Below are 72,089 nucleotides of genomic sequence, written 5' to 3' on the forward strand. Positions count from 1 at the left end.
GTAAGTCACAACACAGCCTAAATTATCTTGTGCTCAGCCCCCGATTGTTCGGCTCAGGGCAAGCAGGCTTAACTTAGAAGGCAATATATAAAGTATTTGTGCAATAACACAGTAAAAACACCACAAAAGGTACTCCACATTAGTTTAGAAAAATAGATAATATTTATCTGAATAAAACAAGATCAAAATGACAAAGGCCCAATATACACAGGTCAAAATATCACTTTTTAGGGGTTAAAGTAAGCCTTAATCCTTAGGAATCAATTAATGTATCTTGTTAGCACAAAGTGCCTGGGATGGGTCAAAAACAAAGACAATACAGACCACAGGGGATGTGAGACACTGGAAAAGCAAAGTGATGCATCTATTCTTTCCTCACAGGTGAGGTGATTTGTCGGTTCCTTACTGTCAGGGAAGGAAATGTGTTGATTCTTTCCTCGCAGGAAAGGTGATGCATTAATTATGGACATGCAGCCTTGGTTCCTTACTGCTTTGTGGGGTTGATGCAAATTGATGCCCATGGACGATGCGTGGAAAATGCAGACATGCTGTGAGGATGGAACTGCGGTGAAACAGGTGCTGTGTCAATGCTGCAGGCGCTGCATAGATTTTTCACCCACGAGACAGATGTTGAGTTGATTATTTTGCCGCAGCGCATTGAGCAGTGGATTTTCTCTTTTGGGTAAAGTCTTTGATGGCCCTGAGACTTCTTAAGGGAGGGAAGCTGACAAGCCCTTGGAGATCACTTGTGGTGGGAAGGCAAAGTCCATCCAACAGAGTCAGGGAGCACCAAACAATAGCCCAACAAGCAGAAGAGCCGTCCTTCCAGAAAAGTAGTCCAGATGAGTCCTGTGGGCAGCACTGCAGTCCTTCTGAAAGAGTCAAGTGGTAGGTCCATAAGTGTGTGATTTTAGGGGGTCACAGGCCAATTATATTTAATCGATTGTGCCTTTGAAGTGGAGGAGACTTCAAAGAGTGGTTTGGTTTTGAAATGCAACAGTTTACCTTTCAACCCAGCCCTATCTGCAAGGAGATCTGTGGGGTTATCAGTTGTGTGGGGTCAAGCCACTACCCTTTGAAGTGTAAGTGAGGACCCCTGTACTCTTTCTGCCAAGGAAGACCCATTAGTATGCAGATGAATGCAGCTGAGTGTCCTGTGTTTATGGCTGTCTGGGTGGAATGCACAAGGCGAGCGGTCAACCAGAACAGAACAGACATTGATTGGAGACAGGCTGTAAGTCACAGAGAGCGGTAAGTGCCACAAAAATGCCTCCCTTCTAAAAGTGGCATTTTTAAAATAGTAGTGTTAAATCCAACTTCACCAGTAAGCAGGATTTCTCACTGCCATTACAGCCATACTAAACATGACAATGCCACTCCTTTCAGATCAGAAATTACCACTTACAAATATATTAAATAATTTCCAATGCTGTCCTATGAGAGGAGCAGGCTTCACAATAGTGAAAAACAACTTTGGGAGTTTTTCACTACCCGGATATGTGAAAATTACAAGTACATGTCCTGCCATTTACTTACATAGCACCCTGCTCTATCGGCTACCTAGGACCTATCTTAGGGGTGACTTATATGTAATAAAAGGGGTGTTTAAGGCTTAGAAAGTAGTTTTAAATAACAAGTCAAAGTGGCAGTGAAACTGCACACTCAGGTCTTGCACTGGAGGCCTGAGACATGTTTAAGGTGCTAGTTATTTTGGTGGCACAATCAGTGCTGCCGGCCCACTACTAGCATTTAAATTACAGGCCCTGGGTACATATAATACACTTTATGAGGGACTTCTAGGTAAATTAAATATGCCCATTGGGTAGAAGCCAATGTTACCATGTTTAGTGGAGACAGCACAAGCACTTTAGCACTGGTCAGCAGTGGTAAAATGTGCAGAGTCCTAAAACCAGCAAAAACGAAATCAGAAAAATAGAGGGAAGCAGGCATAAAGTTTGTGGAAGTCTACCCTAAGGCTGCCAGGTCTAACATGTGTTCCCCCCAGCTGAAAATGGGGAGAGCTACCAGCCCCTTGCGAGCTCTCTTCACTAAGGCGGGAGAATCTGGAGCGACCATCAGCATTGGTGTGGTCAGTCCCCAGGCGGTGCTCCACCATAAAGACCATTACATGTAGCGGGATGGAGCACCTCAAGAGTTTAGGATTTTCACCCCTCATTTGCATGAGGCATCTGAGGGGCTTTTGGTCTGTCGGAACCCGGAAGTGAGTCCCAAACAGTTATGGTCTCAGCTTCTTTAGTGCCCAGAGCAGAGCAAATGCTTCTCTTTCAATGGCACTCCAACTCTGTTCCTATGATTGTAACCTCTTGCTAATTAAGGTTACCAATTGGTCTAGGCCCTCCTCATTCAGCTGTGCTAAGACTGCCCCTATGCCATGTTTTGAAGCATCTGTCTGCATTATGAAGTCCTTGGAGTAATCAGGGTCCCTGAGCACAGGTGCTGCGCACATGGCTTCCTTGAGAGAATCCAAGGCTTTCTGACAGGCCTCTGTCCAGGTCACCAACCTGGGATGCTTCTTAGAAGTCAGCTCAGTTAAGGGGGCAACAATGGTGCCATAGCCCTTAATGAATCCTCTGTAGTAGCCCGTGAGGCCTAGGAAGGCTCTCACTTCGGTTTGGGTTTAGGTTGTTGCCAGGCCATGATGGTATCAATCATGGCCTGGAGGGGCTGCACCTTGCTACCCCCTGCCCGATGTTCTAAGTATACCACAGAACCCTGCCTAATCTGGCACTTGCTGGCCTTGATTGTCTGTCTGCCTGTAGCAGGGCACGGAGCACCTCTTGGAGGTGATGCAGGTGTTCCTCCTAGCTGGCACTATAGACGGCAACAGAGTCTAAATAGGCGGCACAGAAAGCTTACTTGCCAGTCATTACCCTGTTAACCAACCATTGGAAGGCAGCAGGGGCATTCTTCAAGCCAAAGTACATCACCCAGAACTGGTAATGGCCCTCGGGGTTGAGAATGTTGACCTTTCTTTTGCTCCCTCCGTCAAGGTGATCTGCCGGTACCCTGATCTTAAATCAAAGGTACTGAGGAATTTGGCAGCATCTAGCTTGTCAATGAGATCATCACTCTGAAGATGAAGGGTGCGTCAGTCTTGGTGACAGAATTGAAGCCTCTGTAGTTCACACAGAACCGAACTTCTCGTTTGGCCCTCGGTGGGGAAGCCTTTGATACCAACACAATGGACTGGACCAGGGGCTGGTAAACGTCTCAACCACCCCTAAAGCTAGCATCTTGGAGACATCCCCCTGGGTGCTGGCTCTCACCCTGTCTGACAACCTGTACATTTTGCTTTTTACAGGGGGACTGTCTCCCATGTCAATGTCATGGACCCACAGATATGTGAGTCCAGGGATGAGTGAGAATAGTGAGGCAAACTGTCCCAGCAACTGGTAACAGTCAGCTTGCTTCTCTGGTGAGGGTGACAGAGAGGTTGCCACCCTTCACTGACTCATTGTGTTCCTGTGCTGAAAGGCAGTCAGGGAGAGGTTCACTCTCCTCTTCCACACCCTCATCTGTCACAAAAAGCATGCTCACTTCAGCCCTCCTAAAGCGAGGCTGGAGTCTGTTGGCATGAAACAACCTTAGGAGGTTCCTAGGGGTCTGGTGATCCACTAAGTAAGTGGCCTCCCCCTTATGCACCTTGATTTCCTATGGGCCAGTCCAGCAGTCCTGGAGAGCTCTGGGCTCTACTGGCTCCATGACCCATACTTTTTTGCCAGGCTGAAACTCTACCAGAGTGGCCTTCTGGCCATACCAGTGCTTCATTAACTCCAGGCTGACCACAAGGTTGCTTTTGCCCTTTTTCCAAAAGTGGTGCATCTGGTTCCGGAGGGCTAACATGTAGCTGACGATGACCTGTGGGGGTTACGTGTAAGTTTTCTCCCACCCCTTCTTGACAATGATTAGAGGTCCATTGAAAGGGTGGCCATAGAGGAGTTTGAAGGGACTGAACCCTACTCCTTTCTGTGGCACCTCCCTGTAGGCAAAGAGAAGGCATGGCAAGTGGGCATCCCACTTATGCCGCATGGCCTCAGGAAGGCCTACAATCATGCCTTTCAAGGTCTTGTTGAACCTCTGAACTAGATCATTGGTTTAGAGGTGATTGGGGGTGGTTAACTTATAAGGTACACCACATGCATCCCACATGGACTTCATGTACGCAGAGATGAAGTTAGTGTCTCAGTCCCAAATTATCTTTTTGGGAAAACTGACACGGTTAAAGATCCCCATCATAGTTCTGGTCACCACAGGTGCAGTTACTGTCCTCAGAGGGATTGCCTCTGAGTAGCGTGTGGCATGGTCCACCAAGACCAGGATGAACCTGTTGCCTAGGGCTGTCTTGGGGTTCAATAGACCAATGATGTTGATGCCCACCCTATTAAAGGGGATGCCAATAACAGGAAGTGGAATCAGAGGTGCTTTCAGCTTTCTCCCTGACTTCCCACTAGCCTGGCAGGTGGAACAGGGCCTGCAGAACGTATCTAAGGCTGTCTTCATTCTGGGCCAATAGAAGTGAGAGGCAAGCCTGGCAAAGGTTTAGTCTGGCCCCAAATGTCCTGCCAAAGGGTATGTCCTGAGCCAAACCCAATAGGAAGGCCCGGTTACATTGGGGGACCACCAGCACCCAGGCTGCCGCAGTACCCAGAGCCTTGGGCTCATAATAAAGGAGATCATTCGCCCAGTAGATTAGGTGATCCCCAGAGGCTTCACCTGCTGTATGGGCTTAGGCCTGTCACCTCAAGCACTCAACAGTGTACTTTGCAGAATTCCTACCTGGTGGGCCCATCCTCAACTTGCCAGCCAACAACCTCAGGTAGGTCACCTAGGTCGGCAGTGTCCTCCCTGGTTGGCTCAGGGGCCTCCTCCTCTGGGACAGCTCAACCTCCACTGCAGGAACTTCAGGGACCGGTTTCCTGTGTCCCTTGCACCTCTCCTTGGCAGCTGCCTGGGCCATTGCTCCAGATGCCCTTTACTCCCTTCCTTGGCAGGCATAGACTGTATGGTCACACAGATCCACTCAGGCAATCCTATCATCTCCAAATGAGACCTCCATCCAGGTAGTGTTCTCCAGGTCCTTGCCTAACTGACAAACTACAGGCATGGCAGGGATCACAGCAACTTTCAGAGTTGCAGAGACACCCCCCAGAGGGAACCAAAGTCACTGGTAGATGGCTCTCATGACTGTCGGTGACTATGACTTGTTGGAATGTGTTTGGTAAGACCTGCTCTGCTGACACCAGCTGACACTTGACAGTTGTCATGCTGGCTCCTGTGTCATGCAGATCCTCCACCCGTTGCCCATTAGTGGCAACCCACTGCCTATACTTGGAAGTATTGGCAGACATGTGGGCTTTTAGCACCATATCTTTATCTCCTAGGGGCACTAGGGTTATCTCTGCCTGTTACCCAAAACTAGCTGGGACTATCACCTCCCTGAGTGCTATTGTGGCCAACCCAGGTGGCTGCCCACCAGTGGGGAGCTGTGCCCTCCTGGGACATTTGGACTTGCCCTTGGAGTGACCAAAGTTGGAGCACTCTGTGCATTGGGGTACAAAACTCCCCTGGTTTATGGTCAAAGATCCCTTTCTTTTTGGGATCAGACTGGGTCTGATTACCACTACTCTCTTGGTAATTATTTTCGGGGCCTTTAGAGGACTCCTTATTTTTAAGTTTTTCTCCCCCCTATCTTCTTCTTGTGGGAACCCTGATCACCTTTGTGGGTATACCCCCAGAGACCTTTTTGGACACTCTGGAGCTAATCCAGGGGCCCACCTCTTCAGCAAGCTTCCTGGGATCAGTCAGCTTACTGTCAACTAGGTACTGGCACAACTCTGTAAAACAGATACTGAGCATGTGCTCTCTCAAGATTACATTATACAAACCAACATAACCATTGACTTTGTTGCCCTGCACCTAGCCATTAGTGCCTTATTGGAGTAATCAATGAAATCTACCAAGGATTGGTTGGGGAGCTTTTGACTGTCCCTGAAAATGTTTGGTAATACTTCTCAGGGGTCAGTCCAAATTTGACAATACAAATGGCTTTCATGGGAGTGTACTTGGTCTGGTACCCAGCCTCTAATGTTAGAAGTGTGTCCCTCCCAAGTGCTGGAGTGTGTTTCCACAGACCTGACCCCCAATGCTCATCAGGAACCCCATGTACCTTTAGTGCAATTTCAAGAGCAGAAAACCACTTTCAATGTAATCTCCCATCCCTTACTGGGCACCAAATCCTTGGGTATACAAACCTTCTTGTCTTCATTAGGCATTGCATGTATGCTGCCACCATCACTGCTGTACTCAGAGTGCCTAGCCTTGCGGTACAGCTCTTTTAGACTCAGTTCAAGAGCCAGAAAGAGTTTCTTTTCTGCTAAGGCTCTTTCAGCCTTCCTCTCCTCTGCCTCCATTTTTTATTTTGCCAACTGCAGCTGGAATTCTCTCTCCTTTCCCCTGAGGTGAGGCCATGACTAGTGACACTGCTTCCTCCCCTCTCAGGTAGCACAGATCCAGGGGTGCCCCCCTCAACTGCTGCAGGTAGCTCCTCTGAAGAGCCATTCACATGCTTCCCCAACTCATTATTCCTCTGGGAGTGGGACTTTGCCTGGACCTCAGCGCCATTTGAAACTCCACCTTCTTGGTGGCTCCTTGAGCAGGTACCCCCATCCCTCTGCAAAAGCTTTTCAACTGGTTAACTGTGTACTCCCCCAGCTTAGCCAGCTCAAACTCCATGGCTCCACTTGTACAACCAGCCAGAGACATGATGTTTAGGATGTATTAACAAAGCAAAGCAGGGAAAACTGCAGAAGAAGAAAAAAAAACTTGAAATGGTCTTTACATGTGGGTAGCTAGTATACACGTAGCTATTGTATACACTGCACAAACATAAGTCCTATCCCACCGCTGCTACCAATGTTAGAAATTGTGGGTTCTAGTAGGGACTACAAACATAATCAGAGTAAGTCAGAACACAAAATAAATTATCCTGTGCTTGCCCTCTAGTAGCTTCACACAGACCAGGCAGGCTTAACTTAGAAAGCAATGTGCAAAGAATTAGTGCAATAACTCATACAGTAACACAGAGAAAACACCACAAAAAGTACTCTGCACCAGTTTGTAAAAAATAATAGTATTTTTCTGAATAAAACAAGACAACACACTACAAAGGTCCAATATTCACAGGTCAAGATATCACTTTTTTAGAGGTTTAAGTTAGTCTCGATCCTTGGGAATCAAAGAATATATCTCTTTCGCACAAAATACCTGGGATGCATAAAAAAACAGAGACAATGGGGGCCACAAGGGAGGTGAGGCACCAGAAAAGCAAAGCGATGTGTCAATTCTTTGCTCACAGGTGAGTTGATGGCTCAGTTCCTTACTGTGGGGGTTATAAATTCATTGAGACTTTCCTCGCATGAAAGGTGATGTGTCGCTTTCCAGACACGTAGCCTTGTTTCCTTACTGCAATGCAGGGTTGATGACAACTTGACACCCAGGAATGATGCGTGGAAAATCCAAACAAGCAATGATGATGGAACCACAATGAAACTGGAGGTACGTCGATTCTACAGATGCTGCACTGATTTTTCAGACGCAACACAGGTGTGATTTTTCCGGCATGTTGAGGCGTGAATTTTCTCCTTTAGATTAAGTCTTACATGGCCCTGAGATTTAACAGGAGGCAATCTGACAAGCCCTGGGAGATCACTTGTGATGGGAAGGCAAAGGCCTTCCAGCAGAGTCAGGGAGCAGCAGGGCTGCAATCAGAGGAGCAGTCCTTCCAGAAAAGCAGTCCAGTTGAGTCCTTTGGGCAGCACTGCAGTCCTTCTGAAAGAGTTCAGTGGTAGTTCCAGAACTGTCCAATTTTAGGGGGTCACAGACCCAGTATATATATATATATATATAACTCCAAAAGGTCCAAAAGAGGCGCGCTCACTTCGTGTCGGTGCCTGCACCAGGGAAGGACCTAATCCCAACAATATTCTTCATACCAGTTTGACAATAATGCAATAATGTCAAGGATGCGGCACTCAAAGGATTACACAAATCTTCTTTTATTACATGAAAAAAAAAAAAAAACTGACACCAACGCGTTTCTACCTTTCCAGTCTTGATCACAGTAATTATACAGTCCATTAAGTGCACTATTTATACTGATCCTCTAAGCCATGCCCTTATGTGGCACTCCGGGATATGTAGTCTTAATAATATGTGCTTGTATTCACACCAATCCCATAACCTCACTACACCCATTGTATTCAAATAATACAGAAAACCAGCAAACAACTCCGTAAGCAAAATAATGAGGACAGTGTGATATTATAACAAGTTGAAATGATGGGTAGAATATATGTTGTTATGCTTATTTTAAGTCATTTTATTTGAAGTTATTTTGTTTCAGTATTTTGCTTACGGAGTTGTTTGCTGGTTTTCTGTATTCTTTGGCATAATGTTAGGGGAAGACCACCCTAAGGCTGTCGTGTCTAACAATATACAATCTATACCAATCAATACTGGGGGAAATAACTGCTATTGTTTTGTTAAATCTCATGTTTTCTTCTCCTTATGATTTATCAATACATTTCTTACAGTGGTATACATAGTAATGTACACTAGTGGAATTTTAAATCATGACAATTTGCATTATAAAATAATTTAGGCTCCCATTGCTGTTCTGTGGTATTTGGCACTGTTTCCTATTCCGAAGGACTCTTTATGTTTTCAAGTAACACAAAGAGAAATAAATAATCTTTCCTCAACATATTATGTCAGCACTCCAACATAAGTGGTACATTAACTAGACGTTTGTCTGGGTTGTGTTGCTGCATTGATTTTGTAGTTCTTATGCAACACCAGTGATGTCAATTACTGTGATGTCATCAGGGTTATGGTCTTGTAACATCACTTCCTGGAAGATTCAGTGTCAAAGATCATGTGATGCCACTTACTGTGAGGTCATTAAGGTCAAAGTGTGAGTGGTGTCACTTCGCTATCCAAGGCATTTTGGTGATTTGACATCCATGCCAGCATTCATGTTGTGATACATCTGGTGTTAGACTTGACATCCTTGGTGTGGTCTTCCCTAACTTTCTGCCTCTGTTTCCCAGGTTGTTGTTGTGTGCTAGACTCTGTTTTTGCTGTTTTTATTACTCTGGGCACTTTACCATTGCTATCCAGTGCTAAAGTGTAAGTGCTCCTATGTAAAATGCATTTGTAATTGGCTTTCCATGATTGGCATATTTGATTTACTTGTAAGTCCCTAGTACAGTGCACTAGAGGTGCCCAGGGCCTGTAAATCAAATGTTACTAGTGGGCCTGCAGCACTGGTTGTGCCACCCACATACGTAGCTCTGTAATCATGTCTCAGACCTGCCACTGCAGTGTCTGTGTGTGCAGTTTTAATTGTATATTCGACTTGGCAAGTGTACCCACTTGCAGGCCTAAACCTTCCCTTTTCTTACATGTAAGGAACCCGTAAGGGCAGGGTGCAGTGTATGGTTAAGGTAGGACATATACTAATGTGTTTTATATGTCCTGACAGTGAAATATTGTTAAATTCGTTTTTCACAGTTGCAAGGCCTGCCCCCCTCATAGGTTAACATGGGGGCTACCTTTAAATATGATTAAAGTGTAGAATCCCTTTGAGAGTGGATGTACATGTGGAGTTTGGGGTCTCTGAGCTCACAATTTAAAAATACATCTTTTAGTAAAGGTGATTTTGAGATTGTGTGTTTGAAAATGCCACTTTTAGAAAGTGAGCATTTTCTTGCTTACACCATTTCTGTGACTCTGCCTGTTTGTGGATTCCCTGTCTGGGTCAGTTTGACAGTTGGTCGGGTTGCACCTCACACCAGACATGGACACAAAGGGAGCTGGGATGTAGTCTGCATTTCCTGATGAGCCATCTGTGCTAGGAGGGAGAGGAGGTGTGGTCACTTACACCTGAAAGGGCTGTGCCTGTTCTCACACAATGCCGTCTCTGACCCCCTGGTGAGTGTCTGGGGCCTGGCCGGGGAAAGGCAGTATTTCACATTCAAAAGAGACTTTACTTTGAAGTAGGCCTACTTCAAAGGAGAAATTGGATATAAGAAGGGCACCCAAAACCACAGACTTAGGAACACTTCAGGAAACAAGCGGAACCTCTGCCTGGAGGCGAGCTGAAGAGCTGAGGAAGAAGAGCTGCCCTGCCTGTGACTGAGCTTTGTGGAGCTATCCTGCAGTTGCTGCTTCTGCCAGAGTAAGAGGGCAAAGACTGGACTTTGTGTGCCTTCCATCTTGTGAAGAAATCACCAAGGGCTTGATTTAGAGCTTTCCTCCTTTTGTTTGAAGTCTCAGGGACAGCAAAGACTTCTCTCTGCCAGCACTTGGAGTCTCTGGAGAGACTCCTGCTCTGACAAGTGGTGCCCTATCCAGTCCCTGGGCCCTTGAAAGGAATGCTGGTGGAAATCCAAGGAAATAACTTCGGACGACTTCGGACCGATGCCGCTGCTGAATCCGGTGACGCCGCCTGCAACCGACTCCGTGATCTTCGCTGTAACGTGATGACCTTCGCAGGCCCGACACCGCTGCAGCCCCGCTGAAGTCCGCGACTCCGTGGAAGTGCGTGGATTCAAAGTTTCGCACAGACACCGCAATCCCCGACTTCACGCATCAACTTGTTTTTACTCTTCACCAAAGGTACTGTACTTTGGGGTCTACACAACTCCGTGCTCGGCGCCGCTGGTGTCGGCTTGTTAGGAACGACTCCGTCACGACACCGTGTTAACACCTCATCGAAGCATTTTGTGTTTCTAAGCGCTATTTTTGAGTTTAATCTTTAAAAATTCATTACTTGACTTGTGTATGTCGGATTATTGTCGTTTGGGTCTTGTTTTGTTTAGATAAATATTTCCTATTTTTCTAAACTTGTGTTGTATCATTTTGTAGTGTTTTCATTAAGTTACTGTGTGTGTTGGTACAAATACTTTACACCTAGCACTCTGAAGTTAAGCCTAATGCTCTGCCAAGCTACCAAGGGGGTAAGCAGGGGTTAGCTGAGGGTGATTCTCTTTTACCCTGAATAGAGTGAGGGTCCTTTCTTGAACAGGGGGTAACCTGACTGTCAACCAAAGACCCCATTTCTAACAATGACCCAGAGCCCAGCACGTTACAGGGCCTTAGAGATGACACAGAAGAAGTGGGTCCTAGTGGAGAGCAGACATTACTGGAGAGAACTCCATTCTCAGTGTCAGCCAATACTGTGAAAAGTTATAATGCAGCCGCCTTCTTGAAACCACCATCAACATTCAATACTGCCAAAAGGCAAAATAATGGTGGTAGATATACTGCTTGGATAAAGATATTTGATTATTTAATTGATGTGCTTGAAGAAACAGATAGCAAGAAGATTATCAAATAACTTAAAAATCTTGCTGGTAATGGTGTAAAAAGAAACTGCTGCTAGCTGATGAAGTTATGCACTGTCAAATTAAAGAAGCTTTGAATCGCAAGTTCAATCTAATGCTGGATTTACATTACGAAAGGTACATTTTCATCCAAGAACAACAAAGAGCTTGTAAAACCATAGACAAATTTGTTGAGAGACTGGACACTCTCATCAAACACTGTAAGTTCAATGAATTTAATGTAGAGGAAGCAATACGCCTCAGACTTATTGACGGATGACTGTCAGATTCATTCAGATGATGAGAACCTCTAAGTCTGGAGCGAGTTCTCATTGCTGCCAGAGCTGAAGAGTGTGCCAATCGAAAAACTCCTGACACAGAGTCCGGAGGTGTCCAAAGTGAGTTAGTCATGAACATGAAAAGCAAGCTGAACCACAAGGTTGAAGGACATGAAATAATGTCTCCACGGAAAAAGAAGTTGTGTTTGAGGTGTGGATTGTCGTCTCCAGACTAAGGTAAATGTCCCGCAATTGGACAGATATGCAAAGGCTGTGGAAAGGAGAACCATTTTGTAACAGTTTGCAAGGTGAAAGAAAAAGTAAGGGTTATATTTAAGAGTCCTTAGCGTCACCAGAGCATCACCTTTCATGATGCTCCATGGCACTAAGCACTGTTCCATATTTAAAAGGAGGTGTAACGCCACGTTTTTGTGGTGGTATGCCTCCTGTAAATATGGGCCCCTCCAACAACGTTTTCTGCATCAGAGGGGCGTGCAGTGGGTTCCACCGCAACACCCATTGCTTTTGACGCTGTCTCAGATTTACGAGCTGTCGTAAAATTGAGGCTGCACCAAAAACGAATGCCACCCCAGGGGTGGCGTTAGCATGGCAAAACAAGGAGGAATGCTTTTATTCCTCCTCGTCTTTTGCTTTTTCTATGTGTGCTACATTCTGCAGCGCACATAGAAGAAGAAAAATGCCATGGGTGATTGTTTACATGCAGGAAGGGACACCTTCCTTCACATAAACAATCAATCAAAATTACACTTTGGTACTTCTATGTGTGCTGCATTTTGCACCACAGATAGAAGTGCCCAATCGCCATTATAAAATGGGACACCTTCCTGCACATAAACAATCTATCCCCTCAATGCAGACACCCTTGCACTATGGTGCAAGCATGCCTACTTTGGCACTAGGCAGCTTAATTCAGTGCCAGTGCAGGGGGAAAAGCAGGGGTCACTGTGTTCCTCTAAATAAGGCGCACCTCTGCGTTTCTAAAGTAGCGCAGCTATTTTTGGCGCAGCACTGCGCTGTGCCACTTCAACATAAATCTGGGCCTTAGTGCTTAACAGCAAAAAGATAAAATGTCTGCCCAAACGTTTCAGCAGTCACTTTCGACTCACGCCCAGAAGGCCAGGCAGTGACATCAGTTGAAACAAATCAACACCAAACAAAGTCAGTCGTCATCTCAATCATTGTCAAAAAGCTTTGTCAGTATCAATATCAAATGGAAGTGACCAATGTTTACCTCAGAAAAATGCGCTCGTGCTGGAATCGATGCATGTGTCACAGAAAGGTCAACACGAAAAAGCATCAATGTCATTCAAACATTGTCTGAAGATTACACTGAAAATAAACACACAAGCTGCCATTTCGTTGGAACAAATTGTTACTGCAGTGGTTCAAATTTGTGACTCAACCTCTGTGAACACCAGAAGTTTAAAATGTCAAGGATGAACTGTCCATAACCCAGGAAGGCATTATTCTGAGAGATTTGAGCATTTTCACTTTGGAGAGAAAGCGCCAACAGATAATTGAAGAGGCCCATCAAGGACATCAGGGAATCACTGGCACAAAAACAAGTTCTCCGAGATCGAGTTTGGTTTCCTCATCTTGATGAAACAGTTGAAAAAGAGTTAAAGGCCTGTCATCTATGCAACAGCCTGTCATCAAAAACCACTCAGCACCCCATCAGCATGTCAGAGATGCCAAAGCATGCATGGGAAGGAATTGCTGTTGACTTTTTCGGTGCTCTTGACAATCGACATCACCTGATGGTGATTATTGATGAATACTCCCGCTTTCCATTAGCAGAAGATCTTTCATCTATCACTAAAGAAAGAGTCATCAAGAGATTAGATGGCATCTTTGTGACATGGGGTACTCCCGTGATTTGCAAATCTGACAATGACCCATCTTTAAACAGTTGAGAATTCTTTTCACCCATCTTAACGTGAATTATCCGAAGAGCACACCTCTTTGGACACAGGCTAACGGCCTTGTCTAATGTTTTATGAGTACATTAAAGAAAGCTGTTCAGCGTGCTACACTGGAAAAGCTTTGACCTTAACACATTGTCTTGAATTCTCCCCTACAAGCTTACAGTTCTACTCCTCACTCGACCACAAGTGAAAACCCTGCCATGTTGATGTTCGGAAGAGCAATGATGACCAAGTTACCTCAAGGGACCATTTTAGGTGTGGGTTGCTGCATTTTAATGGTATAGGGAGAGAAGTTATCGGGTAATAATGAAGTAATTATTTATTAATGTATTATTAATTATTTAATTGATTATTGATTATGTAAATAGTGTAATTATTATATTTTTCAGTTTTATTTTAGGTGCAGGCTGCTGGGTTTGTAGGGGTATAGGATGGGAAGTTAATTAGTTAATAATCAATTAACAATTTATTAATCTATTATAAATTGACTATTAATTCTGTAAATGGTGTAATAATGATATTTTTAGGTATATTTTAGGTGTGGGTTGCTGGGTTTGTAGGGGTATAGGGTGGGAAGTAAATAGACTAATAATTAACAATTATTGACTAATTTATTAATAATTATTTAATCAACTAATAATTATATAAATTGTGTTTGACTTTATATTTAATTATATTGTAGGGTTGGACTGTTGGGATTGTAGGCAAGTAAGGTAGGAAGTACATTAAGAAAAAATATTTAACAAATAATGATTTATTTATTATGAAATATTTAATTGATAATTAATCATGTATACTATGTAATTCTGTCCTATTTCCATAAAATTTTAATTGTGGGTTGCTAAGTTTGTAGAGGTGCACGGTGAAATGTTAAGTAATAATTAATCAACAAATAATTATTAATTAGTAGTTAAATGAATTATGTAAATTGCGTTATACTTTTTATAGTTATATTTTATGTGTGGGCTGCTAGGTTTGTAGGTGTATAGTGTGGGACATTAATTAAACAATAAATAACTATTATTTGTAATTGATAAATAATTATTAAATTGTTTAATAACCATGCAACTTGTTTAATTCTTTTTTTTTTTTTATTATGTAGACTTTTTTTGTTAATTAGTATTCATGTTAAGAGTCTTATATTTCTTTGCATAGACTGGAGTCGGAACAGTAAATGTAACCCTTCCGAGGTCCAATGCTTTCCCTACTGTTGTATAGAATGGATTGTGAAAAGTAAATAATACCCTTTGCTCCCTCCGAAGTTCAATGCTTTTCCTACTGTTGAACTGACTGGAGTAGGAATACTATGTTTTACCCCATTGAAGTCCAATGCATTCTCTACTGTTGCATTGACTGGAGTGGGAATAGTAAATATCAGCCCCTCCAAAGTCCAGCGCTTTTCCTACTGTTTCACAGACTGGAGTAGGAATAGTAAATATTACCCCTCTGAAGTCCAACACTTTCCCTTCTGTTGCACAGACTGGAGTAGGTATAGTAAATCTTAAACCTCCGAAGTACAATATTTTCCCTACTTTTGACCTGTTTGGAGTGGGAAGGGTAAATGTAACCCCTCTGAAAGCTTACACTTTCAATTTTGTTGCATAAACTGGAGGGGGTAACAATATATCTGTTATTGTCAGACTCCAACGTTTTTCTTGATATTGTTGAAATATATATAGTTCACTATAATTTATTTACTTTTAATTTTAACTTATTTGTGTGTGTGTATATATATATATATATATATGTACTTATATTTAATTGTGATAATAATTTGAGTGAATGTCTGTTTTTGGATTTTATTTTTTTATATTTTATTAATTTGGTAATTTATTTAATGGTTTACAATTAATTTGTTAATTTTTTTATGATACATAGACAAATATATGCCCCAAGGGGGGCAGAAAGCCATCTAGATACCAGAAGATTTGTTTTAAAAAAGAGGGTGGGGGTATGGCCATACTCCCACCCCAAATAAATGGGAACAAATTTGTTCTGCCCACTGGTGGGCAGATGAGACAATTACCCTCGATTCACTCTCCGGGGGGTCAGAAAGCCTACGAGATGCTAGAGAATAAAAAAATTAAAAAAATTGTGGGGTGGTGGCTACCACCCAGTAGGGATATGGTTATGCCCCCACCCCAAGTGAAGGGGGAAACAGTCATTCGCCCCCACACACACTAAAAGATCTTATCCCAGTGGCAAGCAAGAGGACATTTGATTATTTGGGTTTTGATTTTACATTTGGGCCATGAGAGCTTGGCTAACTCTCAAAATTGTCCCACTTGGAATGGTGAGGGCTGCACTTTTTGGACTTTAGGGTACAGCCATCTAGAAAAATCTACGAGACCTAGACACATATGCAAACTAAGAATCTGAGTGAGTCCAGGGTGGTGTGCTTCACATGCACCCTGCACCATTTTCTTACCCACAATGCCCTGTAAACCTCCAACTTTACTTCAAATCACACATTTTCCCCACATTTTTGTGATGCAACCTTCCAGAATATGCACAAAATTCCTACCACCCAGCATTGTCGCATCTATACTGATAGAAATTCTGCCCCACTTGTCAACCTGAAAAAGTTTTTTTTCAAACTGCCCTTTTGGACCTGCTTTGATTCCCCCTTAGTTTTGACATTTTTGGCTCTTCCCTGTCACAGGCACATGGCCCACCTACACAAGTGAGGTATTAGTTTTTATCGGAAGACTGAGGGGAACGTTGGGTGGTAGGAAATTTGTGCCAGTGCAATGACCCCACAAAGAAATGTAAGGAAAGTGTGATTTTTAGCTAAATTTGAGGTTTCCTGGGGATTCTGGGTAAGAAAACACTGAGGGATCTGCATAATTCACAACTCCTTGGACTCCCTCGGGTGTCTAATTTTCAAAAATATCAGGTTTGGTAGGTTTCCCTAGATGGCTGCTGAGCCCAGGACCAAAAACGCAGGTGTCCCCCCGCAAAAACAGTTAGTTTTGTAATTGATAATTTTGATGTGTCCACGCAGTGTTTTGGGGCATTTCCTGTTGCGGGCACTAGGCCTACCCACACAAGTGAGGTACAATTTTTATCAGGAGATGTGAGGGAATGCTGGGTAGAAGGAAGCTTATGGCTCCCCTCAGATTCTAGAACTTTGCAGCACCGAAATGGGAGGAAAATGTGTTTTATTTTGCCAAATTTTGAGGTTTGCAAAGGATTCTGGGTAACAGAACCTGGTGAAAGAACCATAAGTTACCCTATCCTGGGTTTCCCTAGGTGTCTAGTTTTCAGAAATGCCCAGGTTTGCTAGGTTTCCCTAGGTGCCGGCTGAGCTAGATGCCAAAATCTACAGCTAGTCACTTTCCAAAAAACACATCAAATTTCAATGTAAAAATGTGATTTGTCCATGTTTTGTTTTGGGGCGTTTCCTTTTGCTGGCACTAGGCCCACCCTTACAAATGAGGTACCATTATTTTTCGGGAGACTTGAGAAACACAAAATAGAAGAACAGTTGTTATTGCCCATTGTCTTTCTCTCCATTTTTTCCTTCCAAACATAAGGCAGTGTGTAAGAAAGAAGTATATTTGAGAAATGCCCTGTAATTCACAGGCTAGTATGGGGACCCCCGAACTCAGAGATGTGCAACTAACCACTGCTTCTCAACACCTTATCTTGTGCCCATTTTGGAAATACAAAGGTTTCCTTGATACCTATTTTTCACTCTTTATATTTGACAAAATGAATTGCTGTATACCTGATATGCAATGAAAACCCTTTGCAAGGTGCATCTCATTTACTGGGTACCTAGGGTTCTTGATGAACCTACAAGCCCTATATATCCCCACACCCAGAGAAGTCCAGCAGACGTAACAGTATATTGCTTTCAAAAATCTGCCATAGCAGGAAAAAGTTACAGAAGAAAAAGTGGACAGAAATGGCTGTTTTTCTAGCTCAATTTCAACATTTTAAACAACTTGGGGCCCACCGCGTGGCACAGGGTGCAATGGCCATGCCTAGGGGACACTGGACCCCTGTGCTGGCCATTGTGGTGGTGGGCATGACTCCAGTCTTTTTAAAGACAGGAGTCATGTGACATGGATGGTTTTTCATCAGAAAATGACACTAGGCTGGTTAGAGGCATTTTCTTTGCCTCTAACCAGCCTAACGTCATTTTTTGGTGCAAAACTCCCTTCACCCATACCGCCACCCCCACCCGGCTCAATTCAATTTTTTTTTATGCTAGCTCTCCCTTTGCACCATCTCGCACATTCCATAAATATAGCTCAAGCCGGTGCTAATGTTTTTGATGCAAAACCCGCGTTAGTGCAGTTTTTCATCAAAAAGTATAAATTTGCCCCTGAGTTTGGTGTGGGTGCTGCGTATTAAAATAACATATGGGTTTAGAAGCGCTGAACTTGCTTGTGCATCCAGATGTTTTCAGGCAACAATAAACAGGTCAAGATAACTCTGGTGAATAATGTTACTGCTGGTGAGAGATCCGAATTTTGTCTAGTGGCGGTTTTTACTCATCATAAAGTAGCACAGAGGAATAATGTGCCTGCTGCAAAGAATGTGTAGGATGGAGATCCGAAAACTGTGAGTGAACTATGAGTAGCGCTTCCACAAAAAAAAAAAAAAAGAAATGTATGTCAGAGAGGGGTTATGGAGAGGTGAAAGACACTGTTGGATTGTGGTAGTGAAGGACTTTTTGAAGAAGGAGGTCGTGAGGGGCCGCCAAAAAAGACTTGCATCAGGAGCCACCAGCGCTAAAGCTGGCGCTGTGTGGGGGCCCCCTTCATGTTTTTTGCAAGGGGGCCCCTTGAAGTTTTGTTACGCTACTGATTGTGTGACAGAGATAGAGCAGGGCAGTGCCATATCTACAGAGTTAAAGCACTCTACTGTTTTCTCCCTAGTGCTGCCATGCAACTTTGCTGCCAAGCACCATACACACACCTTTCTGCCATAGTACAGGGTTGTGTGTGTGAGTCTAGCATAGATTTTCTACTGGAAGCGTTACCTTCCAGTACAAAATACTATGCCAAGACACTGTTATAACTTTTCCTACTTTATGTGCTATGCAGTGCAGCACACATGAAAAGTTGGAAACTGAAGGAGAAATTAAAACGTGTCTCTTTTGGATGCAAAACCCTGTCTCGAATTTTTAGTAGATAGGATTTTGCATTAAAAACCATGGAAGTTGCATAGGAATGCCCATGTACCATCCATGGAATACCTCCTTTGTGCTAAGTAATGCAAAGCATTGCTTTGCCCTGTTTTGGGTTACTTTCAGTCTACTTTCCCCTGCAAAATCAGTTTCGCACTGGAAAGTAAATCACTAATAAACATTATGTGCTGATTTGCGCCATTCCAGTGGAAAATGATCGTACAATTGGCCCCAAGTGTGCAAAATAAAACATATACTCACTGCCAGCTCTTCCTTGCTGCACAGGGCATCGTGACCTCCATATGGACAGGGGCAGGATCCTCCATTGCAGTCTGTACTCCCTTAGTGGGTCATTTATGCTTGGGGTCCTCTATCAAGGACCATATTTTGGTGGCAGACAGTTTGCACTTCTCTCGGACGGCTTTTCACCCGAGGGGCAGGATCTGAGGTATGGCTCAGATGCAAGGGGAACGGTATTCCCTAATTTGCATGGGACCACACTCTCATGCATATTAGAAAACATACACTTCCCAATGTATAGTCACTAACTTTGCATGCCAGTAACCAGAGGCGGCCCCACAAACACCTGAAGCTCTTTCTTTTCAACCAAATTGCCCCTAGGATTTAACATTGTCTCAGATACTATTTGCACTCCAACTGCAATGTCCTTAACACTGCTCCAGTTCAGCTCATATGTACGCAAGGGGTATTTGGAGGGTGGAGAGGTGGGCTAATCCCTAGTTCTTATTCTTAGTAGCTTGATGCAAGTGACTTCTGAGGGGTCAGAAATGTTGGCATACTTCTAAGCTCAGCGTCCTCTAGTGTGTCCCTACCACGTTCCCAAAGTGGCCTCAAGCCCCCCCAGAGTGCACAGCCCTAGTCAGGGGTAGACAATTAGGCACTAACATGAGCAACCACTCTGTCAGCTTGGAGTTAGGCCTAAACATCTTTCTTCTCCTTGAGTCTTTCTATCTCTTTATGGCCTCAAAGAGCTCTGGGGTAGCTGAAAGCTAAAAAGAGAGACACAAATCTAATATACAAAAACTTTATCACCTCATAAAGCAAAATCAACAGCCCAAACAAATGTATTTCAAAGATGTTTGATTTTAATGTACAACAATATTTTAATTAACAATTATCAGTTTATCAGTTTCCAAAACTGCCTAGTCTAGTACATACAAAACAGTAATATAATAACAAGAAAGTGGATTTGCAATGATCTTAAACAGATACAGAAAACTAGCACATAAGAAAAACATATAAACTAAATATCTGCAATGTATCAATATAAAAATTAAAGCTGAAAATAGCCTTGAGTTCAGCCTCACAAATTGGTGGACTTACTCGAGCAGACAGTGACAAAAAAGTCTATTGTTATTGAAAGGAACCTGTTTCACCTAGGGATAGGAAAAACATTTTTATGTTAAAACTGTTTGAGTAGAATGGGTAGAAGGCCGCATACATAGTCGGAATGAACCGCAGCACAATAGAAAGTTATATCCTGTCAGTGGGGAAATGATAAATAGAGGAGTGTCAAGATGACCAGAAGATGATTGATGAATGTGGAAATTTGACACGTTTTTGTGTTCAAGATTGTGGTAATCTGGATAAAACAGGAATCAGACAGTATGTAGGATCAAATAAAACTATGAGGAACTCAGTCAGGAACACAGGACAGATCATTACACCATATTAGAGTATATGCTCTAGTGGCTAAATAAAGGCTGCGGCTCATGGAGACCTAAGTTCTAATGTCGTCTTTCCTGGTTGCCCAGATTGGGTAATTTTGTCAAATTGCTTCATGTTTTGTGAATTGACTTCTTAAAGACCCAAGGAAGTAATGCCTTAGGTAAAGGTGATCCCACGATTAAGAGTTATATGCGTAAAAAAGCGGGAAATTTACAGACACCTTCAATCATAATAAATTAGTATTTGGTAAACAACAACTAGGATAAATAGCTAAGTGTTTCGAGTAAATTCGAAAACAACATCACAACATGGACAGAAGACACTTTCTGTGATCCCTGCACTAATTTTCTTACAGCATTTCAAAAATGATTTTACAAGATTGCCAAATAAACTAGCATCATCATTTCCTTTGCTACATGAAAATGCATTCCAAAAATTTAAAATCTGCTAATACTCAACTTTTGCTTGTTACTGGTCCTATAAAACCTAAAACTAGGAACAATGACAATAAGTGATTTAAATGCTTTGTGGACACATTTTTGTTGAAGTAAAACCTTCAGTCACAAGCCAGTCACACAGTCACAGTGTAAGCCTCAAAACTGAAGTTGGTGTCGTGTTCAGTAAACTTAGCCAACATAGCAAATGGATTGGGAGGAAGAAGAACTTCATAAATGCTAAGGTTTGTAATGGGGTGTACAACTTTTTGGTTGAATTATCTCAACCTTTGAAGAATGAGCAGTCTTTTCACTAATAGAACACTGAGTTAGTTTCCCATTGGTTTGGAAATTGAACAACCCAAGTATAATTTTGACCACTATTGAAAACAAAATCTAAATTTACATTTGTACTATGCAACTGTACTGATCATCTTATCTGTGTTAATTACCATTACTATTAATTTTGACTGAGCTAGTGGGAATGTTTTTTTATGACCCTGATGTTTTCCAGAATTTTGCAAAAATCCAAACTATAGGTTTGAGAACAGTAAAAGAATTTGAAAATACTATTGAAGTACAAAAGTGTTTAATGTTGGAGGTGATAGTCAATGCCTATGCTTGTACACATTACATCTTGTTCTTAAACTTTTGACTAGTATTCTTAAATGTTTTAAATAAATAGACATTCCTTTGCTGTGTTATGATCTACTTGTACTACATCACTACAAAGCATCACTTTTTCACAGGACTTGAGTTTCCAAAAGTGACAAATACAACACCAGCTTCGTTCGCACTGCCATTCGAGTGATAGTCTTCCCCAATGTTGTGCAAATGCCTCCTTAAAAGAGGGGACGCGGTTACGCTGTACTTTGTTGGAGCTGAGACAGCTTCATAAGTAGAGGTTGATTTAGAATCAGATTTTTTTGTAACAGTTTTAGAAGATTTTGATGTGACTATTTTGTTTCCAAACTGATCATATTCTTCATATTCCTCTGTCACAATTGTTGTCCCAATGACTTTGGGCAACTCAGGAATTGTCTTGAGTTCCAGGACGCTTTTTTGGCGCCTTTGGTTTAGTGGACTGCTAGGCATATTGGGTTTATATTCACAGGAGACACCTCCTTTGTTGTTAGCAGGACATCCCTGTGAAGCCTCAGCGTAAGAGCCTGTGCCACAACCGGTAGAGCAGGAACTGAGTTGTGGAGGCTTCCTGGCTGCAGATTCAATAGAAATATATGAAGGGGATACTGGCGAATTCCCTCGCTGTGGAACACTGTGCACTTCCAACTCCTGTTTCGTTATCTCATGCTTTTCTGTCAACTTCTCACCATCTCCATTTTTACCCTCAGTAACTTGCACTCCTTTCTCTGGTTTTGCTTTGCTAGACACTATGCTGATCTTGCGGATGTTATTGGTGGCTGAGGGACTTGAAGTACACCCAAGAGATTCCTTGAAAAGGCCTGAAAGACCAGCAATGTCAGATTCAGATTTCAAATTTGAGACTGAATAAAGAGCTTTCTTGATAGCCTCCTCAATGTCAAGCAGCCTCGCCAATGTCTGCTCTTTCAAGTGGATAATTTCAGTGCTGGCCTTTTCAAGATCCCCAAATGCAAGTTCAACAGAGGACACATTTTCAGTGTCATCCTTTGCACCTCCTTCAGAAAGTGTGAGTTCGCCTTGATCTTTGATATTTGGCTGGTGAACTGTATCCTGTCCACTCACCACCCATTTAGGAACATTTTCGAAGAGTCCCTTCAGCGACTTGACATCCACCTTGGAAGTCTCCTCTTCATATTCCTCAACCTTAGACAAAATTTTCTGTAGCTCTTCCTGCTTTCGCAGATTTTCATAAATGTCCATCGCTGCCTTCACATTGCCCTTCACAATTTCATCTTTGTGAACTGACAGTCGCTTACGACGTTCATCTTCTGACTCCCTACATGGCTTCTGTCTCATTATTACCTCCTGCTTTTTAGCCTCTACCTGACACAAATGAACAGTCTCTTGTGGCATGGATTCCTTAAGACTGCCCATCAAGCTTTGTTGTCCAACATTCTTTAGAGTTTGAAGGTCACTTTCCTGTGATTGCTTGAAACATGCAGTGTCTGTAAACAGCCGATTTTGCTTTTCGTGATTTAGTGTCTTTGAAGTTTCCTGGGCACCCTTATATTTGGAAGTCTCTATAACGTGCACATTTGCTTTCCCAGGCATCACATTTGTCCCTTGTGTCACTACGACACCTTTCTTCATTGCACATACTTGATTAGTTTGAGAAGAGCATTGCTCTTCAAAATGGCTGAAAGCCGCATGAAAATTGTACGGGACTTCATCCTTTGTCGCACTGTGCTCCAGGCCTGACTGTAAATTGTCCTTAAATTCCTGAGTAGGACAGAGGGATTTAGGGAAAAATAAGTTCTCTTTATTAGATGCTTTTACTACATTTTCAACTTTTTTAATATTTTTGTAACTCCCCAGATCATGAAGCTCTTTTTCTTGGTGGATTACTGCCTTGTTCTCTTCCTCTTTTCTTTTTTTATATTTTTCTTCTGCAATTTGAAGTGGTGTCTTATCTTTCTCCATTTTTAATTCTGTGGTTTGATTTTCTCTGACATCCATTGGAGAGTTGGAGGAGGAAAGATTTCTGGAATGCCCTTCCGTTTGCTTGGAGTGCTGTGCAGAAATGCAAGGTTTTGACTGGCATGAGGGCATTACTGACTTGGTATCACTTATGGCTGCTAGCTCAGGAGAGGAAACAGAGGCAATTGGTGGTGCTATTTTAACTCTGTTGTCAGTAAACGGACCTCGCCCTGCATTTCCTATAAGATGTGCCGGCTTTGGAGGAATAGCAGGTTTTTTGTTTGTCTGCCCTCTCGTTGGAGTCGCAAGTGCTTGTTCTGACCTCCCCACTGTTCCACTTGCCTTTGAAAAAGTAGAATTTTGGGCTTGATGAGTCAATGTGGGTGTATTTGGCAAGCATTTCTGAGTTCTTTTTCCATCACTTGCTTGCTCGGTACAGTTTTCTCTTGCCTTTGCCGGTGTCAGACAGCATTGATTTTCCATCACAGAAGCTGAAGAAGGAGGAAAGCCATTATCAGACGGTGATATGGGCATTGAAAGCGCCTGTTTCCTAAGTGCCTGATCATTAGAGCTTTGCTTGCAATCTGAATAGGATCTCCCTGCATTTTTATAAATCATAGCAGCTTTAAAATCTCCCTTGGAAACATTTATGTTTGACTTTTCCAGAGATTGGAGCGCAGCCTGCAAGTTACCTCGAACAACATCCTCTTTTTCTACTTCTTTCTCTTCTGACGTCGCACTCTGCAGTGCTCTAATAGCTGCCTTTACATCTCCTCTTACAACTTCCTCTGGTTCTACCTCTTCATGCACTGACATTGCATTATAATCAGCTTCAATAAATGGATTATAAAAGTTTTTCACAGGCTTGGCTGTATACACACCATCTATAACTCTACTATTTGCGCCAGGCGCTATTTTACTTTCCTGGCAAGCGTCGCATAGCAGTTGCCCCTGCTCTGCCTCAGAAGCACTAACCTTTTTTGAGGACATCATTGTCTTCTGCACACTGGAATAAGACTTGTGCTTTTCTTGGTGGGTGACCACACTTTTGGTCTGTTGCTTCAAGATGGCACCTTCTTGGCGTGAAGATTGCGCGGACATCTTAGCTCCATTCTCTTCACTTTCAGAGACTTGTTTGGTGGAAAGGTGTATTTCTTCGTTGCTTTTGTGCAACTTATTTTTGACTTGCTTTTGTATGCTTTCAGCTTCTGCTGTAGCTTGTCTGAGACTCTGAAGTGCTGCTTGTAGTTCACTCCCAACTGGGTCATCTATGACCGGCTTTATGAGGCTAGCATCCAAAATCGGGCATGGTGTGTCCTTGGCTGCAAAGCCTTTTGGTATTGTGCTTTTGGCAGGGATGGTTCCTGGGTACTTATCTTCTATTTTTTCTATATTTCTTGAGGTAATGGCTTCTGATCCCACCTTCGTACTTTCTTTTATTGCTATCTTGCATGTCTGTGTCCCTCCTTTCTTTTCGTTTGATAAATTATCCTCTATCGAGTTGATGAGCCCAGGTCGGCCAAGAAATTGTGTAGTGCAACTAGAATGGATGTCGTCAAGTATACCTTTACTTGCCGAAGGACATTTTGCTAGCTTGTCAGTTGTAACAAGCCTTTTGATTCCTCTGATTTCAGCATTTACCTTATCTGGAACTATGATTTTGGATTGCTCCATGTCATGTTTATTGTGGTTTATAATTTGTTCCTCATCTCTACAGGTTCTTTCCTCTATTTCGTCTTGGGAAAAATCAATTAAATTAATTTCAGATTCCTCCTGTAGACTTTTGAGATATCCCAGGTCCCCTTTCTCAATGCAGGTTGTATAGAGTTGCACATTTCCTTTTTCATTGTCTTCACGCTTAATGCTTGTGGAAAGTTTTTGTTCTTGAGTGGATGCAAGCAAAGTTCCTATAGTTGATTTCACATCGCCTTTAACAGCTTCTTCTTGAGCAATTTTGTGGGTATGTTGCTGTACGAGAGAGTAGATGGCAATTTTGATCATTCCTGATTCAGTCTCTTGCATTACAATTCCCTTTTTGACAGAGGAATTTTGGTTGAGAAGAATATTGAGAGCCCTTGACATGTCCTTCCTTACCTCTTCTCTTTGTAAATCAGATTCAGTTTGAGTGAATAGTTGCAGGGAACTTACTCGGATTCCGTTCTCATTCTCTTCAACTAAGGTTGCCTGGTTCTCCACGTTGGACCTGTGAAGTATTTGCTGCATAATCCGCCCTAAAGTTCCCCCCACAATCTCTTGCTTTAGAATTTCTGGAGCTTGTCGGTTTTTAATTTGGTATTTTGCCATTTTTACATTTTCAATTTCATTCCCTTCAATAATAATCCCATCATATTGAAGAGCACTGCAGGCACACAGTGCTATCAAGGTTTCCTTTACATTTCTTTCCATTATCTCTGTTTCTGTACTGTGTGTGGATTCAAATTTATCCAGTGGCGTGCTCTCAAATAACCAGGTTGTGCTTTTGACATCAGCTTGAGGCATCACCTCTGGAGCTTCTTGGTTTGGAAAAGCTTCACAGTCTTTCAAACTATCTATGGGCTGAGTCTCAAATAACCATGTACATCTCTTCACATCACCCTTTTGGATATCCTCTCTCTGAACTGTTGTTAGGTTAGATGCTTCTTCAGAGTCACCTTTTAAAGAATCAATTGGCTGATTCTCAAACAACCAAGTAGAGGTCCTAACGTTTCCTTGCTGAACATCGCTCACACTCACCATGCGCACATACTTTTTTAGGCTCACCTGCTGGGACTCAAAGAGGTGCTTATTGGATTGCACGTCTCCTTTTAGAATATCATCAATGCTCCTAGTTACTAGGGTTCCTTTATCAGAAAAAGAATCAAGGGGTTCAGTCTCAAATTTCCAACGAGCAGCTCTGACATCCCCTTTATGAATATCTTCCTGGGTAACAGCTCTGATCACAAAGACCTCCTCTCCAGTTTTGATGTGATCAAGTGGTTTGGTTTCAAAGAGCCACTTGGCACCTCGTACATCACCTTTCATGATTTCCTCTTTCTTGACTGAGGTGACTTCGTGGTAGTCTCCTTCCTTGTCTTGAATGGCATAGAGGGGCATAGTTTCAAATAGCATTGTACTAGATTTAACAGACCCTTTAATCACTGTCTCTTCATAAATATCCTTACTCTTGGTTTCTTCAGCCCGTTCATGGATCTGATCTAAGGAATATGTCTCAAACACAAACTTTTTACCACTGACATCTCCTGCCTGGACATCTCTATCACAGTGTACTTCCTGAACACCTTCTGCATTGTTTCCCATGGAATCCATTGGACAGTTTTCAAACATCCATGTAAATTTGTTCACTGATCCTGCTTGAATGCTTTCCTTGTCAGCTGTGTCTTTCAAAGTGACGTTAGATGCATTACCCGCATTGCCCAAGGGCTTGGTTTCAAACATCTCTTTCACCCTGGAAACTTCCCCTGACGGCATTTCCACTCTACTTGAGTATCTGATTATTCTTTTGGATTCTGCAGTGCTCTGGCTACTGATAAGGGGTTCAGTCTCAAACAGATGCTTGGTGGTTTTCACATCAACCCCAAAGAAGGCTTCTTGGTTTGCCGCACTAACTTTCAAATATTGATCTTCGCTTTCTTTCAGTGTGTCCAGTGGCTGGGTCTCAAACAACCAAGTGTATGATTTGACATCAGCCTGAGGTAATTGCTCTTCCTCCTGCTTTGTGTATGTCTTCTCATACAGCATGTCCACTGGCTGTGTCTCAAACAACCACCTGCATTTTTTCACATCCCCTTTTTCAGAGACCTCTGTCTTCTCTGTTGAATCTTTTTCAGTTTTGTTCATTTGGTGATGAATAACATCAATAGGTTGTGTCTCAAAGAGCCATTTTGCTGTTCCCACATTTCCAGCCATAACTTCCTGTTTGGTGATGCCTCTGATGAGGGCCACTTTGGTGGGACTCTCATCAAACTGATCCAAAGGCTTGGTTTCAAACATCCACTTGTAATTTTTTACATCACCACTCATGATTTGTTCTCGGCTAACAGATGTCACTTTGTGGAAGTTTCCCAGGCTATCCTTTATAGCATACAAGGGTGTGGTTTCGAACAAATGCTGGTTGGCCTTAACATTTCCAGCTATTATCTCTTCCTGTTGTGTGGATACATCCTTATCAGGAGATGCAATGCTATCCAGTGGAAGGGTTTCAAACAAATGTTTGAAACATTTCACATCGCCCTTAACAATATCCTGCATCTCGTTGGCTTTGGTGTGATCATCAGAGAAGGTCTTTGCAATATTTGCCAGGGAACAGGTTTCAAAAATATGTTTTCTTTGCTTCACGTCTCCCTTTTCTTCTTCTAACATTTCAACTTTCTGTAAACGTCCCACTTCCAAGTGATTTTTGGCACTCTTTGTAGGCTGAGTTTCAAATAACCAAAGCGTTGATTTGACATCTCCACCAACTACATCTTCTTTGATTTCTGTATCATCAGTTTCATTGCCTTTTAATGAGTCTAGAGCTTGGGTCTCAAAGAGAAGACGATGCTTGGTCACATCAGCCCCCTCAATGCTGTCTGTGGATGCCTGGAAATCAGCTTCATCTATTTGCTCTTTAATGGTGTCCAATGGCTGTGTTTCAAACATCCATTTTGCTGCCTTAACTCCACCTTTTTGTGCCTCTTCTAAAGAAATTCCTCGAATTAGCTGCATTGTGGAAGTGTCCTTATTGATGGTATCTAGGGGTTGAGTTTCAAATAACCAACGCACACTTTTCACAGCATTGCTCTGTATATCTTCACGGCATATGGATTTAATTTCATGTATTTTTCCATTTTTGTCTCTAATAGCACAAAGATTATCTGTCTGGAAGAGCCTGACAGTTTTCTCAACATCACCTTTTGATTCTTGAATTTCAGATTTGAGCTGAAGGAAGCTCCTTTCCTCCACTGATGTGCATCGGCCAATTTCATCCAAGGAATATTTCTCAAAGAGGACTTTGGTACCTCCCACATCTCCTTTTGCCACGGGCTCTCTCAGAACTGCTTTTTGAACATCCATATCTTGTTGGTGCATTTTATTCAAAGAGTCGAGTGGCTGAGTTTCAAAGAGCCACAGGGCTGTGTGCACATATCCCTTGGCCTGGTCACTCTCACACTCAGTAGTAGATTGTGGCAGAAAGTCTCCAATGGATGGCTGGTTTTGAAATTGCAGAGATGTGCTTTTGACATTGCCACTGAGAATGTTTTCTTCCTCTGAAAGCTTCTTGACACCCTGGTGCTCCCCAATGGAGTCAAGTGACCAGTTTTCAAAAATCCAGCGCATGGATTGAACATCACCAGGTACCACTGGGTCTGAGTCAACTGATGTTTGTTGGTTCCCATCATCAGGAGTTAATATTTCAGCAAGGTCGTGAGTCACAGCCTCCTCTAAGTTCTTTCTCAATTCAGGGTGCATGTGCCGATAAAGTCTCTTCAGTTCATTAACTTGGCGCTGCTCGTAAAACTTTGAAAATGATTCTTTTGGAGGAGGCAAAGGCAAGGCACTTGCATCTTGACTTCCAGACAACTCAGCTGAAGGATGGAAGGAGTCTGGAGGTGGTGGTGGTGGGGGCAGATCCTCCTCCACTCCCTTCCCGGCCACAGAAGAAGACATCTGGATATCCATCTCTGCTGACCTTAGAATAAAAGTCAGAATGTCAACATCATCCCTTAATGATGCCCCACACGAATGTTAGTAAACAAACGATGTGGTGGGGGATGAGGGCAACTACAGTCAAACCTGATCCTTTTATGTCCAATAAATTACAATTACATACAATTTGTGGTGATGTCTCTTCAGACAAGATCTGATACTTCAGAGAATTGTAATACAGGACAACAATTTCGTTTACCAAAACTATCTGTATCCAAGTCAGACTGTAATTGCACTAAATTTACATTATAACAAGCAAACTACGGGTAAGTATTAGTAGGAAGTCCATAAGTTTACTTTCTATACACAAAACAAAACTCGTATCCTCCACAGCAAAGCATTCTCCAACCCGATGATGTTAAATTGTTAAATCCACACAATGCAGTGTTAGATAAAGGCCATTAAATCAAGCTGTTCCAAACCTGAAAGTCTGAAATAAAGTGTTCCACATCAATGATTCCAATGAATGCTTTGAATGGCAAGAATGAGCTTAAGATTTAGAGCACCACATAAATTTTGTAGATTGCCATTATGTTCATTTCTGTTTACTTATGTATTTGTTTATTTATTTATTTTTTGCCTTGAGTTGTGGCCTCTGTGCTGCACTTCCCACAACGCAAATTTACCACTTTTCAACTCTTTTTCTAAAATACTTCGGACATTTCTAAAAGTGGGCTTTGCTGGGAAAACAACTGATGTATCTAAACCACTCCTCCATAGACTAGGGTAGCAATTGTATTATAAATCATTGTATTTTGTCGGTTTCAAGTACTCAAATTGTTCGTAGTGGGATTCTAGTCTTAAGTATACTTTTTGGATTGTGTGTCTGTAGGAGGTCATCAGTACTTTCCATTTGAGCGCAACTAACCCAATGCACCATTTTGTTGGTGTGCACATGCACACTCCCATGACAATGAGTCTAAGGGGTCTTCTTTGCAAAATGATTTGTAATTTAGGGAGGGAGATAACAGATGAGAAATGGAAAGAGGACATAGAAAAAGAGAGACAGAGGGAGCGAGAGTGTGACCGAGAAGGAGAGAGGGAAAGAGAAAGTAAAAAAGTGAATTATGCATTAAAATCAAGGCACTGAAAACTGTGTACCGAAGTACGCTTTAGGCTTCACATTTACCAATTTTCTTTAGCCTTTCTTTGATTCATATGCACACAATATCCAAGAATGTAGAAGCTTTTCCAAAGTGCGGTAACTCAACTCGACGAGTTTATCGTACAGCCTTAGCCTTTACAATATAAAACCCACCTTCTTTCACATAAATGTCCATACACTGACCTGCGACTAGTATTATTCCCACACTAATATTATTCAGACAGTTATTAAAAATAACTGAATGACTATTATTAGTGCAAGTCTTAGACCCTCCTTACAAGTTGCACGTGAATGGGGCGCATTTATCACATGTACCGTGCAGCTACATGTTAAACCCCATGGAAGGGGGACTTGTTGGGTAAAAAAAAAAAATTCTAACCAATAATACCAAACAGAATTCCCAATTCCGTTGGGTTTAATGCAAACATTTCCCCTTGCTCCCAGTAGGTGATAAATGTATGCAGGGAAGACTGGATGGGGTGGAGGGAGGGGGACTGAGGAGTAGGGGAAGGAATGGGAAGGTTATTTAGAGCATTCAATACTTACTCCCGTCTGGAAAAAAAATGGAGAATGAGGTTTGGCTACTTGAAAGCCTCACTGTGTGGAATTGCGGCATGGTAAACTTTTAACTGACCCAGTTAAAATCAGGCGTAGTGGGATTCCATGAGGCAATTCTGCTTCTCCTGGCTCGGAATGAGGGTCTAAATAAATTTTAGATCAAAAAGGCCACTGCTGGGGCAAAACTATTTTGACTGACTAATTAAATACCAAACCATGTCAAATAGAGAACAACAGACCTGCTTTATGTTTCAGTATGCTATGAACAATGAATGCCACGTAGCATGAGAACTCACTCAAAGAGTATGGCACAAGAAACTCACTCAAAGAGTATGTCACTAGAATGTATATGTGGGCGTGCGTAGGTGGATGCATATATTCGTGTTTGTGTGTCTCAATGGGGGATGTAAATGCGCTATAAGGCCAATTATTGTGCCTGAATTAATAGTTAATTTCAAATTGGAGATATAGTGGAACACTCACGCTTAACTGATTTTTCATTAACTTGTACTAGGTTCATGCGAAGACAAAGAGAAAACCCAAGTTAATCAGATGGCAAAGGGTCTGCTTATCCTGAGACAAACTTAGCGATCTAGAAAGAAAACAAAGTGGCAGATTTATGAAAAGTGGCGCTGCACATAGTGCTGCACCACTTTTCTAGCACCCCTTAGTGACCCCCTAATGCCACCATGTGTGCGCCAAAGCTAAGATACGGCGCACCATGGCGGTAGTTAGGGAACCAGCATCAAAACTTTTTACCCTAGTTCGGAGCTTTGCAGGATTAGCGTCAAAAATGTTGACGCTCATCCTGCAAAGCGCATTGAGGCCCATTGTAAACAATGGTGTGCCTCTTTTTAACGCCTGCTCTGAGAAGGCTGTAAAAGTGCTGAAAAAAATGACGCAAGGAAATCTCTTAGATTTCTTGGCCCCATTTTTTGGGCCGCCCAACGGGGGAACACCCCCTTTGCATACATTATGCCTGGCGCAGGCATAATGAAGCGCAAAGGGTTACCAAAGTAACGCAATGCATGCATTGCACCACTTTGTAAATTTGGTGCAGCAAATTTGGCCTCATTGGGCCACATTAGTGTAAAAAAAATGATGCTAATGTGGTGCAAGGAGGCGCTAGGGGCTCTTAAATCTGCCCGAAAATGTGGAATTAGAATTAGAAAGCGTGTTAATAGTCACTTTAATGGTAACTGGGGTAAACCGTGGTTTCCTAACACCCAGAATTTCTACGTTTAAAATGTTCTGTCTGTAAAGCATCATATTTAAAAAATACTTTGCTTGCCACTTTTAACGTTATCTGGCATTTACTTAAGGGAGTTATTAAACAAAAAACCGACATATTTCCATATTCAATGGCATCACTGAAGAATACTTTCTGATTATTAATAATTAAATCAAATTTGGGAATTGCTTGAGATAACCCTGAGGATTTGTATGGTCAGATCGTGTTAAAAAACGCACAATACTGTATCACTGCAAACAAAATGTTATGATATTGATTTTAACTCTGAACAAACTGTGTTAGTAAAACAAATTACATCACACACTTCCAAAAACACTTGTGAAGAACGTCATGCTTGATGTACTGTGCAGTCAACTGTAGCACATATTCTCAAATGTGAATATTAATGCTGTATGACAAGAGGAACGTGGAACTTTTTCCGGTTGAATTGCCACGTCGTGCAAACTCCGTTGTGCAATTCAATGTGTAATTGGTGTCACCAGAATGTGTCATTTTAAAACGCTCTCAGGGGCTTAGCTTCCAGAGTGCAGAAGGTGCAGTGACACCGGGTCCCAGAGTCCTGAGGGGGCCTACTGACCCCTAATTATCGCTGTATTTTAAAATTCAAAAGGTACCCAGCGGACCCATTTCCTTGCTTGCACTAAGGCGCATGACACTGGCTATGCTGCTGACCAGGCCAGACCTTTGGGTACCACCTTATTTGAGAGAGGACCCTTCCTGTCTCACATAACAGGGGAATAATGAAGGAGATCATCAGCGCCCCCTCCCCCTACCATAAATAACATGAAAGGATACCAGCATATATGCTGCAGACTGTGCTGCATAAGAAACCAATTAAATGTAGGATATTTGTGGCAGTTTTGTGGCATGAGGCACCAAAACGAAAAGGTTTAAAATGCTTAGCATGGCCTTCCTGGGCTTGTAAAAGGGCTCTCTTGAAGACACTGCAGGGAGGAATCCACATCAAAATAATTAAAATATTTGGGCGGTAACGCCCCATTTAGAGGATTCTGGTTAACGTTATCTTTCACAAAGTATAATTTCTTTTAATTTAGATGGAGTTTTCTTTTTTCCTGGTGTGTGGCTTGTTCACTGCTTCTGAGTATTTTGCTCGATCCCAGTTTACCAAAGCTGCATTGCTTCCAGGCCATCTGAACTGGAGCAGAAACCGAATAGGGATAGATAGCTGCCCACACTTGGCACTTGTCGTATGCGGGGAGTGCCATGCTCCTCAGAAGGTGCCAGCATCACTCCAGCTTGCTTGCACCACTACTCTGGCGTTAGGGGTATTTAATATCGCATTTAAATTTATCATTTTGATGATTCAGTCTCGATTTTACAAACAGCACTTTAAACTGCAATGAGCTGCATACATTCAAATGAAGCATTCGTGAATACTACACAAATTAGAACAATGCATAATGTGGAAGAAACCAATTGTCAACCACATTTTCAGAGCTTGATCCAAACCCAAAATGGATGCAAACTCTAAGGTCACTGCGAATAGAAGTAATCCTCCCTGCTGCAGTGAATAATGTTCAACATGGGCTAAGCTCCATGGGTTAGGCAAGGGTTTCTATTCTACAATTTCGGTAGTGCATTTGAATTGCACGTTTTAACACCATTTAATTCTATCCCAATTAAATATAAATGTTTTTATCATAATAGACAAAGCTGTGATTTAATTCTTAAGTGCATTTTCTCACAAGCCAATCTGCTTTCTAAAAAGTGCTCAGTTGCATAACAATGAAGAATTGTCTAGGTTTAGACTAAAAGAGGCATTGGAAAAATGTCCTACCTTCTTTAATTGTGAATTATTGTTAGCCGAAGCAGTGTCCTTTTTTGTCCTTTGCTGGAAAACACAAAAAGTACACAATTGGCATCTTTATTGTGAAATCACACTGGTCAGCAATGGCTATTCTATAGCAGTAAATGCTTGCAATTTATTTACAAAAAAATGAAGACGCCAATGCACATGCACAGTCACAATTACTTAATGTGTGCCAAGTTCCCAGAATTTGAGGAAAACAGAAAGGTGATTGGTGGACAGCATGCAAAACTCTAAGCGATTGGATATTGCTCGGGCTGCGTTCCATTCCATGGTTTTTCGCCCACAAGGTCACTTCAGACAGAGATCAGTCATATGCAAAACAATCCTGGTCCTGCTCCGTGTTTCCCCAGAATGTGATATAAATGTATGCATTGCGAAGGCAAAAGTAGACAAGGTACATCCTCACCGCATTACATTGACCTGCCATTACATTGCTCAATCTAAGTTATATATAGTAAGTTAAATGCAAGGGTTATTTAATTAAAACATGGTGAGGGTAATTAAAATATTCAAAAAATGCTTCTGGTGAGCCCTCCCAGGGGTGATGTAATTGTTACATTGTAGTGGATGCAGCGGTTAAAGTGCATAAAAAACAGAATGGAACTGATCTTTAGAATAATGGGGGCGGGGTCAGCAAGTGTAGGGATGGGTTCTAAGATGCACTAAAAATGAACAAAATATTATGTACCTATTTTGTTGGTCTTTCACCGTCAGGTAACTGCATCAAATTAATGCATACACCTTAAATGAAAAATAAATTCAAGTTAAACTAATAGGTGGGAAATGCACTCTTTTACATTGTTAAATCTGTTTGTTAATGTCATCTTTGCAAATGTCTGTGTCTTTCACCAGTGAGTCACCAGAGTGAAACCTGATTGGCGTAGTGGGGAACAGTTATTTGTGTATCTATAATGTTACGTGGTCCCACCCTGTACAGAAAATATGGCAAATATGTAAGTGATTATTTTTAAATGGTATTACATATGGATTTAGATAGACTGCTGCAGAATGTGCAAAAACATTTAGGGGCATATTTAAGAGCTCTTAGCGCCATTCTAATGCCACATTAGCATCATTTTTTTTACGCTAATGTGGCGTGGGAAGGCCAAAAACGCAGTGCCATATTTACAAAGTGGCACAATGCATGCATTGCACCACTTTGTAACCCTTTGCGGTACATTATGACTGCACCAGGCATAATGAATGCAAAGAGGGTGTTCCCCCATTAAGGTGCTGAAAATATGGCGGAAAGAACTCTAACGGTTTTCTTTCCGTAATTTTTTTCTGGTACTTTTAAAGCCTGCTCAGAGCAGGCATTAAAAGGAGGATTCCATTGGTTACAGTGGGTCTCTGGGTGCTTTGCAGGATTAGGATCAAACTAATCCTAATCCTGCAAAGCGCTGAACTAGTATAAAAAATTCTGACGCTAGTCCCCTAACTACCGCCATGATGCGCCCTATTTTAAATACGGTGCACACATGGTGGCGTTAGGGGGGAGCTAAGGGGTGCCACTGTGTGCAGTGCCACTTTTCCTAAATATGCCCTTTAGGGTTTTATTTATAATTTATAAAGTACTACATAACAAATGTTGCAGAACACCATGTTCACCAAACTGACAGTCCACCTCCTCTATTTAGAGTAGGGGGGAATTTCATGTTTCAGTGGTGGGGAACCTACTGGGTACACTGGGGCAACATTACACTGATGGACTTGGGAGTGTCGGAGTAAGTACATTAAACCATCTGTCGAATTTAGAGTTGGTGGTCTAATGTACTTTCTTTTCTGTTTGGGACCACCTGCAAAAGCCAGATGGTCCCGAATAGAAGAAAAGAAAATCAGCCTGCGTTCTGGGAGGAAACTCCAAGCGTCTACACCACGGGAGAAAACACTCAGGGTGTCAGGTTCATTGGTATATATATATATATATATATATATATATATATATATATATATATATATATATATATATCTATATATATATATATATATAGATATATATAGATATATATATGACAGCAGCTCAGCAAACTTTAAGTCCCTTTAGAAAAGCCATCCTCATGGGGGTTTCTTTGAAGGCACAGAGATCTCTCTGTCAGGCTGACAGAGATCTTTAAATATGGTGAGCGATAGTCCCCTAGGGATGACTGAGGTAATGGCCTCTGCTATCCTGGCAGATGATAGGCTACCCACCAAACTCTAAAGGAGTCCCTTAGTGTTTCAGGCAAAACAAGTGCTTTCAGTGTTTGTTTTTATGTATACAAAATCTTACTGTACCTATGCAAACATTTCTCATAAGAGACCATTACAAAGATGCAGGTCCATTAAAATAACCCATCTGGTAAGACCCTTAGATTAGTGATCATAAATAATAAACATCTGTCATCATGAAGCTTCAAGTGACTTCATCAGTTCAAGCCTAGGACCCCCTACCTTCGCTTTCAGACAGAGGCACCGGAAGGTCTACATTAACCTTTCAGTAGCAATTGTTTTTTCTAACAAAAACTATTGGAATTGGTTTTGTAAAAATTCTAAAAGCATAGCCAAGTCCTTTCCCATAGATTCTGCCCACTTCGAAATATTAGTGGAGTTGATGTAGTGAAACTGATGTACCCCAATACAACTGCAAAGAATGTAGAAGGTATCAAATCAGGGGGTTTAGTGGTCAAAAAGAGGGGTTCATGTTCAACACTCTAAATGATATTGTCACCTCATCATTATGTTTAGGTTTCAATCTAGAAGGATATCTCATGATGGGGCAGTTACCGGATACATTCGACTACTAACCAGTTTATAGTGACTTAATGGAAGCCCATGTGAAAGGAAATAGCATTTTGTTGGTTAAGAGAAGTGGTTCCCAGCCTTTTGAGTTCTGTGGACACCCACCTTATCATTACTGGAACCCGGGGACCCCCTTGAATCATTACTGCAAGCCGGGACCCAGACCTAAACATTGTTGATGATTTAAACCGTAAAACAATACACAAAAATACAGAAACACGCAGTCCAACAAACACTTTCACAAATGAAAACACATTTAACTGAATTTGCAAACATATAAAATACAAAATAAACATTTTAACTGGAAGGTTGGAGCTTTTCTAAATTCAATTGAAGCCACAAATTGTCCATACTATATTCTGTTTGATGCACCTGCACTGCTCCCACAGATACATTTGAGGATACTAATTTAATTTTTAGCCACCAATTGTAATTTCCTTGAAAGTTACAGTACGTTTTAACATTTACAGTTGTACATTTAGCCAGTGTATTTATATAAACGTTATTAATTCATTAATGGTAGTATATTTTCTAAGCAGTCACAGAGCCCCTGAGGAGGCTTCGTGGACCCCCAGGGCTCCCCGGACCACAGGTTGGGAACCACTGGTTTAGAGAATTAGATTTAAGGAATATATAAAGAATTGTCAAACTCTCTGGGTTCCCTTGGAACTGAAGACGTACATTGCCATTTATATCTTGGGAACTTTCACAAGGGGTCAGGACTCAGAAGAGACGCAAAGCTTTGGAAATTGCCTCTTGTTTTTACAATCTCACTGTTGTGCTGGTATTTTGTGGTCACGTGGGAGTGCTATGTCACCTACAAATATTTCTATCTATATCTATGTTTCTGTTGGTATACTGGAACATTTGCTTGTATTAAACAAAATAAGGTGTGTGGGACATAGTATGGGAGGATGAGTGTGTATGTGTCCTCTTGACAATCTGAAACTATTGATATCACTGTTATACCCGGAATCCCAATCAGGTCTTACTTTGGCTCTCGGTATTAGGATGAGCTCTTCCCCAAAAAGAGCTGTGAGGGGTGACATACAATCCTTGCCTTCTCCTATTCACCTTTAAAGAAGGGGTAATATTGTGTGATGTTTGGCCTTCTTAAGGATAGACAGGCCTCAGCTGTTGCCAAACCAGTCATATTTTCTGCCCTGCCTCCAAGAGCCTAGTGACTAGAGGACAGTTGTAGGATGCATGCTCTAGGTCAGTGGGTCCCAACCTTTTAACTTCTATGGACCCCCACTTTATCATTACCGGAATCCAGGGACCCCCACTGAGTCATTACTGAAAGCTGGGGACCTAATGTCTTAATATTATTTAATTTTGTAAGCGATCGTGGACCCCCTGAGGAGGCGTTGCGAACCCCCAGGGGTCATCCTGACCACAGGTTGGGAACCAGTGCTCTAGGTGGCTGGCAAGGCAATGTATTGGTGTGGTTTGCAAGGTATAACATTCTTACCGACTGCTTTGGCCCGACTTTAGGGGTAGCAGCTGCTTTTGACAGATAAAGAGCTGATCGTTCCTTCACAGATGGGACGGCTACCGTCGGCCGCTTTAGAGGTACAGGTCGAGCTTCTTGTAACTGTTCTAAATGTGGCAATGCCTTCCTATCTGAAAAGAATGAGGAAAAACAAAGTTCATTTTTTAAGCAAACTTGAAAGTGGCCAGTTGTACAAAAGGGAAAGTTTCAATTCGGCAGGGCAGGAGTCTGACAAATGTCATTTGCTGGCAGTCATAATTGGTTTGTGTTAACAAAAATTTTTAATTCGGTCAAACACATGTTAAGGTTCTAGGAATGTTCCTCTCTCTTCAAGTTTTCCAGCTCACCCGAACAGGGCTCCAGCGAGCAAGACAAGCTTTTAGAAGGCAAACTCGGATCCCTTTGTTTGATAGAGACGGGGAGAAACAAAAAGTCACCATAATGGAACTTTTGGTTACAATAAAAACTTTGGCAAAACAGGCCTTTCGTGGTTTAATCTGTGCAGAGTTCTAGAAAAGGTTACCATTGTTACACAAGAATAATGACTCGCAGTGACCACGAGCTGTGATTTTTAAAAAAAGGTGTTGTTATTACCAAATGTAATGGTACTCAATTTACTGACCTCGGAAAGATGGAAGGTTGAATATACCTTGCTGAGATTCAGATTCGAGTGCTGCAAATCAAACATATAGCAGCAGTGAGGGTTCAATTCACTGAGCACATCGTCCCAATGATAGGAGGCTGGGCAAATGGAGTCAACCCTGTGATGTCACCAGGTGTCACCTAGGACTGGCATTTTGGTGAATTGATTTCTAAGCACCACACTTCCGACTGTGTGTTGCCTACAGGACAGATGCTGTGGAAATGTAACAATGGTTCTCAATCATACTTAGTTCTCTTTATCACCTGGCATCACATTTGTAGCTGTGGGCACACAGAGATTTGAGCTCTAGGTGATACCCAAGCATCCGCCCATCCATCAGTCCACCCACTAATCTGTGCATTAACGTAAACACCTATCTGCACAATTAGATCATGTGCTTCTTTCTGTGCATTCATTCATACCACCTATCTAACTGTTGTCCTTCCATCCATCCAAAATTACTTACCTAAGATACAAAACCCACTAATAAAATAACACATCTAAGACATGCATGTACACATACCTGTGCTGCAAAACCAAATACAAATGCCATACCGAATGTACAACACCCCATGCCTCAGATGCAAAAAAGCTAAAAAGAGCAGCCCATGGGGCAACTGTTCTCAGGTAATGATCAGTATTTGGGGCCCAGCCTATCATATGGCAGAATAATCCTTAATAACGTCCACACAATGACTAATTATGGACATGCACCAACAGATTAAGCAGTAGCCAACTCTTCTCGTAAACTGATAACCAGAGCAAATACAGTGGTGTGACATCAGCTATTACCAATGGACTTGTCCTGTGCATACCACTGGACTTGTTCCCAGTTATTTCCATGTCTCACCCTGGGTCCATTTGATACATGGCTTAGAGGGAACTGGCGATCAGGCTCCATTTATCTTATGGACATTTACATGATGCTAAAACTAGACCAGGAAAACCAGTTGCTCGGAGAACACGGGTTTATAGTGTCTGTTTTGTTTATGTTAGGTTTGAGTCGAGTTGTTTTCTGAAGGTTATTAGAAGTATTTCATCTTTAAAGAAAATAATAAATGTCAGGGCCCAAAGATTTTCTGAGGAGCCGACAGCCTTCACTGCCTGCCGCATTATGGGGTTACCGAATATCAGCACTGCTTATTCTTGATTCCAGCTAATGTCACTGTGTTCCACCACCCTACATTCCCTGCCTCTTTACCTCACTCTTGCAGGCTATTTTTCATCCATGCTTTTCTCCCTTCACCACAGTTTTTCTATCTTTCAGTTCTGATTATTTCGCCATTTTCTGTCTTCTCTGTCTTGCTCTGTGTCAAAGTCTGATGATAAAAATAAGTTTCTGGCCCAAATAATAAGTGCTCCTACCCATCATCTGAATCCAGTGCAACTATTCAAGCACTGCTTATTAAAAATTATGGATTTCAAGTCAAATAAATGTGGGAGAAAACTAGAAGTGACATCATACACCCTTTGTCTCTGATATAATATAGGGTTGGCCTCTTGTCTGACAGTTAGAGCTATAACACTCAATAATTTGGCGATTCTGATGAATTGTGAGCAATAACAAAAGTAAAAATGGCTCATAGTGTCCGATTTACTCTCTGTCCATTTTGCTTTTTTCATGACTGCAGACATCATCAGTGGCAAAGACGGTGGCAGAAGAGTCCGACGGCTTGCCTGACCTATCAGCGGCTGCCCCAGGCTATTTCTAAGTGACATCCACATTAGTCTGGTTCAGGTGAGAAGCCAGAATGAAAGTTTTTTTGAGGAGTATACAGCAACCAATTTTCAATCAGATTCAGTTCTTTGGAAGCTTTGCTCTCATAGTTTGAATCCTTCTCCAGCTAGGTACCGGTTTGAAGAAATTATGATCAAGACCTAAGTGCATTCTGATGCGCATATAGGGTCGTTTCTGGATGCCAAAAACACCCTTTTCAAAGGTGTATCAGTCTGGTTCCTGGATCACACAGACACATAGGTGCCACTCAAACGTCAGACAGGGCAGTATCTCAAGTAGAATTCCGCTCCTCCGGATCACAAAGATTACTAGGTGTGGGAACAATGGACCAATTGTGCAGGGTGGAAACATCAACCGGTAAAATCACATGCAGGTCCTGGCAGGTGCAGTCTCAACTTACACTGTTTGATTAACTGTGAGTTGAGGCCTGGAACCTACCTTTTGCGGATTACAACAGTGGTGATCACTTTCACACTCTCAGTAGCCTGCTGGTTGTGTGATTTCTTTTTAATTTTTTATCACAGATTTTTCCTGCAAAGTGATACGTAGGAGTGGGCAGAGCTTGTGGAATTTTATTCTGCTGAATTCCGCAGAGTTACATAAAAACTCAGTGAGATTCCTCAGAGTTTCACCCACCCCTACATACCAGAGAATTCTATTGATAAAGAAACTATGAGGGGTTGATTTCAGCCACTAGAGTCCTCAATATGAGTGCCCAGGTGAAAGGCAATCCTCTTTATAATAACTGCATGCAAACAAATTCGCACCACCCCTAAATTACCAGAGGAGCGAGGAGCGAGGAGGAACAGACGTCACCTGCAGAAACAACACTGATTTAAAGAAATATATATTAACACACGCTGCATGAGAAGAACACAAGAGACCACACAGTGGTTAGTGGTTGGTGCGATTTTCTTTCTAACAATAAGGATTTGTCAAGGAGAATAAATGGGGAACTCTTGATTTGTAAAATATTAAATAGGATGTCTTGCAAACTGCTGACAAAAAAGAATTGTATCGAAGAGCAATGTAGTGATAACGCGGGGAGTGCCCGTGCATGTCTACCAACGAATACCTCAGCACTTCACACAGTTCAAGATAAAAACATGCTCCTGCAAAGGGCATTACCTCTGAACATGTGAAGGCAGACTCATATTCAAGGATTACATTTAGACTACGGTGGCAGGGTCTAAAGCAGGTGTAGCAAATGTGTCCCCAATATAGTGGCTATATTTAATACAGGATGCACAGCAGCTGGGCATCCATGCCAGTAGCCTTAGAGGGGGTGCTGATCGTAGGTGGACAGGAGTTGCAGGCCAGCCTTGTGCCATGCAGCAGGGCAAGGCCAGATGCATCCCCCCAACCTCGAAGCACAAACTGACATATACACTGACATATACACTGATGAAGACCTGCTCTCACACATGCACACTGACGCAAGCACCCTAACACGTATCCGCCACCACTCTGGAGTGCTGATGTTAGCTGGCGGAAGGAATCACCCCAAAATGATTGGTGGAAATCCTTCTACAACCACAGGCACAAACTAAGCACCGCCTAGCGCTTATCACTTGATTCACTGGACCTCAGTTAATACCGTCTGATGAACAATGCACCTCATTCGTTACCGCTGAACTTCTGAATGCACAATGGGCAATGGAAAGGTAACCAGTTTATCACTGCAAAGGGTCTGCCGCCGCGCAAAACCACATGTGGCACTTATTGCTTCATAATTTTTGATCCGCTTGAAGTAGAAACCTTTTTTGTGAAATGTGCAAATGATGAAGAAGATGATGGATTATGAGGCAAATGCGGCACATATTTCATTATATGGAAAACACTGCGAAGCAGAATCAAATAACTTGAGTGGCCTTGGATGTAGGCAAACACAGACTTCAGGAAAAGCTTCGAGGATAAATGACGAGGAGGGGTGAATTGGGTGCTCGACGCTGAGAGCGCGGTGCCAGGCCATATCTGGCCTACGCAACCACAATGCTCGCTTAGCTTGAAGTAAATGCACCCACCTGTTGGCTTCCATCGCCGCTCGTGCCTTCGTAGACTGCCACCGACCACCATCGGGGTCTAGTGACTGGCCGCGCGCCTATAAAACAGAAGCTGCTAGCTCAGCACCAGCCCATTCGCAGCCGGCGGCCAGGGGCTTGTCATCTGAAATCATAGCCGAAAACACTGTCCGGCCCAACATACAAAGCGGCTAAGCCAGCGAAAAGCTCCCTCTCTCGCTCTCTGCTCTGCCTGGCAGTAGAGCCCTGCATCCATGGTTTCGGCTTTATTGATTTCCGGTGTGCAGAAAGTTGATGCTCCCGGTTCCATCTACAGCAAGCTCTTCTGAGACAGAATGGTAGGCAAAGAAATTAACTGACTTTGTCAGTTTTATGACTGGATGGCTCTGAAGGATAAGGTCAAAACTAGGGCTCTCTTTTGGAAAATAATGACCTACCCTGGTAATGAAGCATATATACTTGCTCCAGCCCTTGGTGTCGTCAGAGTACGATTACAGTACGCATTAAGAAAGCCAAGAGGCCTGGATTCCATATAGAGTCTTGATTAAACCTTTAAAAAGCCTGCTGCACTGAAGAAACAACTTAGACAATATGTGCTTTCTGTTTAGAATGCGTGAACATGTAATGATTCCGAGTGCTTTCGCGATGTAAAATAGTCCCTCCTACCTTACAAGGCAAGAATTCCACAGGTGGTAGAATGATATGAGAAAATCAAAATTCTCTGGGGTCCAACCAACGCCCAATATATCTACATTTTGACAACTGGTAACGATAGGTCACTGCTGTAAAAGGTTGAGTTTTGGTAAAGAGGCAACGGGCCACAAAGGATACTTTTCTTTACTGCTGGTTCGCCTACCACCAGCTCTGGGGAGGAATGATCAGTCTCAAGTCAGGGAGGCAGAGCAGGAGTGTCCACCTGCCGTTCACTCTGAGGGTCGGGAAAGTGCCTTGCTGACACCTAGGCAGAGTTAGGCTTCTATAAGGTGAGGTCAGATGGCAGCCTGATAGCGCCTGATATTGGTGGGGCCAAAGGGCAGCAAAAATGCCGTTAGTCTGAGTACGAGGAGCCTTTAAGAGGCAACATGTAATTTTACTTGGAGAACAGAAGATGGTTACATCAATCCTGTACCTCGAGGGCAGACTAGTAAGGGGCAGTCGGGCTCTCTCACACAGTGGGAGGCCCCAGAATGTTCCTCCATTTAGTGGAGGTGGTATGCCACAATGACCGAGCCAACCTATGTTCGAGTCAGCATTTTTGGTGAGAGGCTCTGCCAGTTTCATAATCTGGCAGAGGTTTATCGGGGAGTGGTAATTGTTCTGGGAATCACCCATGCAAGTGAACCTTGTGGGCTGGAGGGATATGAGTACCACAAATGTCCACCCCTCTCCCCCGCCTCCCATCACCCTCGTTATAATGGATGCTACCTTGTTTCAGCGCTATTAAAGTAAAACACTTGGCACGCAATAGGGGCCATGGTGTCAAGGAGTCCATGAAACATACCACACAAAGTGGAAGTGTTTGCTTGTCCACAGCAGGCATGGTACATTAGCTATTGGTATTAATACTCTAATCCGTTGTACTTCTTTTCTCGATCTCAGAAGGATGAAATGCCGAGTCAGTCCTGCTGTTGTTCAACTCTTTGACCCGTAGATTGCATCCATATTTTTGAACGGACCCCAGTCCACTAAGGGGTTTACTATTTAAACTTATCTTCTGTGTCCAGAATACCTGAACAGGAGCTGGGAACTGTTCTGCACTTTTAACTTCACTCGCAATCTATATTCACATCCCAGTCCCTCCCCTATTATGTCACAGCAGGAAAATCTAACCCCCACAAAGAGATCCCCGCGCCGTGGCGCCACTCACGCGGCCTGCCTTGTCACATTACCACAGATGGCTAAACACGGAAAATGGGTGGTTGAGAAGTCAATGTGCTGACTTACTTCACCACAATGGCAGCATTTTGGTCCGATGAACTCAATCGGGGTCGTACTGGGACAGAAAAAAGGCCCAAGCACCAAAATAAAAGCTCCCCTTTAAGTGAATTAGATAGCTAAAAGGTGACCTATGTTTTAAATTGGGGCAGTTTTTAACTTCTAGAGACACCTAAGTGTTTTTCCAAGGAATGGAAGATTATGTTTTAGCTTGTTGCAGGCAATGTTTTTTTTAATATCAGGGAAACCAACAGTGAAACCGGCCCAGAAGACCATAAATAGGCCTACAAATAGTCCAAAAACCGACTCACTACTAACCTGTAAGACCGGTCCCTTGGGCACCACCCCAGTGCCCTACATGCCAGTCTGACCTTGAACTCTATGGTAACAACCAGGGGCCATGCGTTCAGTTTGCGCTGTGTCTATCAATAACCTGATCACTACCCCCCATCGCTTCTAGTGGGGGAGGAGGGAAGATTTTAATTAAACACTGGCTCTGTGCACATTATTGATTCGGTAGTTATGTGATGTAGTATTTCACGGAGATGCAGATCATACAATTCAATGCTTGCATCTGAGGTGTGTAATGCTAAGTCTATTCATTTTTTCCTGGTCCATTACTAGCAATGAACTGAAAGTAAGTTTACTGTGCAGTTGTTAAAGACCAATACAAAGAGAAATTCGAAACAATCGTAACAGTAAAATGGCTACCCTAAGTAAAACATTTGGTAAGTTAAACTGCAATTTTTCCATTGCTCTAAGTCCTGAGTACATAAAGCAAACTCCCTTAGGCAGTATAGATTACATCGCAGGGAGTTGCTGGCATAACCATAGGACAAGAGGGCAAAGTGATGGTGCATAAAAAAGCTATTCAGTGGATAAGCTCTATAGAGTTTAGACTGGTACACTGTACGGAGGACCAACTATTTCCCAGTCTATGCAATCAACTGAAAACACCCTGGCCACTTCTTCACAGGCCGTTTAGCTACACTAATCGGTTTAAACAGAGACCTGATACTCTAGATGTGCTTAATTTGGGAGTCACCAATCTCTTAAAAATCTGCAGGATTTGAGCAATCTCATATGAGATAAAAGTTCTTTATTTGTACTGAACTAAATATGGCCTAGTACTAATGTGTTGCTGTCAGTCTAGTTAATCTAATACACCTCACCCAACCCATTGCTCACAACCACAATGGGAAACATCAGCCAGCCAATACACATCCTCACCCACACAGCACAGAGCCATTTATTTTGACCACCAAGCATACAAAACACCCCAGCAAGCTGCATGGAGATTGGAAACCAATAAATCTCAAGAATGTTTAATATCCATGCCCTATGACTCACTCACCCATACCTAAGCAATAAAACCACTTACAAACCAACCGGAACGACCAAAAAACACTTCAATGAATAAACCCCAACCAGGCACAGGAATACTTAGCAACCTTCATTCAGTCAACGGGAGAGCATCCTCAGGTTTGTCGATAGTGCTACAAGGCCGAACAAATATGAATAATAAGTGGTCCTTGTTCAACAAGTTCTATAATTGACCAATTTTTTTGACCCGGGAGGATGAAAGGCTTGTTCTGCCTTGCCAGTATTCAATATTGTGACCTTCGAATCATTGCAGACGTCAGCAGTGAGTGTTAACTCGCCGAACAATGCTGCCAGCTCCAGAAATGATTGTGACATGAATAACAACAACAAACATAATGTACTGAGTCATAGGAATTTGGACTATTGAAACCTGCAGGCTTTGACCAATAATCATGGACTTTGACTCCCATTTCGAAATCGTTGTGATGATTATGTCTTGACTTCATTTGCGGTAGATGTTTTCAACCAACAGGTTTTTTTTAAAGGAAATTCTACAAAAAAGTGAGCTTTTTGCTGTTTTTCTATACTAAATCTACTTTTAGTGGAAGTTTTTTCTCACTAGTAGTTTTCAAAAACTTTGTTTTAGAGATTCATAAATGTTGCAAAGCTTTTTTTAAAAATCACAAAGTTGAAAAGGAAAATCCCTGCTTTCTTCGTGGATATTCACTTATTTCTGCCCACTTTACAAGTCATCTTCAGCAGCTACGATGGGGCATGTGTGTCTCCTGCTCTGGGTTAAAATCTGATGGTGAAAAAGAGGTACAAGCTCCCCAAAACGAGTGACAGTACCCACCGCCTGCTAGCCTATGCTTCGCATTAGACTGCACGATTGAAAAAACTCTGAAATGGGTAAGATACTATTTTGATGCCAGTAACCGACCAAGAGTCTTTTTTGGCTGAGTGCTATGGTCAAGTACATTGTCTGGATATAGATATGACATCAACAAAAACTCAGGGCTGGAGCATAAAATGTATTAACAGATATGTGTATCCTGCCGTCCAGAAACTTGCAAGATAACCACAAGACCGAACAGTTTTTTAGTTCAAGACTGAACAGTTTTTTAGTTCAGGGCTTTCATTCACCAGGGGAAGAATTTTCCTAGACAGTACCATAAAACACTGCAAACCCTATGGCAGAGATCTCAAGATTCTCGGTTTCATATGTGTGTAGGTCATTAAGTCCATTTTTTTCCGTCGGGATTCGTAGCCTTTTTATCACATTATAAAGCCAGAACTACAATTCTCAGATTGCAAAGAAAAAACTTGACCTGGATAAGCTACTCGTACCTGAACCTGTGAAGTCTGAGAACTTTGTTCACCATATTTCGCACGTGGGGAGCTCATTTTAGGTTATGCCTTTGATAGTCTTGGAATACTTAAATCCAGCTAAATCGACCAACACACCTTTAAACATACATTGAACAATGATATTTAAAAAACAGCACAAGACTCTTAAAATGGGGCTGGAGTAGCTTGGAAGGATTTGTTTGGATACTTCTGAAAGTCTCCATGCTAGTCCCAGTTTTAGCCTCAGCACGCTGCATTCTGGGACTTGTAGTTTTCTTATCTAGTTCGTATAAGATCAAAAATGCAAGTTCTGTGGGTTAAAACGGAAGGAATCACCTCACATTAATGAGCTGTCACTTGGCATGCAAAGGGTTTACTCTGATTTTATTAAAATCAAGCCTTTACATGTTTATATATGTTACACATAAGTCTATTTTTACCAACTAGTGGGTACGCAGACCATGTAGAAAAACCTAGGTACATCCATAAATCTGAGCACCCACTTCCTATCACCTAGAATCACTGGGGTATATTAAGGCCTTGGTGAACGACTGGAGGACTTTGTGAAATAGCTGGGCCTATACCGTATACCATAATTAAATGCCCACAGGCATTCCAGGCATCCCGCAGGAAGACAAAACACAACTGCAATGCCAAACTGCGATTGCAGCGAGGCATTGCGCTTTATTTTGGTCGCATGCCGGATGGCATCGAGTGGAATGCGAGGCGCTATTCCTAGTGAAAAATGTGAAGAGGTCTCAGACGGAGGCAGCTGTCGGCCAGGCCCAGATCTGAGAGTGATATGACGTGGGCAGCTGGGGAGAAGAGCTCGGCCCTCGAGGACGCTTCCGGCCTGCAGGAACATGCTCGGTGTCAGCGCTGCCAGCATACTTCTCAGGAAAGTGACTTTCAGTCATCCTTAGTTTTTCAGTATCTGGAATTGCCGTTTCACTTGAAGTCCCAGCATGCCTCACCCTGTTGATTGAAACACCTAGAGTGGGGCCAGTTGATAGGCAAGCCACCTGACTTAAAAGCAATAGATGTTCAAGTAATAGGACCAATCCACCGTTCTGTTGATCTTAATACTAGGGTCCAATGGCGTAGTGAGCTCTGCAGGCAGAAGCTCTTAGAACAAGGCGGTAACAAAACCGCCCCAAGGAGGGACAAGGGTAAAGCATTTACCAATGATAACAAAGGATGTTTGAAAGGCAAGCCCAGGAACGAGTGAGAGTGGTGGGTGTGGTTAAAAGCACACAATACTTACAACAGGTCAAAGCGCTTGCGCGCAGGATCCAAAAAACAATGTAAGGGAAACTGTAACAGAGGTCCGGATGCACAGCCAGTCATAGAAAAAGAAGCCCAAAAGGTGAAACGATTAGGGACACAGAGGAAAGAAATTAGCAGCGGCGTGGCTTACATGGGCGCAGTGCCACTGAGGCCCAGAGCCCGAAGGGGTCCACTGAACTCTGATTTCTGCTGAATTCTATGATTTAAATACTTGTTCGGACCTATTTTTCCCTGCACGAAAGGCCACCATACACTGCCTACGCTACTGAGACTGAGAGCGGGCTGGAAGGAAGAGTGAAATAAATGACACAAAGAAAGGAGAAAGAAACAGACAAAAAGGAGGACCAAAACGCATGAAAACATGCATGCAATGGTGAAAGGACTAATGACTGGAAGTTGAAAGCAATGTTTGCATGGGTGGGTGAAAGAAGGACTGGAATGATGAGTGGATGGATCAATGAGTGAATGGATAAATGGAAGTTTGGATAGAATGATACGTTGATAAAAGGCGGTTGAACGATGGTTGGAGGAAAAACCATGGATGGGAGGATGGATGAATGACTGGAATTGGGAGTGGAAGGACAGAACGATTGATGGAAGAGCATAATGATGAATGAATGGATAGTCATTCAAGGTAAGGCTCAAGGTGGGTGGTATTTTATTTTTCTAACTACTCCGTTGCCAAAGTCATTAGGAGTATGTTTCAATGGAGGTTCAAACCCAGTGATTACTAAAATATGCTGCTAGAAAAGGTAAAGCATGTCACATGATGCTGAGCATTCTTCTGCAATATTATTTCGTATTTTGTCATTTTGACACACATTAAGCACTGAGGACAACTCATCTGACGAATGTTTCAGAGTTTATGTGAATGAAATGGTTGCGGCTTGCTCTATCAATCCAACTGCTTTGTAAGACACTACCATAGCATCTTCTCTAATTTATCACCCCTTGGGGTCATTTCAGCGGCGAGGCAAAGAGCTGAGTGAGTGTTGCATTTAAGCTGCCTTCTTAACCACATAGAAAGATGAGATAGACATTAAAAGACACCAGATGGAACCGTGAGCTGCTCAATGGAACAGTTGTCCGTGCTCTCCTCATAGTCCCATTTTCATGGGAGCTAAAATGTGCATTCTAAATCGCCCAAGCACCGACATCGAAAATATATTTCATTACGGTGCACTGCACAAAGTTCCACACTTCCCTCTGTCTTCGGGGGACATTTTGTTGTCAGAACATCAGCTTCAACAATCTAGTCCTACAAAATACCGACTGCCAAAATATTATCGAGGTAATTATATTCAGGTAAATTTAGATTTACTATTAACTTCACATCCACGCGCCTTGAAGATATATATACATATCTGTAGGAAGAAAGAGGGAGAGAGAGAAGCAGAGAGAGAGAGGGAGAGAGAAGAGGGAGTGTGTGTGGGTATGCACGTGTGTGTGTGGATTTGGTTAAATAGGCTTTTAAAATAAATACATATGCAAGACTACCATGGCATACATCGTGTAGACAGATATGCAGAGTGAAATAAGTTGTTTATTGGCATTGTTGAGGGAAAAATGGCTACGATGTCCCTCTCAAGACTTCACATCCTGCAAGCGATGGCTACCTCCTCTAGTTAACGATGGTAACACATAGCCTATTACACTCTGTACATCTGCTTATAACTGAAAGAAAATAATCCACTCAGCAGTAATTTGTTGGTTTGGTGTAACTTCACTAGTTGGGTGCTGGGTGGACTTGAAATATATAAATATATAAATATGGGTTTTTGTATATCTTGGGCATTTTACTCCAGGGACAGTATGGGGACTCAGAACACAGACTGTTTGCCAACCTAAATTACAAAAAGAAGCCCTTTGATTGGACGAGGGAACTTTCAGCTCTCATTCTCCATTTGGGGCCTACCTTCTCAGAATTGAGGATGTGTATAGTGAACTCATTTTTTGATGCAACAAGTCTGCAGTTTTTATCCTTATTTGTCACACGTGGCAACAACGTTAGGTCTTCCTCTGTATTCTTGGACTGTCTGCTAAGTCCACAAATATGCACAGCATATAATTAGCTGAGAGCTCAGGTACCTTTCCCTTGGCAACAAAAGGCTCATTTACCATGTTAAAAACAGTAGGGACCTGGACCAGTGATACTTTTCCTCCGGGCTCGTTTTAGGAACAATTTGACTTAATGACCCCGAAGATTCCTGGACCATTCTTTGCTGTACTAGAGGAGCTGGAAGAAGAAGCCCAGCTTCTTGGAGAATAATAGAGAACGACTCGGACGTTTGGAAGTTTTGTTTTTCAAGGAATTCACTGGAGGAGTAGAAGCTGAATGAATGCTCTCTAACCTGCACCTTACCTGAGCAGAAGCTCAGCAAGGGGACGAGAGGAGACTATTTCAAAATATCTACCACATGCTGACACTTGCAGTTACTTGAAATGAGAGAGGAACATTATTAAAACAATTCATCCATGAAGAAAAAGTTGAAAGGTTGATCAGTGGCTTTTGACTCAAAAGTTGAAAAGACAGGAAAAAACAACAAAACACAAAAACAAAAAGAAGCCCTAAAAAATCCCACAGTTCTTTCGAATATTATAAAAAAATAAAAGCATTGCTTTCCTATAAAAAACATACTCAACCCTGTTAGTGGATTGGCTGGAGAGCCTGACAACTTTGGGTAGGCCACGTGGCGAAACCCTGCTGTGCATAGCCGAGGAGCATGTGTAGAATGTGTTGACCACCCATGCTGGTGGATTTCAAAGCCTGCAGCCAACTACTGTTACACTCAGCCAAAGGCCTTGTACAGCACCTAACGTGTACGTGGCAGGTGAATGAAGCACACCATAAAAAACAAGGAAATTGAATGAAAAAGTTAGCGGATGCAAACCAAGAAAAGCCCTGAAAATCACCAACTCTGTTGTGCAATACAGAACATCACCCATGACGCCTGACACGCTCATTGCAGCGCTTTGCAAGTAGTACAAGGGATAAAAGCTCACACCCCAGAGCAAACTATGGCAGGCGGCATGAGTTATGGTGGGTTGTGTACTGTAGCTGATGAATTTCAGGAATTTCTGGGTTTTCATTCGCTGAACTATACCTAACTTTTAACACACTCTCTCCTCTCTTTCTCTCTGTTTAATGGGGAGTAGACTCATCTCTTGTGAGTGTTTGATCTTAATGTTGTCCATATTTAATATAGTTACCCCAGCTATTTACACTCATCTGCAAAGGTGCTGATCGACAATGGTCAAAGAGGTCGGAGGTCCCAGTTCAAGAGAGGAAAATGTTCCAGAAACTTTCCAAACGTGTCTGTATTTTGAAAGAAAACATTAATTCGGTGCCTTGATAAAATGATTGTCTAAAACTAGAGAATTATTCTGTGCACCTGCCCTCTATAAACAAGCTCCCAACCGCAGAAGCAATAGATTTGGGTTGCATTTTGGGTACTAACCAAGACATTTAAAAAGCCTACAGCAATAAAGAGCGATTCATTTCTGACTATGAAGCTTCTAGGAGATGCAGACCCTATCGTGTGATAATCAGCGTACTTTTGAGCTGTTAACAGTCCTCATGTATGGCAATGCAGCACTTCGTAGCATGTAAATGATCCACCAAATAGCCAGTAGCATGTCATGAAAGGGGAATACTCCTCTGGGTGGAGACCAAACTCATTTTGTGGATATTTTAAAGAATCGGCAACAATAGATCTAATAGACCTAGCAGTGCTGCGCTGTCACACCAGACTCAAAAATAAAAAAAAATACTCAGTGGGTCCCCTCACCAACCTTAGACTCTGTTAATGATGTTCTCGTTTCACCCTATTTATTGATGATTTGCATGCCTACTAACGTGGTTACAGTTATCTGACAAGTGACTGCTCATTGATAAGCTTTCCATGTTATCTCATTTCTAGCAGTGACCGACTGATTGGTGTGAATGGGAGTCCATTGTAAATTCGATATGGTTAATGTGTCTTTTTTCAGTTGTGAATCGTGCCAGTCACTGTGATATGCTAATCGGTATCTATTTGTGGAAATGTCAGATAAAAATTACAAGAGCCTTGGCTACTCAGCTCCGAAGGAATGTAAGTGACAACATGCCTTAGTCAGTTAGATGAGAGCAGGCCAACAAATTCATTGAGGAAGGCAAGCCAAAGCCTGTCTAGGCGTGTGACTTGATTTTAAGAGTCAAATCATGAGTCGAGCCATCACAAGATTTGGCATATCCCTGTATCAATCAGGACAGCCCCAACTCTGCTACAATTTAGGAAAAAAGCTGAAGACACACCTCTTTAAAGAACGCATCACAATGTAGGAATCGCCCACTCTCGCTCTTATAAACCAGCAATGTTTCGAATCACGTAAACCTTTTGGCTAGGTTTGCCTCATAGATGCAAAGCTTACAAAAATACCTACATCTAAATCAAATAGTTGTCATGTGAAAACATGGTAAAGACACTTTAAACATCTTTAAAATGGGAAAAAAAATCAGTTTGTACGTTTCAATTTAATACCTTAGATGCTACGACTGCCTAGAATGACATCTATTGAAAGAAATGTTTTCCAACCAGAACAGCATTAGAGAGGGAAAGGGACAAAGTCTGCGGTTCTTGAGTACTAGTATTGCCAGTACCATAGAATTGAGTTGATCTGGAGTCAGGCACTTGACCTGAGCCTAGCTCGAGACCAGTATGGCTTGTTCTTTGTCCACCTTTACGTCGAGTGTGTATATAGCAGATACTTTCGTAGAGTGCATTTTTACCAAGAGTTACTTTCTTGGCTCTGGAGAGTTTACAGATACCGATATTTAATGTACCCAAGTCAATGATACTGTTTCATTGACCTCAGAAGAATAAAAGGCTGAAGTGCATGAGAAATTTAGAAATGCAGAGTTATGCTGGCTGGGTCTCCCATACAAAAAACAGTAACACAAAGTGGGACGATTCACGGCAATCAGGTTCACTCCAGGCCATGCTCTGCCCTTTCAAGCCATCCCACGATGCCGCTTTCCGGCAAAACATAGAAGAGTGGCAATAAAAAAGCAAATAAAATAGGAACATGGGGAATTAGAGGAGGTGGGCTGCCGAAACTTGGTGTAGAATTCACTGCTGGAGTGTCACCATTGCATAGAGGGAGTTGGTGAGTTTCCTCTGGTGGAAAGTCCTACCGCAAGACCAGACACATAGAACCTCAGGATTCGACATATCTTCCTCCTTGTCAGAACACATAACAACACAATATACAACAAAAATGCCTGTGCCAATTGATAAAGTAATGAGGTTAAGCCTAGTGTGTGGGAAAGGGGGTCTGGGATTAAAGTAGTCCATTGTAGATTCGATCAGAAAGACATCATTTTATTCACAGGAAGTTCCAGGATAAAAACCTTTAGGGGTGAATGTTCACTATCTTTATTCAGCCGTTCAATCCTCAAATTTACAGCATGGGCAGCGGGTCAGTACTTCTTTGAGTTGGACGATAAAGGAATACCATCTCCAGTTCAGGTTATGGATTAAGACTACTTTGTTTCCAGCTCTTTAAGCAACTGTTCATTTACAGAAACTCAGTATAGTCACAGCTCTAGCTGATTATCATAATTCAGATTTACTCAGACCTTGGAGACCACTTTGTAATAATGGTTGTGCTTGCAAAAAACCTTTTATTCATGATTTTGAAGCAGGGTGAAACTAGCCCCTTCGCACAACACTTTAAACCCAATATGCCCACTTAAGACCCAGGTCCAGAACATTTTGCTTCACATTTATATTACCGTCACCAGGGCCCATTTTACAGATCAGGTGCACCACCATGCCCGCGGTAGGATACACCTAAAAATGGGGTTTGCTGAACGCAGACCATATCAGAAAACCCTATCACAAGCAACAATTTGCCCCAGTGCTGCTGCAAATGAGCGTCTGCTTTGGGAGCACCTAGCAATGAAAAGCATACCAGCTGTGTGAAGCCACTGCCTGCCTTTCACGCTGCAGAAGTTGAGCCCACCTACATTTGAAGAAGGGGCAGGGACCTCCCTGCAGACAGGGGCAGTAAATGACTTCACCCAAATGAAGGGGGATGACTGGAGAGTCAATACATGTATTTAATACTAAGCAAAATGTTTTCTTATTTTTCTGGGGTCACACCTCATGCAAATAAGAGAGCGGTCTCCCTTGACAAACACGCTAGCGCTACAGGTGCGCTCTAAATTACATAAGGGGCTGCACAAGTGTCTGTAATACCAAAGTGCCCTAGAGGTGTTTCAGACCCATTTTGTCCCCTCTCAAAGATCACTCTGAGACAGTGGGCGTACAAAATATGACCCCCTCTTGAGTTCCACACTTAGCATATCCCTTAAAGACCTTTTAGTCTGTGCTATTTCACCTGTAAAATGCAAATGGGAAAATGCGTTCCATCATTTGCCTAGGCTCACAACCCCAATGCAAATGACGAAAGTCACCCTTTGTATTGGGCTGATGTTAACTTGGCATCCATGGACTGCATAATTCAGAATCGCCTACCTACTCTTCGGAAACAGCAAAAAAATGAAATGAATCTGTCTTTCAGCTCAGGTATTTAAACATCCAGTTGCATATTGAAGTTTCCTACTCTAAATTTAATTAATAAAAAAACATACATTTCACACACAAAGCCATTAGCAGTGGTAAAACATGCCCTGGGTTGGGAAGCAAGACATTGATGATGTCAATATCAATGAGATGAGTTCTTACTTGGTGATCATAACGTCACAGGCATTGATACACGGTCTGGTTTGGAATGTTGGATAAACTAGGACATCAACAACAGTGTGAATCAATCTGTTTTCGGTTGGTGACAGCCCCAGCATGTTAGCACAGAGACATGGTCGAGGTGTTGAAACCAGACACAATGTCATTATCAATAATAATAGTTTCATCTGTGGAGTCGGAAACTGATGATGCCACCTGCTCCAAGTAAAAGCCTGATTTGGGGAGTAGGGAACACAGTGAAGTCATCAGTAGTGAGACTTGGCCTGATTTGGAGAGATGGTCTCAATATGTTGTGATTAATAGCGGAACAAGCTCTTATTTGGGGAGTCAAGCACAAAATGATGTCATCAGCGGTTATTCGTGAGCTGGTTTTCAGAGATGGAACCATGACAATATCGTCAACAGCAAGACGGTCTGATTTTGGGAGTCGTACACACGTTCATGTCATTGGCTAAGAGACTTTCCATTATTTTGCCCCCTTCCTTAGGCCAGAGAACATGCATACCCAATCTTTTGTCTTGCAGCATTATCCTTAGCATCCAGCTGCTTAACCCCATTTCTCGCACTGCCAGACACATCCTTCCTTTGTTTAATATACCTTGTACAAACCTTGGAGGGTGTCATAGCTCATGATCACTAAATATAAGGACATTCTGGAAGCATCTTTGAATGATGTTTACAAACGTAAAGCAGTCAAACAGTTCATGCTCTTTCTTTCTTGAAGCTTCCCTTGCCTTCCCCAATTAATCTTGGGGGACAGTGACAGAGGCAGCAGGAGCTGCGTACCAGCTTTCCCAACCAGGCTCCAAAAACTCCACCCCACTGGGGAACTGCTGGTGGAATAAAAGGCCTGTCCAGCCCTGGTCGGAGTAACTGCACACCAAGTCTGTTTAGTTTTAATTCTGTCCCATACCTCTTTCTACCACGCCTACACTTCCTGTCTCTTTATGTCACTCTTGCAGGTTCTTTTTCATCTCTCCTTTGTCGGTTTATCAAATTCCTCCCTCCGTCTCCCTTTTCAACCTTTTTTTCCTTGTTTTTTGTCAATGATGACAATAAGTTACAGTCTTTAAATAACTGGTGCCCATCAACTGCAACCATGGACACACTGCCCAGCCTCCAATTTCCACATTCACTCTCTGGGTCAGTTAGCAGCATATACTGTTCCCTCACAGGAGTGCATGTGCTCTGAACCGGCCAATCTGGTAAACTGGGGTTGTCGTTACTGGCCGGTGATCTGCCACTAGAGAGGGAGGGGAGAGATGGCACCAATCATCAGGAGATTTCCTGCCTCTCCATTTTCTAGAAGGTCTGTGGGTCTGGAAGTCCATCCCAGACACCTTGAGAGTTTCCAACAGGTCTGTTCTTCTGAGTCACTAGGATGGCTGGAGCTGAGTCCGCCACAGGTCAACTCACCTGCCACGTCTCTGTCCGTGCGCCACGTGCACCTTCCTTTCAAAGTCACCTGCCTGTTCAACAGACCAGTCCGTTTTTAGATCAGACTTTCTGACATGGAATGTCGAATTTAAGACATATCTCTAACAAAATCCCATTTCCTCGGACCTTCAAGGCTGGCCTCCTGTCAGCATTCCCGTAAAATAAGCTACAGCTGCTTCTATATCTACCACAAACTGCTATTTTGGGATTTAAAGGGTTCTAGCACGTGTTCAAGGTAACATAGGGTCAAGAAGACAACCAAATAAAGGGTGGGCGCAATTAAGAATTTATCCCTTAATGTATTCCATGCGTGAATTTTACTGCCCTGTGGATTTAATTATATTTTTTGTTTAAAATAGAAAGGCATGAACAAGAAAAAAAAATCCGATTACAATCAGGAGAGGACACTGCTCATCCAGTGTTTCATTTAAAAGTCTCGAAGTCACCTAATGTTTTCAGAGCATAATCTTCGTGTTTAAGGCATCATCGACATAAGACTACACATTGGACCTGCTGAGTTAATTAAACCGTTTCACAAATAACACAAGCAATACTGCAAATACCCACACGTGGATTATAAACAGTGTTAACAACAGGCCAGAGTGTACCACAGTGCATAAAAAAAGCTGTCCACATTTCACAAGTCTTTGGTTTAGATTTTTTTAGGATTATGGACACTAAACAATTGATGGATTGCATTAAAGAGAACATTCTACACAAACCTCGGATTACAATAAATGTATCAGATTCTATCACGTGCATGAGTTTTTAGTACGTTATTCCTCGCATTTCACACCAATCAAACGCTTTTACTTACAAGAAGAAGCTGCCTGGAAAGCCGGTGTTTGCTTTTCGGTTGTAGATGGGGGTACCCCCTTGGTTTGTTGCTTTTTGTACTCGTGAGGAATCTTAGAGTGAAGACCTCCTCTTCAGGCCTGTCCTCCTTGATTTAGGAGCTCTGCCCGCTCTGTACTCTGGAGTAATCGGGCCTATCCTGCTCTGCTGTCCGTGATGTGGGAGTCCTGCCCGGTGCGACTTCCACAGTCAAAACGCCCGGTCCCACTCTGCCCTTGCGGTGTTGAAGCCGTGCCGGGTCTGTCCTCTGCAGTGTTGGAGCCTTGACCTGTTCTGTTGTTCGAAGTTGAGGAGCCCTGCCTGCTCTGTCCTTGTGGTGTCAGAGCCCTGTCCTGCTGTGTCTCCCGCAGTGGAGGAGCCTTGGCCTGTTCTGCCCTTGTGGTGTAGGAACACGGCCCTGCTCTCTTCTCCACAGTGTAGGAGCCTCGGCCTGTTCTGTGCTCTGGAGTCAGGGGCTAACCTCTCTGTAGCCCGTGATGTAGGAGTCCTGCCCTTTGTGACTTCCACAGTGAAGGAGCCAAGTCCCGCTCTGTCCTCCACAGCGTGGGAGCCTTGCCCGCTCTGTCCTCTGCAGTGAAGGACTCCCGTTCAGCCCTGTGTCCTCTGTCCCTGGTCTCTCTCTGGCCTTTGACAGCTGACTCTGTCACAGAGAGCTGCTGGGCTATGTTAGGAGCACCCGGCCAGTGCACTATTTATAGGGCCCCTTGGAATGGCAATTCCAGCAGGCTGAGTCAACTGTCATGTTTTAGACGCAGTGGCGGGAGGTGACGCTGGAGTATCTTAAAAGAGTCCGGAATGGTGAGCGAGGGCCTTGCCACTTCCGTGAGGTCAATGTTTCTTTTAAGCACGTTAGGTGATGGGACGGGAACCTTTTCCTGAGTCACTGTCATGAACACTTCAGATGTGAAGTCACAGACCTGGGCTCCCAGACCGTTCTGTGCTTGCCGAGAAACGTGAACAATCTGAAACATATCTGCTTTGAGTAAGTGTTATTTTAAGGCAGACAGCCCCCTTAATACACATTACGAGTCAATGTAGCAGCAAATAACATATTCATGACAATACATATAATATTCATAATAATAAAAACAAAAATATTAATAATAGCCATTGATTATTATCAGTAATAGTATTACCGTTTCGTACATTTGCTGTCCACGAAGCCTAATGGTTTATCTTGTTCAATGATGATGAGTACTTCTTGGGTTTACACCTCCTCCCCTTTACTTTACCGTATTTATGCTTAGCTCCACAATTTTGCGCACGTTGGTATCTTGCAGTGGACATTGCTGAAGGTCAATATTTGTGTATTGTAGGAAGTTGGCTCTGTATGTGCTATTTCAAAGTAAGGAATAGCATGCAGAGAGTCCAAGAGTTCCCCTTAGAGGTAAAATAGTGGTAAAAAGAGATAATACTAATGCTCTATTTTGTGGTAGTGTGGTCGAGCAGTAGGCTTATCCAAGGAGTAGTGTTAAGCATTTGTTGTACATACACATAGACAATAAATGAGGTACACACACTCAGAGACAAATCCAGCCAATAGGTTTTGTTATAGAAAAATATCTTTTCTTAGTTTATTTTAAGAACCACAGGTTCAAATTTAACATGTAATATCTTGTTTGAAAGGTATTGCAGGTAAGTACATTAGGAACTTTGAATCATTTCAATTGCATGTATACTTTTCAAGTTATTCACAAATAGCTATTTCAAAAGTGGACACAGTGCAATTTTCACAGTTCCTGGGGGAGGTGAGTTTTTGTTAGTTTTACCAGGTAAGTAAGACACTTACAGGGTTCAGTTCTTGGTCCAAGGTAGCCCACCGTTGGGGGTTCAGAGCAACCCCAAAGTTACCACACCAGCAGCTCAGGGCCGGTCAGGTGCAGAGTTCAAAGTGGTGCCCAAAACGCATAGGCTCCAATGGAGAGAAGGGGGTGCCCCGGTTCCAGTCTGCCAGCAGGTAAGTACCCGCGTCCTCGGGGGGCAGACCAGGGGGGTTTTGTAGGGCACCGGGGGGGACACAAGCCCACACAGAAATTTCACCCTCAGCGGCGCGGGGGCGGCCGGGTGCAGTGTTAGAACAAGCGTCGGGTTCGCAATGGAAGTCAATGAGAGAGCAAGGGATCTCTTCAGCGCTGCAGGCAGGCAAGGGGGGGCTTCCTGGGGGAAACCTCCACTTGGGCAAGGGAGAGGGACTCCTGGGGGTCACTTCTGCAGTGAAAGTCCGGTCCTTCAGGTCCTGGGGGCTGCGGGTGCAGGGTCTTTTCCAGGCGTCGGGACTTAGGTTTCAGAGAGTCGCGGTCAGGGGAAGCCTCGGGATTCCCTCTGCAGGCGGCGCTGTGGGGGCTCAGGGGGGACAGGTTTTGGTACTCACAGTCGTAGAGTAGTCCGGGGGTCCTCCCTGAGGTGTTGGTTCTCCACCAGCCGAGTCGGGGTCGCCGGGTGCAGTGTTGCAAGTCTCACGCTTCTTGCGGGGAGATTGCAGGGTTCTTTAAAGCTGCTCCTTTGGATAAAGTTGCAGTCTTTTTGGAGCAGGTCCGCTGTCCTCGGGAGTTTCTTGTCGTCGTCGAAGCAGGGCAGTCCTCAGAGGATGCAGAGGTCGCTGGTCCCTTTGGAAGGCGTCGCTGGAGCAGAGTTCTTTGGAAGGCAGGAGACAGGCCGGTGAGTTTCTGGAGCCAAGGCAGTTGTTGTCTTCTGGTCTTCCTCTGCAGGGGTTTTCAGCTAGGCAGTCCTTCTTCTTGTTGTTGCAGGAATCTAATTTTCTAGGGTTCAGGGTAGCCCTTAAATACTAAATTTAAGGGCGTGTTTAGGTCTGGGGGGTTAGTAGCCAATGGCTACTAGCCCTGAGGGTGGGTACACCCTCTTTGTGCCTCCTCCCAAGAGGAGGGGGTCACAATCCTAACCCTATTGGGGGAATCCTCCATCTGCAAGATGGAGGATTTCTAAAAGTTAGAGTCACCTCAGCTCAGGACACCTTAGGGGCTGTCCTGACTGGCCAGTGACTCCTCCTTGTTGCTTTCTTTGTTCCCTCCAGCCTTGCCGCCAAAAGTGGGGGCCGTGGCCGGAGGGGGCGGGCAACTCCACTAAGCTGGAGTGCCCTGCTGGGCTGTGACAAAGGGGTGAGCCTTTGAGGCTCACCGCCAGGTGTTACAGCTCCTGCCTGGGGGAGGTGTTAGCATCTCCACCCAGTGCAGGCTTTGTTACTGGCCTCAGAGTGACAAAGGCACTCTCCCCATGGGGCCAGCAACATGTCTCTAGTGTGGCAGGCTGCTGGAACTAGTCAGCCTACACAGACAGTCGGTTAAGTTTCAGGGGGCACCTCTAAGGTGCCCTCTGGGGTGTATTTTACAATAAAATGTACACTGGCATCAGTGTGCATTTATTGTGCTGAGAAGTTTGATACCAAACTTCCCAGTTTTCAGTGTAGCCATTATGGTGCTGTGGAGTTCGTGTTTGACAAACTCCCAGACCATATTCTCTTATGGCTACCCTGCACTTACAATGTCTAAGGTTTGGTTTAGACACTGTAGGGGTACCATGCTCATGCACTGGTACCCTCACCTATGGTATAGTGCACCCTGCCTTAGGGCTGTAAGGCCTGCTAGAGGGGTGACTGACCTATACTTGCATAGGCAGTGAGAGGCTGGCATGGCACCCTGAGGGGAGTGCCATGTCGACTTACTCGTTTTGTTCTCACTAGCACACACAAGCTGGCAAGCAGTGTGTCTGTGCTGAGTGAGAGGTCTCCAGGGTGGCATAAGACATGCTGCAGCCCTTAGAGACCTTCCTTGGCATCAGGGCCCTTGGTACTAGAAGTACCAGTTACAAGGGACTTATCTGGATGCCAGGGTCTGCCAATTGTGGATACAAAAGTACAGGTTAGGGAAAGAACACTGGTGCTGGGGCCTGGTTAGCAGGCCTCAGCACACTTTCAATTGTAAACATAGGATCAGCAAAGGCAAAAAGTCAGGGGGCAACCATGCCAAGGAGGCATTTCCTTACACAACCCCCCCCCAAACGAAAGAGGATGAGACTAACCTTTCCCAAGAGAGTCTTCATTTTCTAAGTGGAAGAACCTGGAAAGGCCATCTGCATTGGCATGGGCAGTCCCAGGTCTGTGTTCCACTATAAAGTCCATTCCCTGTAGGGAGATGGACCACCTCAACAGTTTAGGATTTTCACCTTTCATTTGCATCAGCCATTTGAGAGGTCTGTGGTCAGTTTGAACTAGGAAGTGAGTCCCAAAGAGGTATGGTCTCAGCTTCTTCAGGGACCAAACCACAGCAAAGGCCTCCCTCTCAATGGCACTCCAACGCTGCTCCCTGGGGAGTAACCTCCTGCTAATGAAAGCAACAGGCTGGTCAAGGCCATCATCATTTGTTTTGGACAAAACTGCCCCTATCCCATGTTCAGAGGCATCTGTCTGCACAATGAACTGCTTAGAATAATCTGGAGCTTTTAGAACTGGTGCTGAGCACATTGCTTGTTTCAGGGTGTCAAAGGCCTGTTGGCATTCCACAGTCCAGTTCACTTTCTTGGGCATTTTCTTGGAGGTGAGTTCAGTGAGGGCTGTCACAATGGATCCATATCCCTTCACAAACCTCCTGTAATACCCAGTCAAGCCAAGGAATGCCCTGACTTGAGTCTGGGTTTTTGGAGCTACCCAGTCCAGAATAGTCTGGATCTTGGGTTGGAGTGGCTGAACTTGGCCTCCACCTACAAGGTGGCCCAAGTAAACCACAGTTCCCTGCCCTATCTGGCATTTGGATGCCTTGATAGAGAGGCCTGCAGATTGCAGAGCCTTGAAAACCTTCTTCAGGTGGACCAGGTGATCCTGCCAGGTGGAGCTAAAGACAGCAATATCATCAAGATAAGCTGTGCTAAAGGACTCCAAACCAGCAAGGACTTGATTCACCAACCTTTGGAAGGTGGCAGGGGCATTCTTTAAACCAAAGGGCATAACAGTAAACTGATAATGCCCATCAGGTGTGGAGAATGCTGTTTTCTCTTTTGCTCCAGGTGCCATTTTTATTTGCCAGTACCCTGCTGTCAAGTCAAAGGTACTTAAGAATTTGGCAGCACCTAATTTGTCTATGAGCTCATCAGCTCTAGGAATTGGATGAGCATCTGTCTTGGTGACAGAGTTGAGCCCTCTGTAGTCCACACAAAACCTCATCTCTTTCTTTCCATCTTTGGTGTGAGGTTTGGAGACTAAGACCACTGGGCTAGCCCAGGGGCTGTCAGAGCGCTCAATTACTCCCAATTCCAGCATCTTGTGGACTTCCACCTTGATGCTTTCCTTAACATGGTCAGACTGTCTAAAAATTTTGTTTTTGACAGGCATGCTGTCTCCTGTGTCCACATCATGGGTACACAGGTGTGTCTGACCAGGGGTTAGGGAGAAGAGTTCAGGAAACTGTTGTAGGACTCTCCTACAATCAGCTTGCTGTTGGCCAGAGAGGGTGTCTGAGTAGATCACTCCATCTACTGAGCCATCTTTTGGGTCTGATGACAGAAGATCAGGGAGAGGTTCACTCTCTGCCTCCTGATCCTCATCTGTTACCATCAACAGATTTACATCAGCCCTGTCATGGAAGAGCTTAAGGCGGTTCACATGGATCACCCTCTTGGGGCTCCTGCTTGTGCCCAGATCCACCAGGTAGGTGACCTGACTCTTCCTTTCTAGCACTGGGTAAGGGCCACTCCATTTGTCCTGGAGTGCCCTGGGAGCCACAGGCTCCAGAACCCAGACTTTCTGCCCTGGTTGGAACTCAACCATTGCAGCCTTTTGGTCATACCAAAACTTCTGGAGCTGTTGGCTGGCCTCAAGGTTTTTGGTTGCCTTTTCCATGTACTCTGCCATTCTAGAGCGAAGGCCAAGTACATAGTCCACTATGTCTTGTTTAGGCTCATGAAGAGGTCTCTCCCAGCCTTCTTTAACAAGAGCAAGTGGTCCCCTTACAGGGTGACCAAACAGAAGTTCAAAGGGGGAGAATCCTACTCCCTTCTGTGGCACCTCTCTGTAAGCAAAAAGCAGACATGGCAAGAGGACATCCCACCTCCTTTTGAGTTTTTCTGGGAGCCCCATGATCATGCCTTTTAATGTCTTGTTGAATCTCTCAACTAAGCCATTAGTTTGTGGATGGTATGGTGTAGTGAATTTGTAAGTCACTCCACACTCATTCCACATGTGTTTTAGGTATGCTGACATGAAGTTGGTACCTCTGTCAGACACCACCTCTTTAGGGAAACCCACTCTGGTAAAGATACCAATGAGGGCCTTGGCTACTGCAGGGGTAGTAGTCGACCTAAGGGGAATAGCTTCAGGATACCTAGTAACATGATCCACTACTACTAGGATGTACATATTTCCTGAGGCTGTGGGAGGTTCCAGTGGACCAACTATGTCCACACCCACTCTTTCAAAGGGGACCCCCACCACTGGAAGTGGAATGAGGGGGGCCTTTGGGTGCCCACCTGTCTTACCACTGGATTGACAGGTTGGGCAGGAGAGGCAAAACTCCTTAACCTTCTGGGACTTATTGGGCCAGTAGAAGTGGTTGACTAACCTCTCCCACGTCTTGGTTTGTCCCAAATGCCCAGCAAGGGGAATATCATGGGCTAAGGTCAGAATAAACTCTCTGAACGACTGAGGCACTACCACTCTCCTAGTGGCGCCAGGTTTGGGGTCTCTGGCCTCAGTGTACAGGAGTCCATCTTCCCAATAGACCCTGTGTGTTCCATTTTTCTTGCCCTTGGACTCTTCAGCAGCTTGCTGCCTAAGGCCTTCAAGAGAGGGACAGGTTTCTTGTCCCTTACACAGCTCCTCCCTTGAGGGTCCCCCTGGGCCTAAGAGCTCAACCTGATAAGGTTCAAGCTCCAAAGGCTCAGTTCCCTCAGAGGGCAGAACTTCTTCCTGAGAAGAGAGGTTCTCTTTTTCTGACTGTGTTGCAGTTGGTTTCCCAACTGACTTTCCTTTTCTCTTGGTAGGCTGGGCCATTTTTCCAGACTCCAGCTCTACTTTTTCACCCTGTGCCTTGCATTGTGCTCTTGTTTTTACACACACCAGTTCAGGGATACCCAGCATGGCTGCATGGGTTTTTAGTTCTACCTCAGCCCATGCTGAGGACTCCAGGTCATTTCCAAGCAGACAGTCTACTGGGATGTTTGAGGAGACCACCACCTGTTTCAGGCCATTGACCCCTCCCCATTCTAAAGTTACCATTGCCATGGGATGTGCTTTAGTCTGATTGTCAGCGTTGGTGACTGTATACGTTTTTCCAGTCAGGTATTGGCCAGGGGAAACCAGTTTCTCTGTCACCATGGTGACACTGGCACCTGTATCCCTCAGGCCCTCTACACTTGTCCCATTAATAAAGAGCTGCTGCCTGTATTTTTGCATGTTAGGCGGCCAGGCAGCTAGTGTGGCTAAATCCACCCCACCCTCAGAGACTAGAGTAGCTTCAGTGTGGACCCTGATTTGCTCTGGGCACACTGTTGATCCCACTTGGAGACTAGCCATTCCAGTGTTACCTGGATTGGAGTTTGGAGTGGAACCTTTCTTGGGACAGGCCTTGTCTCCAGTTTGGTGTCCAGGCTGATTACAGCTACGACACCAGGCCTTTTTGGGATCAAAGCTTTTACCCTTGTACCCAGGATTGTTTTGTGAAGAGGCTCTGGGCCCACCCTCCTGTGCAGGTTTTTGGGGGCCTGTAGAAGACTCTTTACTATTTTTATTTTTGGCTGTCTCACCACCTTTCCCCTGGGGAGGTTTTGTGACCCCTTTCTTTTGGTCACCCCCTGTGGAAGTTTTGGACACCCTTGTCTTGACCCAATGGTCCGCCTTCTTTCCCAATTCTTGGGGAGAAATTGGTCCTAGGTCTACCAGATGCTGATGCAGTTTATCATTGAAACAATTACTTAACAGGTGTTCTTTCACAAATAAATTGTACAGCCCATCATAATTACTTACACCACTGCCTTGAATCCAACCATCTAGTGTTTTTACTGAGTAGTCTACAAAGTCAACCCAGGTCTGGCTCGAGGATTTTTGAGCCCCCCTGAATCTAATCCTATACTCCTCAGTGGAGAATCCAAAGCCCTCAATCAGGGTACCCTTCATGAGGTCATAAGATTCTGCATCTTTTCCAGAGAGTGTGAGGAGTCTATCCCTACACTTTCCTGTGAACATTTCCCAAAGGAGAGCACCCCAGTGAGATCTGTTCACTTTTCTGGTTACACAGGCCCTCTCAAAAGCTGTGAACCATTTGGTGATGTCATCACCATCTTCATATTTAGTTACAATCCCTTTAGGGATTTTCAACATGTCAGGAGAATCTCTGACCCTATTTATGTTGCTGCCACCATTGATGGGTCCTAGGCCCATCTCTTGTCTTTCCCTCTCTATGGCTAGGATCTGTCTTTCCAAAGCCAATCTTTTGGCCATCCTGGCTAACTGGATGTCCTCTTCACTGGGGTTATCCTCAGTGATTTCAGAGTTGTTGGTCCCTCCTGTGAGGGAACCAGCATCTCTGACTATTATTTGTGGAGTCAGGGCTTGAGAAGCCCTGCTCTCCCTAAGTAGGACTGGAGGGGGGGAATTTCCCTCCAAGTCACTATCTTCATCCTCTGAGTTGCCATCCTCAGAGGGGTTGGCCTTTTCAAACTCTGCCAAAAGCTCCTGGAGCTGTACTTTGGTAGGTTTGGGGCCCATTGCTATTTTCTTTAGTTTACAGAGTGACCTTAGCTCTCTAATCTGTAGATGGAGGTAAGGTGTGGTGTCGAGTTCCACCACAGTCACATCTGTGCTAGACATTTTGCTTCTAAAAGTTGGAATACTTTTCAAGAATCTAAAACTGGTTCTAGAATCTAATTCAAACTTTTACAAACTTTTAAACTCTAAAAGAAATGCTAAACAGGATCTAACACAAGGCCCTAGCAGGTCTTTTAAGAATTTAGAAAACTTTTCTAATTGCAAAAATCAATTTCTAATGACAATTTTGGAATTTGTCGTGTGATCAGGTATTGGCTGAGTAGTCCAGCAAATGCAAAGTCTTGTACCCCACCGCTGATCCACCAATGTAGGAAGTTGGCTCTGTATGTGCTATTTCAAAGTAAGGAATAGCATGCACAGAGTCCAAGGGTTCCCCTTAGAAGTAAAATAGTGGTAAAAAGAGATAATGCTAATGCTCTATTTTGTGGTAGTGTGGTCGAGCAGTAGGCTTATCCAAGGAGTAGTGTTAAGCATTTGTTGTACATACACATAGACAATAAATGAGGTACACACACTCAGAGACAAATCCAGCCAATAGGTTTTGTTATAGAAAAATATCTTTTCTTAGTTTATTTTAAGAACCACAGGTTCAAATTTAACATGTAATATCTTGTTTGAAAGGTATTGCAGGTAAGTACATTAGGAACTTTGAATCATTTCAATTGCATGTATACTTTTCAAGTTATTCACAAATAGCTATTTCAAAAGTGGACACAGTGCAATTTTCACAGTTCCTGGGGGAGGTGAGTTTTTGTTAGTTTTACCAGGTAAGTAAGACACTTACAGGGTTCAGTTCTTGGTCCAAGGTAGCCCACCGTTGGGGGTTCAGAGCAACCCCAAAGTTACCACACCAGCAGCTCAGGGCCGGTCAGGTGCAGAGTTCAAAGTGGTGCCCAAAACGCATAGGCTCCAATGGAGAGAAGGGGGTGCCCCGGTTCCAGTCTGACAGCAGGTAAGTACCCGCGTCCTCGGGGGGCAGACCAGGGGGGTTTTGTAGGGCACCGGGGGACACACAAGCCCACACAGAAATTTCACCCTCAGCGGCGCGGGGGCGGCCGGGTGCAGTGTTAGAACAAGCGTCGGGTTCGCAATGGAAGTCAATGAGAGATCAAGGGATCTCTTCAGCACTGCAGGCAAGGGGGGGGCTTCCTCGGGGAAACCTCCACTTGGGCAAGGGAGAGGGACTCCTGGGGGTCACTTCTGCAGTGAAAGTCCGGTCCTTCAGGTCCTGGGGGCTGCGGGTGCAGGGTCTTTTCCAGGCGTCGGGACTTAGGTTTCAGAGAGTCGCGGTCAGGGGAAGCCTCGGGATTCCCTCTGCAGGCGGCGCTGTGGGGGCTCAGGGGGGACAGGTTTTGGTACTCACAGTCGTAGAGTAGTCCGGGGGTCCTCCCTGAGGTGTTGGTTCTCCACCAGCCGAGTCGGGGTCGCCGGGTGCAGTGTTGCAAGTCTCACGCTTCTTGCGGGGAGATTGCAGGGTTCTTTAAAGCTGCTCCTTTGGATAAAGTTGCAGTCTTTTTGGAGCAGGTCCGCTGTCCTCGGGAGTTTCTTGTCGTCGTCGAAGCAGGGCAGTCCTCAGAGGATGCAGAGGTCGCTGGTCCCTTTGGAAGGCGTCGCTGGAGCAGAGTTCTTTGGAAGGCAGGAGACAGGCCGGTGAGTTTCTGGAGCCAAGGCAGTTGTTGTCTTCTGGTCTTCCTCTGCAGGGGTTTTCAGCTAGGCAGTCCTTCTTCTTGTTGTTGCAGGAATCTAATTTTCTAGGGTTCAGGGTAGCCCTTAAATACTAAATTTAAGGGCGTGTTTAGGTCTGGGGGGTTAGTAGCCAATGGCTACTAGCCCTGAGGGTGGGTACACCCTCTTTGTGCCTCCTCCCAAGGGGAGGGGGTCACAATCCTAACCCTATTGGGGGAATCCTCCATCTGCAAGATGGAGGATTTCTAAAAGTTAGAGTCACCTCAGCTCAGGACACCTTAGGGGCTGTCCTGACTGGCCAGTGACTCCTCCTTGTTGCTTTCTTTGTTCCCTCCAGCCTTGCCGCCAAAAGTGGGGGCCGTGGCCGGAGGGGGCGGGCAACTCCACTAAGCTGGAGTGCCCTGCTGGGCTGTGACAAAGGGGTGAGCCTTTGAGGCTCACCGCCAGGTGTTACAGCTCCTGCCTGGGGGAGGTGTTAGCATCTCCACCCAGTGCAGGCTTTGTTACTGGCCTCAGAGTGACAAAGGCACTCTCCCCATGGGGCCAGCAACATGTCTCTAGTGTGGCAGGCTGCTGGAACTAGTCAGCCTACACAGACAGTCGGTTAAGTTTCAGGGGGCACCTCTAAGGTGCCCTCTGGGGTGTATTTTACAATAAAATGTACACTGGCATCAGTGTGCATTTATTGTGCTGAGAAGTTTGATACCAAACTTCCCAGTTTTCAGTGTAGCCATTATGGTGCTGTGGAGTTCGTGTTTGACAAACTCCCAGACCATATACTCTTATGGCTACCCTGCACTTACAATGTCTAAGGTTTGGTTTAGACACTGTAGGGGTACCATGCTCATGCACTGGTACCCTCACCTATGGTATAGTGCACCCTGCCTTAGGGCTGTAAGGCCTGCTAGAGGGGTGACTGACCTATACTTGCATAGGCAGTGAGAGGCTGGCATGGCACCCTGAGGGGAGTGCCATGTCGACTTACTCGTTTTGTTCTCACTAGCACACACAAGCTGGCAAGCAGTGTGTCTGTGCTGAGTGAGAGGTCTCCAGGGTGGCATAAGACATGCTGCAGCCCTTAGAGACCTTCCTTGGCATCAGGGCCCTTGGTACTAGAAGTACCAGTTACAAGGGACTTATCTGGATGCCAGGGTCTGCCAATTGTGGATACAAAAGTACAGGTTAGGGAAAGAACACTGGTGCTGGGGCCTGGTTAGCAGGCCTCAGCACACTTTCAATTGTAAACATAGCATCAGCAAAGGCAAAAAGTCAGGGGGCAACCATGCCAAGGAGGCATTTCCTTACATGTATTATATATTCCGACATATGCGGTTGAAAGGAGCTTTAACTTCAGAGCAAGTAAAATCAAAGCCAATGCTGTACTGAAATTTCAAACTAAAACACTATGCAGGCCGCATACTAATATTGCAAACATAACTATCGATTTCTTGGCTCGCTTCCCAACTGTGTATTTTTTACTGTTATCACCTGCTGGAACCTTTTTCATTCCCTGAGAAAGTGCAACAGGTCATACAAAAAATTATGAGAGCTTATTTGACAAAAATAAAATCGTGTCAACTAAAAGCGCACACCTCTTACCATGCCTCCCTGAGAGCAGGAACAAGAGGTGTTTCAGGGGTGGCTCAATCCAAAGTGCAGCTGTGCCTGGCTGGATTTGAAGTCTGTGCTAACCACTGGGTCATGTACCTTAACATTCTTTGTGTATCAAGTTTTTTAGCAGACAGCCTACCTACACGTATTTTTCTACTTCAACCACAGGTGATTCCAAGAATTGGATGAGGTGAGCTCACTCATATAATGTGACATGCTTAATCATCGCCCACCTTATCCCACCCTGGCAAGATAGTATTACCAGGGCAGACTCGACCTCAAGGGGGAACTCACTTGAGGGATTTCTTAGAAATGATTACTCTGGATAATTTACTGGTACCTTCGGTATATATAAAAAATACTAAAAAGCATTCAGAAGAGGACATCACTGGGTATTAGGGTCCTTGTGTACCTCTTTTACGCCAACATGTTTCTGCTCTTTTAATAAGCCTAATCAGGTCTCTGTAGGATCCCTATTCCATCTAGTTTACTGGTATCATGAAGATAAAGGAAAGGATCTACCTCTCCTGATCTCATAAAAGGTAATCTACCAAATTTATTTAGACCCCATGCCTCATGGTCTCTGGAGGGGTGGGTGCCTCCTGAAGTCACACTTTCTTCAATGAAGTTTGCTCTCTGAATTCCTACCCTGCCCCCTCGTACAGCCAACTCTGATGAGGTGAGCCCACCTCATCCAATTCTTGTAATTGCCTGTAGTTGAAGTAGAACTATAAATATAGGTAGACTGTCTGCTAAAAAACTTGGTACACAAAGAATGTTTAGATACCTGACCCAGTGGTTACCACATCCTTTTGTGATGTGATAGTTCGGAGGGAGATGCGGTATCCCGAATGGCTTCACCCTTTTCTCTCAAAGTGGTTTTGGATCTGAAATCTGAACAGCAGAACAATGGCCCATAGAACAACCCTTCTGCTAAACCAGGAGTAATGAAATGTTTCACAACTGTGGTAAAGCAGGACCTCATTGATCACTGCTGTAGATTTACACCTGCTATTTAAATTGCTCAGCTTCAACTAACAATCACTAAAGTTAAGCTTTAATTGGTCCCGAACATATATTCACTCAGACTTTGTAAGTCCTCAATCACCACACAACTTCACATTCAAAACAAGCATTTAGAAATGAAATAGGTTTAACCTTGCCCATTCCCTCTCTAAAACCTGTGCATTGACAAATATGTACTTAGCCTAGGTTCTAGACTGAGGGTTAGCTAAGCATGTACACTAGTATACATTTTACACATATATACTTGCATATACGTTACACATGCTTAATTGCACCGTTTTGTCTTTTTCCTGGTGTGCCAGAACTTTAATGGATTCTCCACCATGTCAGGGAGAGCCTTATGCCAAGGCTGGGCACCACTTGATATTGAATGGCATCAATATATAAAATAAATAACCAACATACATCTAAGACCACAATTATGCCGTGGGTGTCCACCTCAGTACCATAGATGGGTGCAGTATATCAAGAACGACAACCATTCAGTCACGATCAGCTTTGTGCCATAATCAGGCAGCGTTTTAGCCTAGATACCATGATTTAACTGCCTTATACTAGGGCTATCATTATGACTGAAGTTCACACCATCATAGCTTCAATGCCTGCACTATACCACAAATGATCACCTTTATGCTGCGACCAGAGGGGTGTCCACACATTTCCAAGAAGCATCATTATTACATAAGCATTTTACTAGGGTTGGACATTATGCCCTGAGTGTCTACAATTTGCTAGGGATTACCAGCAATATGGCAGGGCCAGAATTCTACCTGGTATGTACATCATGCTATCAATGCCCACAAATTGCTAAGAAATAAGACACTTGTGCAAGGGCCTGCCTTTTAACCAGGATAGACAAAAGGCATCATCCCTGGGGTGTCCATAAGTTTTAAAAAATGATGCCCACCTTGTGAGAGTCAGCATTTACAAGTAGTAAACAATGGGCATAATTCCATGAATGGGCACAAGCTGCTGCAAATTCCCACCATTGTGCCAATGACAGCATTTTGCTTGGGTAGGCAGCGGGCATCAAAGCTAATGCAGATACCATACACAAAAGTGCACACAAGCACTTACTCATAGACAAATGCACACAAAAACGCTAACACTCACACACATACATGTGCACACAAAAAAGCAGACGCACACAGAATTGGAGATACTTCTTTATACTTTGTTTCCAATGCTTCACCATTCGCGCAAGCTCTCTTGGCCCCTCTCACCTTCCATACATGATTAGCGCTCCCTGGAAGAGGGATAGGTGGGTAGAGGTGCTTAGAGGCCAGACAGGGAAGTGCCTCTGTGGATGGGTGAATAGGGAAGTGGCTTGGGTAAATGGGTTATTAGATGGGGGTGCCTTGGGGAAGGGGATAGATAGGGAAGTGTTCACTTGGTGTAAGTATCTTAGGGAACATGTAGTCAGGAAGTCCTCTGGTGCTTATGGGAGTGCCTCAGCTGCTAAAACAGATGGGTGTGATGTGATGGCCGAAT

The 72,089-nt window shown here is 43.6% G+C and overlaps 1 protein-coding gene across 3 annotated transcripts; it reads right to left on the bottom strand.

The window, feature by feature from the left end:
- Positions 1 to 19,853: 19,853 nt before the first annotated feature.
- On the bottom strand, positions 19,854 to 58,157 carry XIRP1 (xin actin binding repeat containing 1). Of its 3 annotated transcripts, none has more exons than XM_069211072.1 (3): positions 57,468 to 58,157; positions 33,871 to 33,924; positions 19,854 to 29,140 (listed from the first exon to the last, which is right to left on the bottom strand). In XM_069211072.1, exon 3 carries the CDS (start codon positions 29,128 to 29,130, stop codon positions 21,628 to 21,630), a length of 7,503 nt encoding a protein of 2,500 aa, XP_069067173.1. In that variant the 5' UTR covers positions 29,131 to 29,140; positions 33,871 to 33,924; positions 57,468 to 58,157; the 3' UTR covers positions 19,854 to 21,627. The 3 variants fall into 3 exon arrangements, with proteins under 3 accessions (XP_069067173.1, XP_069067171.1, XP_069067172.1); XM_069211070.1 differs by lacking the exon at positions 57,468 to 58,157 and adding an exon at positions 38,153 to 38,208; XM_069211071.1 differs by lacking the exon at positions 57,468 to 58,157 and adding an exon at positions 34,592 to 34,614.
- Positions 58,158 to 72,089: the final 13,932 nt, after the last annotated feature.

Source organism: Pleurodeles waltl, chromosome 10, assembly GCF_031143425.1.
Source record: "Pleurodeles waltl isolate 20211129_DDA chromosome 10, aPleWal1.hap1.20221129, whole genome shotgun sequence".
Classification (NCBI taxonomy): Eukaryota; Metazoa; Chordata; class Amphibia; order Caudata; family Salamandridae; genus Pleurodeles; species Pleurodeles waltl.

Coding starts and splice junctions, on each gene's coding strand:
- XIRP1 (XM_069211072.1), bottom strand. CDS start 29,130: ATGGATATCCAGATGTCTTCTTCTGTGGCCGGGAAGGGAGTGGAGGAG.